General features: G+C 36.5%; 6 protein-coding genes and 1 non-coding gene across 7 annotated transcripts in view; 3 read left to right on the top strand and 4 right to left on the bottom strand.

The window, feature by feature from the left end:
• Positions 1-3,277, bottom strand: part of LOC133878219 (putative pentatricopeptide repeat-containing protein At5g59900) — a 3,677-nt gene extending 400 nt beyond the window's left edge. Inside the window, exon 1 of the mRNA XM_062316753.1 lies at positions 1-3,277. This exon is cut by the window's left edge and continues 400 nt beyond it. Coding sequence (XP_062172737.1) covers positions 1-2,736 — 2,736 coding nt within the window. The 5' untranslated portion in view covers positions 2,737-3,277.
• Positions 3,278-11,000: 7,723 nt separating this feature from the next.
• Positions 11,001-15,399, top strand: LOC133877191 (histone H2B-like). The gene is made up of 2 exons (XM_062315444.1): positions 11,001-11,520; positions 14,785-15,399. Exons 1-2 carry the CDS (start codon positions 11,082-11,084, stop codon positions 15,216-15,218), a joined length of 873 nt encoding a protein of 290 aa, XP_062171428.1. The 5' UTR covers positions 11,001-11,081; the 3' UTR covers positions 15,219-15,399.
• A 14,940-nt stretch (positions 15,400-30,339) lies between these two features.
• Positions 30,340-32,011, top strand: LOC133876844 (uncharacterized). Its single transcript, XM_062315086.1, has 2 exons — positions 30,340-30,665; positions 31,987-32,011. Exons 1-2 carry the CDS (start codon positions 30,340-30,342, stop codon positions 32,009-32,011), a joined length of 351 nt encoding a protein of 116 aa, XP_062171070.1.
• Positions 32,012-34,028: 2,017 nt separating this feature from the next.
• Positions 34,029-34,102, bottom strand: TRNAV-AAC (transfer RNA valine (anticodon AAC)). The gene has a single exon. It is a non-coding gene; the product is annotated as a tRNA-Val (tRNA).
• Positions 34,103-34,197: 95 nt separating this feature from the next.
• On the top strand, positions 34,198-37,611 carry LOC133878558 (THO complex subunit 4A). Its single transcript, XM_062317118.1, has 5 exons — positions 34,198-34,503; positions 34,618-34,746; positions 35,702-35,770; positions 35,855-36,036; positions 37,126-37,611. Exons 1-5 carry the CDS (start codon positions 34,339-34,341, stop codon positions 37,331-37,333), a joined length of 753 nt encoding a protein of 250 aa, XP_062173102.1. The 5' UTR covers positions 34,198-34,338; the 3' UTR covers positions 37,334-37,611.
• Positions 37,612-39,175: 1,564 nt separating this feature from the next.
• On the bottom strand, positions 39,176-44,231 carry LOC133878557 (uncharacterized). The gene is made up of 11 exons (XM_062317117.1): positions 43,907-44,231; positions 43,469-43,553; positions 42,861-43,060; positions 42,192-42,274; positions 41,179-41,224; positions 41,016-41,072; positions 40,791-40,845; positions 40,614-40,714; positions 40,411-40,474; positions 40,188-40,321; positions 39,176-39,511 (listed from the first exon to the last, which is right to left on the bottom strand). Exons 1-11 carry the CDS (start codon positions 43,991-43,993, stop codon positions 39,347-39,349), a joined length of 1,077 nt encoding a protein of 358 aa, XP_062173101.1. The 5' UTR covers positions 43,994-44,231; the 3' UTR covers positions 39,176-39,346.
• Positions 44,232-54,124: 9,893 nt separating this feature from the next.
• LOC133877748 (auxin-responsive protein IAA4-like) lies at positions 54,125-55,711 on the bottom strand. The gene is made up of 4 exons (XM_062316142.1): positions 55,294-55,711; positions 54,980-55,188; positions 54,709-54,808; positions 54,125-54,619 (listed from the first exon to the last, which is right to left on the bottom strand). Exons 1-4 carry the CDS (start codon positions 55,485-55,487, stop codon positions 54,541-54,543), a joined length of 582 nt encoding a protein of 193 aa, XP_062172126.1. The 5' UTR covers positions 55,488-55,711; the 3' UTR covers positions 54,125-54,540.
• Positions 55,712-62,849: the final 7,138 nt, after the last annotated feature.

Raw genomic sequence — 62,849 nt, forward strand, 5'->3', positions numbered from 1 at the left:
CCCCCTTCTTATCATGTCATCACGTAATTCAAATGCCTTGGCGAGTTCTCCAGTAACGCAGCAACCATATATCATAAAATTATATGCTAATGTATCAGGCTTTAGACCCTTATTTAGCATGGAGTCCCACAACCTAAGAGCTTCCTGTAAATTACCCCTTCTACAATACTCGTAGATAAAAGTCGAATAGGTAATACAATCTGGAAAGATGCCGTTGTCAGTCATTCCAACAAGGAGCTTGGTGGCTTCCTGAATCTTACCCAATTTGCAGAAACCCCGGATAAGTATATTATACGTCACAGTGTTTGCTAGAAACCCTTTAAGCATTGTATTGTGCAGCTTTACAGCTTCCTCCATATTTCCATCCTTTGTAAGGTAATCAAGGAAACAACCATATGTGATTTGATTGGGAAGGGCATTGCCACCTAGCATTTCTTTTAAAAGAAGCTCAGCTTTATCCATATTTCCTGCCTTACATAAGCCATTTATCAAGGCAGTATATGTCACCACATTAGGAATGCATCCCTCAGCAGCCATCATATCCCATAACCCAATCGCCTCCTTAAGATTTCCTGCTTTGCCGTATGCATCTATCATACTAGTATATATTACTTCATCGGGCTTCAGTTCTTGATCATACATCTCCTTCAAGAGACCAAACAATGTTCCCGTATCATGCTGCTTTAGAGTTCCACCAATGAGTACCGTATAACACACAAGATCCATGTCTACACCTCTTTCAACCATCTGACGACAAGCACTCAACGCATCCTTCAATTTCCCCTCCTTGCAATAACCATTTAGAAGTGCACTATAACACATCACATTTAACTTACGATGCTCTTTGTGAAGGTCATCTATCAATTCTTTGGCTTCAGAAACTCTACCCAAAGAACAAAGACCACTAATTAAAGGCCTATATGTATATGTGTCTGGTTCAAGACCCTTCTCAACCATTTCATCAAGCAATTCAAAGGCTCTTACTGTGTTACCATTCATACAGTGACCCTCTATCATAACATTATAAGTCACCTCATTTGGTAGAATGTTTCGCTCAACCATTTCATCAAACAATTTACTTGCTTCAGTCATCATTTTTGCACGACAGAGACCAGAAATAAGTGCAGTAAAAGTGTATGTATTCGGTGCAATGCCCTTCCCAGTCATCTCATGATATAGCCTAAATGCCTTGTGCATTTCTCCTTCTCTGCAGTATCCACTTATCAATGATGTATAGGTTGCAACCGTTGGCACTAATCCTTTATCAATCATCTGATCAAAGAGAAACTCTGCTTCACCCAATTTCCCAAACTTGCATTGCCCATTTATCAAAGAATTATAGGGATACACGGTAGCTCTTATCCCTGCCTCTGACATTTTACCAAAATAACAATATGCAATATCTAAATTCCCTCTTCTACAAAATGAATCAATCAAAATAGAATAAGTGACATCATTTGGGAACAAACCCTTCTTGCCCATGCTATTAAAAAGTAACTCTGCTTCATCCAATTTCCCTTCTTTGCACAAAGAATTGACCAACGCATTGTAAACAAACAAGCTAGGCAACACCCCCACTCTCTCCACCCTATTTACTACATTATAAGCCTCTTCAATTCTCCCGCTCCTCCTCAATCCCTCCACAACTCCTGAAACTGCAGCTTCACTCGGAGCAAAACCCAACTCAATCATTTCATCCATCAACTCCATCCCAGCCTTGAATTCTTTCACTTTGCACAAACCAAGTACTAATGTACAATAAGTAACCACATCTGATTTCAATCCCTTTCTGCTTAATGAATTCTTAATCTCAACAGCCTCCCAAGCTCTTCGGCTTTTGCAGAGCCCATGAAGCAATACATTATACATCACGACACTCAAATCACATCCATTCAACTCTGCCCGCCGAATCATTTCCTTAGCTCTAAAAAAATCTTTCAATTCACACAAACTCCGAACCACCACGGTGTACATATAAACATCAGGCCGAATACCTGCACTTGCAAACTCATCAAACAATTGCAAAACTAAATCAAATTGCCTAATTCTCACTAGCCCGTTCAAAAGGGCATTCCGAGTTCTAACTTCAGGCAACAATTTATTCTCTTTCATGAGATTCACAACCAAGACACCATCGGATAATCTTTTATTTTGCACATAATTCTGAATTAACAAATCAAAACCCAAACTCGAAGCAAAATTAAATTTCTTATAAGAATTCAAAAAATGTTCAAAAACCTCTTTTGGGTCTAACCCACGAAGAAAAAGCGTTTGCAAGAGCGAAGAAGCTGGCCAAAAGAGATTGGACTGGACCAGAGCGTGGATCAGTATGCAAAACGACGTCGGAGAGTGGTTGAACTTTTGGTGCAAACCCAAGAAATTGAAGAACCTCAGGGCCAACCTGGAGTCGTCCAGGGTTTGGATAAGGACCTTCTCGACGTGGTCAGGCCTCAACGTGCTCGAAATGTAGGTGTTGTTGAGCGCGACTTTCCAGCTCTGGTTTCCTCGCACGATGTCTCCGAGGATCGATACGAAGTTTGAGTCGTTTTCGTCATTATCTTGGGAGGTGAATTTGGAGGTACAGAGGTTTCTTTGTTTTGGATAAATGGTGGAATTTGTGAGGGGTCGATGAGGACGAGTGAGCTTCATTTTGGATTGTGGGTTTGAAATGAGAGGGTTTTCATGTTTGAGCCATTTGGGGTTGCAGAGGTTGGAGCTGACGAGGAGCGTGAGCATTCACATCCGTCAGATTTAAGACACATCAGCTTGATACACAAAATGGAATAAACGCAAAAACACTGGATTACCCCATCCTTGGTATGGTTCCGGAAACTACCGATCCACCTATACCCGCCTCTTCTGCCAAACGCCACCGCCGAAATCAACGGAAGGCCACCGTACCGCCGCCTCCTACGCATAAAGCTCTCCGATCGTGATTTCTCTGAGAAGCCACGCTCCCGAGAATTTTCTCGGCAACCAATCGAATCAAAGAGAGAGTGAAAATGGGTTTCAGTTGGAAGAATAAATCAGGGGCAAAAGTTTGCTCAGTGACTCAGAGCTGGAGTGAATAGGAAACGGGGAGGGTTTTGACTTGTGGAAGCTCGGTAAAGGACGTTGTTGCTAGCTTGCCGAGTAATGGTGGCGAGTTGACTCAGTGAGTCGGCGACGAGTTCAATAGGTACTAAAGCTTCTGATCGCATCAAAGATTCCGAGAAAGGAAGGGAATTGGGTGGGGGAAGGAGTGAGCTTCCGCTTGCACGAAGAGTGGGGTTGAGATTTTGATGATGAAATAACTGCGATAACGAAAGGATTTGATGTTTTCATATATATTGCATTTGAGATATGATACATCGGAAAATCAAGACATAATTTTGACTATTTTTATTTACGTGGTAATTTTTATTTTTATTACTATATTTTTTTTAAAAAAAAAAACTCTAAACCTAGCAAGAAAATTACTTTGCTACATAAGTAAGGGTGATCAAGAATTATGTTTTGGAATGACAAAAGATTATATCTCGTTATAACAATCCATCTGAATAGAATGTATTTTCTTTTTAGAGAATAACTTATGTTCGGTCGTGGCAGAAAGGATGGAATTTTTGTCCACCGATAAAAAATGGACACGTCAACTAAAAATAAAAAAATGGGATGCTCTCGATGTACAGGATCCTCTCGCTTCTCCATTCGCAACTCTCCATTTTTCCCTTCTAAAATCCCTCCCCACAGCAGAATATCACAATCCAGCCTGAGGAAAAAATCCCCCAACCGGAAGAGCAGCATCACCGCCCCACCATGGCGGATTCTAGGCACTCTCCATTTTTCCCTTCTAAAATCCCTCCCCACCGCCCAAGAATATCACAATCTAGCCTGAGGAAAAAATCCCCCAACTGGAAGAGCATCACTGCCCCACCATGGCACTGCCCAAGCCAGAAAGCCGCCGCCAGTGACCGGACTGGTTCTTGCCTGAAAGTTCTCATGTAGGTTCTTCCCAATCTTCAACCTTCGTAATAGGGCACTGAAATCTTCTTGAAGATGAAAGTCTTAGAAGCTAAGGCCTAGTACAGCCCCAATTCATTTTTGTGACTTCCTTCATTGTTCCTTAGAATGTTTACCGAGGAAGATCTGTGGATGGTCATGATGGATTGCTTCAACAAATGTATCATAATTTTGGATTTTTTTTTTTTTTTCTATTAATTCACTCTTTGGTCCTGATTTAAGAGTAAAAGATTTTTTTTCTTAAGTTTATGTATAATCTATAGGAAACAAAAATGCAAATCGCACACAAGGTGTATGATGAAATGCTTCAACCGTTTTTTTTTTAGCCTAATTTCTAATTGAGAGCCCCTTCTATACCAGATTTGGGTAAGAACAACATTACTCTCTTTTTTAACTGGTAAGAATTTATGAGCACAGATTTGAATTAGATTTTTAACCATATGTGTTTAGGGGTTTTTCTTTTTTGTTGGAATCGTTGGGCTTCAGAAGAGAGTTTAGAAGAGAGATGAGGAGGGATTGGCTGATTCAGTACCATTTTAATTTTTTGCTTTTAGCTGATGTGTCAAGTGGTTATTGGTTGGCAAAAAACCACTAGTTTTTGCCACTACCGTATAGAAGGGGCTCTCTTCTTTTTATGTAGTTCAAGCACTCTCCCTTAAGTTACTACGTAGATGCTAATTAATAATAAATGTTTTTAATTTATGGGCCTTTTTATGGCCCTAGTCAAATTGAGCCAAAACATCCTTTATCCTATTGCACTTTACACTAAAAATTAATTCTTAATTTTTTTTTTCACATATAAAAGCTAATTTTTAGAGTTACGTCACTCTAATTATACAATACTATAACAATTTACTAAATAATACTATTCTTTCTTTTTCAAACCGCTAAAATGATATAAGTTGTAACCAATCCCTTTCAACTTGTTCCGCAAGTTGTAAATGCTCTCTTTGAAAAATACTTCCGAAGAGGGAATCTTCCCTTCTCTCCTCCCCATCTTGATGTCTCTACATCTAGTTTCTTGGATATATGTTAGCTGCATAACAAATTTACACAAAAATTGCACAAAAATATTGATTGTTTCTTATTTTCATTTTAAAAAAAAAATAAATAAATAAATAAAATACTGGACACATTAGCAGTGTTTTATAATTGTTGTGTAGGAGTTGTGCAAATAACATATCTCAATCTCTTTAGACAGGTTTTTATCATCTATTGTTTTTACCTTCTTTGTCTTCTTGCTTAGAGTTTTGGAGATAGGATCTGCATCCATTCATTCACCTCTATCATTCACATGTTTATTCTCCACTTTCAAAATATAAAATAAAAATTTAGCCTACTGGCCCCTATCAAAAAAATAAAATAAAATTATCTATTGGCCCCTGCCCATAAGAGCTTATAGCTCCGTCCCTACACGTACTACCACTATCATTGGTTTTTTTTGCAACAGATCCATGGTTCTCTAGTTCTTTTTCGAATAGCACTTTTGGTCTTTCAAATCTCTCATATCCGAATTTGAGCTTTAACAGAATCTGATCTGGTTGGGCTTCACACTCACAACTATGGGTGAAGATGCGGATGCGGTTATTAACAATATCTGCATCTGCATCCATATAATGTGGTTATCACTTTTAAGTATATGCATCATACGATTACTATCCGCATTCACATGGTTATTGAGGTTATTATCAGCATATGAGGTAATTGACGTTTTAGATTACTATCTAAATCTATATACAATATTAAATAATGTGATTATTACTATATATAAACTTAAATAAATTAACATTTCACTTGTTACACAATTCACGATTATCAAACATAGATGATCATTGTCTCATAGAGTAATCGAGATTTTGATGACCCAAAAAAAATAAAAAAAGTAAATTTAATAAGGTATGACTTTGAGATGATAGTAAAAAAAACATAACATAATATAAATGTCATAAACTGACCAAATTCAAAAAGATATCGTTTTAGTGAATTTAATTAAATATATATTATATATAAAGGAATGCAGATGCGGTTATTATTTACATCCACATATGCTGATAGTATTTTTTCCTAATCGCATTCGCATATGCAGATAGCGAATTTTCACCCCTACTTACTACACTAGAAGGACATTCCTCAACTGTTGTAAATATACATCTTAGTCTCTCCAATTACCTCGAAAACTTATCAAAGTATTCTTGATTTCTATCTTGGACCACAATCACTAGCTTCGCTAGCTACATTCCCGTTCGACTAAGTTGTTATAATTAGTATTAATCATAGCTTTCATCTGTATGGTTTATCAAAGTCCTTAACCCTTATTGGTAGGTTGATGCTGTCTCGATGAACCTATAGTACAATATCGATGCCCCGGATATTATCACATACTGTCATATACTAGCAACTCGACTGAATCCAATCTCAAGTGGCCAATTATAACACCCTGATAAATTAATTAACTGGTAATTAATTTTACGATTCGTCTCCCAGTCCCATTCTACCATGAATAAGATTGAGGGATATCTCTCCTAAAAAAGAAAGTATTACGCAACAAAAACATAAAATATTTTATCAACATTTAATTACAACTAAAACATCTACTAAAAGTCATCATATAACTGAAATCACACTATACAATCATTGATATAAAATATCAAAATTAAATCCTTAATACACAATCGAACTTAAAATGACAAGCCTACAACATCACCAAAAAATATTAATTACCATGAACGACCTTCAAAATCATACGATTAGTCCTCAAATATAAAGGGATCGGTATCACTGCACCAAACGGTTGCATCTACTTTGAGTTCCATCTCGAATCCAATATCTAAAGGTGGTCCAACTATAAAATGATACATGTTTCGTTGGCATTGTCCCGAGGGCATGTAATATAATACTAGTGCATCGCATATTGTAAAAGCAGATCGACCAAGTCTGACTTCGGGTGGCCCACGCCACTAATGATGTCCGTTTATAGTAACTACCACTCAAGTATGGTTGCATCGATCATAAAAACCATTAGATCCAAAGCCAAATATAAAAATAAATATTTGTTACCATATGATTAACCTGTATAGTAAGCTTATGGCCGTTATCCCGCATGTACTAGTATACCAAGTCATACGATACAATTTAATCTTCACCGTCTTTTACATGCATGGTTTTATAAACTCATCATTTTCATTATATTGTCATTAATCACTCATTTTCACAAAAATAAAATAAAGTGTTCATAGTAATTAGTATATTTCATCTGGTTGCGTTGACTATTAGATCCAAAGCCAAACATAAAAATAAACCTTTGACATTAACCTGTATAGTAAGCTTGTGGCCGTTATCCCGCACGTACCGGTGTACCAAGTCATACGATACAATTTAATCTTCACCATCTTTTACATGCATGCTTTTAAAAACTCATCACTTTTATTATATTGTCATTAATCACCAATTTTCACAAAAAATAAAATAAAGAGTTCATAGTAATCAGTAGATTTCATGTGAGTTATAAACATGCGAATTTGGTACACAAAATAATCATGCTATGTTGGAAAAATATAATAATAAGTATTCATGTGAGTTTTTACTCACTTATATTGTAAAACTCTACCGTAAAGTCCTATTGAGGCTTCACAACCTCAAAATCTATGAAAAATACTTATCATCAGTCATAATCCCAAGTTGAACAAGCCTTAAATCTGAAACAAGCTCAGTTGCCACATGTGCTTGATAAGGTTGGATTGCAACCGATAATGAGTTTAATTGTCTCTAATGTTCACATGCCTTTCAATGAACTCCAGAAATTCAGAGGCATGCTCGTGAGAAATTTGTACACAAGGAGTTTCATCGATTTGTTCATATTCATTGTCACTAGCATCGTTAGTATTTCGTTTGTCTTTAATAATCATATTATGCATTATTATGCACGCTTTTATAATGAAAAGTGGGTTGGAGAGAGAGAGAGAGTGAGATGCATGAATATCATATTGTTTTAGTTTTTTTCAATATTTTATTAGTTATAAAATACCTCCAAATAATCAAATTTGACTATTATCAAGTTTTTTTTTTTTTTTTTTTATTAAATTTAGCAAATGAGGCAAATTAGTTATTTTCCTTATAGAACGAATAGTGAATAAGTCAATATGATATAGAACATATTCACTATTCATTCTATAACTAATAAAATATTGAGAAAAATAAAAACTAAAACAATATAATATTCATGTATCCCACTCTCTTTCTCCCATCCACTTAAGAATTGCTTTGAGAATAAGCTATAAGGCATATTCACTATCAGGAAAGCAACCAATTTGCCTCATCTGCTGAATTGAAAAAAAACTTGATAATAATCAAATTTAACTATTTTGAGGCATTTGACTAGCCTGCTGGAGATGCTCTTAGAGAATCATCCAAACTTGTAAAAATTATACAAATCAAAACACTCCACGTCAACACCCGACTTCGCATGCAAACCACTCTTCACGCATCTCTTGAAATCGCCGACCCCCAATTTCTACACCACTAATCCAACTGTCAAAATGTGCCATGTCATTGATCTACGCCTTTCCCTCTCCACCAATAAAAATAGGGCTAAATACGTTTGACTTTCATATGGTTTAATGCTTTTATTTTTTGCTAATTGTGGTTCATTTCGTATTGTCGATGGTACCTCGTTTCTGGTTGAAGAGGAAGATAGTATTTCCATTCAACTTCCATAAAAAAATTGACGGAAGTCCACGTCAACATCTCTCAAGTATTGACACGTGTCCTATGCATTAAAAAAACTTAAAAAAAAAATAAAACTTAAAAAATTAAAAGCATTATTATTATTATTATTTTTTTAAAAAAAAAATAGAAGGGGCTGTGGCTGATTTGGGGATGGTTGAAACCATCCCTAAAAGCCTTGGGGGTGGATTCGGCCACCCTCACAAGGCCAAAGAGTGCAAAAAAAGAAAAAGAAAAAAATGAAGGTTTAGGGGTTTGGCCCTTAGGGGTGGTTCGGCCACCCCTACGAGGCCAAAGAGCGAAAGAAAAAGAAAGAAAGAAAGAAGAAGGTTTATGGGGTTTGGCCCATGGGGTAGTTCGACCACCCTCGAACCACCCCCACAAGGCCAAAGAGCAAAAAAAGAAAAAAAGAAAAGAAAAGAAAAAAAGGGGGGGGGGGGGGGGGGGGGTTGGTGGGTTTGGCCTTTGGGGTGGTTCACCCCCACTAAGCCAAAGAACGAAAAAAAATAAAAAAGAAAAAAGAAAAAAAGAAAAAAAAGAGTTTAGGGAGTTTGGCCCTTGGGGGTGGTCCAGCCCCCAAGGGTCACGAGGGTGCTTTCGGCCACCTCAAAGCCAGCCATGAGCCACCCCCTTCTTTTTTTATTTTATTTATTTATTTATTTATTTATTCATTTTTAATGCTTTTAATTTTATTTTTAATTTTAGGGATAATTGCACAATTGGTCCCTGTGATATGCCATAATTATTTTTCACTCCGTATAGTTTAAAAAGTTTATGGGAGGTCCTTGTAGTAAGCAATAATTACAAATCGATTCCTGGCGTCAAATTTCGTTAAATTTTTTGACAGATTATGTTAAATGTCACGCCAGCGTAACGTCAGACCAATAAAAATGCGACACGTGTCCATCTTAAAAAAAAATTATTAAAAAATAAATAAATATACTTATATTTTTTAAAAAATTAAAATTAAAATTCAAAAAAAAAAAAAGAAGTAGCGGGTGGCTGTGCGCCAGCCCCAGTGGCCATCGAGGGTGGTCATCGAGCCACCCCTAGTGGTCCAGGGGTGCCCCGAAGGCCACCCCTGGCCACTGTGGCTGGCTTCTTTTTTTTTTTTTTTTAATTTATAAAATAAGTATATATATATATATTTTTTTTAATAATATTTTTTTTTATTAAGATTGACACGTGTTTCATTCTTTTTGGTCTGACGTGACATTTAATAGAATCTGTCAAATTTTTTAAAAGAATTTGACGCGAGTGATCGATTTGTAATTATTGCTTACCACAAGGACCTCACATGAACTTTTTAAACCATAGGGAGTGAAAAATAATTATGGCATACCACAGGGACCAATGGTACAATTATCCCTTAATTTTATTATTTTCAGTTTAATAATTTTTAAAGTTTTAAATTTTAAATTTCTCAATTTTTTTAATGCATAAAACACGTGTCAACATTTCTAAGATGTTGACATAGACTTCTGTCAATTTTTAGATGAAAATAAAATCTGTCCATCTCCATTTTTCACCATAATTAAAGGACCGTATGAGATACAAAATAAACCTTAAGAGCACTCCCAATGGATTATCTATTTGTAACTTTAAGCTAGAATAGATAATAAAAGTGTTAAAAAGAGACTCCATCAGCTTATGTATTCCAACTCTATAATAGATTTTCCTTAATTCCATAAATAGTGGAACTCTACATGTAGAGTTATACTATTCACTTATCTATTTTTTTTATTCTTTATCTCCACTTTTTTAGCTTTGCTTTTTTCCTTTTTCCCTCCACCACTCCACGTTCTTTCTTTTTTTTTTTTCTTCCTTTATAGTGGAGATTTAAGAGAAAGTGTGCAAAGTAGTGGAGTTATAAAGCGGGACCCACGTGAAAAAAAAATACTATAATGAAATAAATAAATTAAAAATAATATAGAGTTAAGAATAGATAATCGGATGTATAATGCATTTAAAATTCATTAGCTAAACTAAATAAAATAGATTTTAATTAACTATTCTAGATTGAAAAATATATAAATCATTGGGAATGCTCTAAGAAGCAAAAAAATAAATAAAATCATGCATTTAAGCCACTCGGGACGAAAACGTATTTATCCCAACAAAATAAGCCAAATACCTGTTGATGCATGTCTTCCGAACCGTCGGATTTATACTTCGAACAAAGTTAGATCAACAGCCATCGTTCTGCCATGTCATCGATCTGTGGCTTCTTTTATTCTCCAATCAAAACCAACCTTACCCCTTTATAAATACGAAACACCAACTCCTTATTTTCACATCTCACATTTCTTAGCCAATTCTCTCTCTTTGTGTTTGTTTCCCAAGAAAAAAAGAGTATTACGATGGCCCCCAAAGCTGAGAAGAAGCCAGCAGAGAAGAAGCCGGCCGAGGAGAAGAAGTCCACGGTAGCGGAGAAGGCTCCGGCCGAGAAGAAGCCGAAGGCCGGGAAGAAGCTTCCTAAGGAAGGCGGAGCTGGCGTGGCGGACAAGAAGAAGAAGAGAACGAAGAAGAGCGTGGAGACTTACAAGATCTACATCTTCAAGGTTCTCAAGCAGGTGCACCCTGACATTGGGATCTCCAGCAAGGCCATGGGCATAATGAACAGCTTCATCAACGACATCTTCGAGAAGCTCGCCCAGGAGGCCGCCAGGCTCGCCCGCTACAACAAGAAGCCTACTATCACGTCTCGGGAGATCCAGACCGCCGTGCGTCTCGTGCTGCCCGGTGAGTTGGCCAAGCACGCGGTCTCTGAGGGGACCAAGGCGGTCACCAAGTTTACTAGCTCTTGAATTGTACGGTTGCCGGGGTTAGGGTTTGTGGAGAATTGGGGGAAAAATTAGGGTTAGGGTTTCTTGTTAATTTCTATGTCGGTCTCCCTCAAGTAGTATGTGTTTTAGGTGATGTAAGTAGTGATATGCTTTATTATTGAATGAAAGTATTTTTACCCAATTGATGCGTTTCTTTTAGTAATTTGCCGTTTTTGTTTGTTTGATAATGGAAATTAGTCTCTGTATCGTTTTCTTGGTTTGATTCTGTTTTCTTTTCCTTGTACAGTCCCCCATAACCAAAACCCCACCCATTTCCTCCCCGAAACACCACACATACGTACAGCAGCCAAATAAGAAAGGGAAAAATGGAGAAGCGACACAGAGAGATCCCCCATGTTGGGTTTAATTGCTCTGAAGCTGAAAATGAAAAAAAAGAAAGAAAGAAGAAAAATGAAGAAGAGTGGGGAGGTAAATAGAGAGAGAAGGGGGTAATCAAGAAAAACAGTTGTGACACTTGCAGATAAAAAGAGATTCACCCCGGTCAACAATGACTGGAGAGAATGGTTGGGGCGAAATGAAGAGAACGACCCATAAACTACAACTCTTTCTCCAATTCCATTGCTTTCCCCATCATAGTCTGATCAGATTCAAGCTTTTCTAACAGAGGTGATGATGGAAGTGAGGGATTTGGGTTTTGATGGAAGTGGGGGATTTGAGGATAGGAGATTGCTATACATTTCAATTTTTTTTTTTTAAATAATTTGTTACAATCTCATCTATCATTTTGAAAAATGCACCACAATTTTATGAGATTATGATTCATCATTTAAGATCCAACTTTTAAAAAACAAAATTGGGATGTCTATCATTTGGATAACGTTGAACGTTTTCCTTTAGATTCTGTTAACTAGCTTTGTGGCAAATTTGGACTTGTGATCTTTTTCAGACAATCTCAGCCGTGAATTGGCTCCATTCGATCAAATGGAATGGAAAGAGATCTATTCAATTCCAAGAAGATACCTGCATAGAGTACGTACAAATTCTTTAGGTGATGCGTTCAATCTAAATTGAGCCTAAACATGTATCAAATAGATCAACCAAAAATATACGCCTAAATGAAAGACACTTTAGTTCATACAGATTGGATTTAAGAGCACCATACGCAACCCATTTTTTTGAACAAAATTACTTTTTACTTCTCTATAAAAAAATATTTCACAATTGATTTCTTATATTAATTAAATACGTTTTCTTTATTCATATATATATATATATATATATATATATATATATATATATATATATATATATTTCTTATTTTCTTACTTTTTGTCATTTTTATCATTATATAATTCATTGGGTAACTACAGTACTACAAGATGTAGGGTTTAGAAAAAATATAAGGAAGCTGATGGGGTATTTTTTGTGATTTTTTTAAAGAGATATAGCTGGTAGATAAGAAAATAAAGAGATATGCGTATAACTATTTGCCTTGATTATAATTAAAGACTTGCTGCAGAACTCTTTTGTTTAATTTGTTTTTATAAATTCTGTTCCCATTCAACCTCGTTTGGTTTAATTTTTACCTTTCCATTATGGTTGGCTTGATCTTGAGATGTACTCTCACCGGTTAGGAACAACAGATTACCCTTGACATTCTCTTACAAAAGCAATCTGTTTTGCTGCTTCTGTGTAAGTACTGATTGGCTTGAATTTCGTGGTTCCACCTTTTGTAGGAAAAAGGGGGATGGAATTATTACTTGAAATCATTATTTTGCATACTTGATATGTAATTAGGCAAGATATGCTTGATATGTGATTTTAGGATGGATTCCCAAATACAAGGAGATGTGTCATTCATAGATCTTTTACAAGGAGATGTTGACATGGACAACTCATTTTTGGATGAATCTCAACAAGCTTCAATGTCCATTGATCACTCTCAACCCCAAGTTGTTATAGCTCGCACTAAGAAACCACAACGGGGTACCAACTTCTCTACGGAGGAAGACAAGCTATTGGTATCGTCGTGGCTAAATGTTGGCATGGATGCAGTGCAAGGGGTTGATCAAAAACATCGTCAATTTTGAATGGAAATAAATATTAGTTGGGGTGAATGATAATTGTGGAGGAAATTGTCTTATTTATGTAAAGCATACGACAGATTTTTTTGCCAAAATATGGCCGTTAGAAAAAAGAAAATAATAATAATAATAATAAAAGAGTAAACAAATTATCAAAAATATGACCGTTAGGAAATACAACTAATTTTCAAAAATATAACCATTAGGAGAAAACAAATTTTCAAAAATATGACCGTTAGGATAAAACAAATACTCACAAATATGATCGTTAGCAGAAGACAATTTTTTTTTTAAATATGACCATTAGAATAAGATATTCAAAAATATGACCGTAAGACAAACATTCAAAAAATATTAAATAGAGAAATAATAAAAAATTTTAAAAAATTATTATTTAAATGGAAATTCCATTTGACTAGTAAAATTTGGTGAGGTTGCTGGGGGAATTTTAATAAAGTGGCTCACCAGAATAGGAAAAAGTAATTTTTAGCTATTTTGGTGAGTAAAATTTGATGAGGCTAGTAGGAATGTTCTTATAAGCTGCCGAAACTAACTTGAATATTGTTGATTTATTAGGGAATACTTTATTTATCGATAAATATTTAAGAGAGATTTTAAAGTGATGTGAGTAAATTTGTGTAAACTATTATTATTATTATTTTTTTTTTGTTATAGATGAGATTCGATTTTAAATTTTTCTAAAGGGCACAAAAATTTACCAATTGATTCGGCTGATATTGCAGTAAACCTAGTCAAGTTAATCCTCCAAAATTGTAAAGCTTCCACAAATCGAAACACACCACGTTATCGCCCGACTTCGCACGCAAACCGCTCTTCACGCATCTCTCAGAACCGCCGATCCACACTTCTACTTCTACTCCACCAAATCCAACGATCAAACTGTGCCATGTCATCCATCCGCGCCTTTCCCTCTCCTCCAATAAAAATACGCCAATACCATGATATCCGAACCGTCGGATTTTCCTTTAAACAATGTCAAATCTACAGCCATCGTTTTGCCATGCCATCGATCTGTGGCTTCTCCTATTCTCCAATCAAAAGCAACCTTACTCCTTTATAAATACGAAACACCAACTCTACGTTCTCATATCTCACATTTCTCAACCATCTCTCTCTCTCTCTCTCTCTCTTTTCTTAGAAAAAAAAGAGAAGTTTTCCGATGGCCCCCAAAGCCGAGAAAAAGCCAGCGGAGAAGAAACCGGCCGAGGAGAAGAAGTCCACAGTAGCGGAGAAGGCTCCGGCCGAGAAGAAGCCTAAGGCCGGGAAGAAGCTGCCGAAGGAAGGCGGAGCCGGCGCGACGGACAAGAAGAAGAAGAGGACGAAGAAAAGTGTGGAGACGTACAAGATCTACATCTTCAAGGTGCTCAAGCAGGTGCACCCTGACATCGGGATCTCCAGCAAGGCCATGGGCATCATGAACAGCTTCATCAACGACATCTTCGAGAAGCTTGCCCAGGAGTCGTCCAGGCTTGCCCGCTACAACAAGAAGCCTACTATCACTTCTCGGGAGATCCAGACCGCCGTGCGTCTCGTGCTGCCCGGTGAGTTGGCCAAGCACGCGGTCTCTGAGGGGACCAAGGCGGTCACCAAGTTTACTAGCTCTTGAATTGCACGGCTGCCGGGACTAGGGTTTATTGGGGTTGGGGTTTGTGAAATTGGGAGAAAATTTTAGGGTTAGGGTTTTCTTTTAATTTCTATGTCGGTTTCCTTTTTCTCTTATTAGTATGTGTTTTAGCTGATGTAAGTACTGATATGCTTTAATATTGAACTAAAGTATTTTTACCCAATCGATGTGCTTCTTTTAGTAATTTTCCGTTTTGTTGATTTGATAATGGATATTAGTTTCTATATCGTTTCTCTTGATTTGATTCTCTCTCTTTTATATATATTTGATGTACGCGTGGGAATCTACAGCAACGGTGATTATGTGAACAAAGATCCGTGGTTATTTGTTTTGAGGCCGATTTGTTTAGATAATCTTTGGGCGTACGTGCTCTGGATGTAGATTTTGGTATTTCAGTGTCCGAATCTGAGGAATTGACAAAGACAGTATTTTTAAGAAATGGGTTAAAGTGGCTTGCACTTTATAAGATTCTTGTATTTTTGGTTGAAGTGTGTGTTTTTCTTTCGAGAGACACCACTCAATTTATACACATCTTAGATTATTCAAGAATGGGTTATTGGAATGGTTGAGGCTCCCTTTCAAATCTCAGGGAGGTAGAGGAAAGGAAACTGCAGAATGTACTTTAAAGTGGATTTCTCCATTTACCAACAAATAAGTGAGCAGAGCTCTGATGTGGCGAGTGAATTCAGGATGCCACTTGCTTCTGAGGGTTTCACACTTTGATTAATCGTAATATGTTCCATTGATGTGCTTGTTGCAGAGAAGAAATGGCAATGCTTTGAAGTTGGGGTGGTTGGTTGCTTGTGGGTAGATTGCTCTAATATCCCCCTTAAAAATCTTGAGCATGAGGCATGGGTTTATAAAATCCCCATGCATTATCCTTAATTCTCTCTGGCTCTTGTACACGAGTTCTATTCTTTCTTTGACACCCAATGGGGAAAAGAAATGGAATAACACCTTGAAGCTACTTTATGTGAGACAGTACAACAGTGGAGTCTGCAGAGAGGCCTTAAAACAGTGAAGTTTGCTGGTGCTTGCAGAGTGAATTGCTTGCAGGTTCATCCTCTAGTTGATGCTTCTGGCTTGTTGTGTGTTTAGTTGTTGTGGCCAACATGGTTGATAGAATTTACGGATAGCATTTTTTATGTTTATGCTTTTTCACTTGGGACTTTATTACAGAATCACAGTTCTTATCTGTTATAAAATCTGGCCTGTGGGAAATCTCATGAAAGCCACTTCTCTTTAAAGGAAGTCTATTAAGATTGATAGGAGTAGTTGTCCACTTATTTTTTCCTCCTTGATTGTCCTGCATAGTTTTTCCTTATCGTCTTTCTGTAGTATGGCTCTGCTTTCCTACTGAGCTGTTTATTTGCTTATCATTTACATTTTGTGTTAAACTGAGCTGCTTACTATCTTGTGCAATGGTGTATTGGTTCTGATCATTTTATTTTGGTCCTAGATATTCTTTCCCCACATGCAGCACGTTTCTAAGCTTCGACATCCCTGAATCCAAGACTGTCCCAAGCCACATTGGCACTGCCCTTCTCAAATCACCCCCCTTCAAAAGAAAGGATCTCATAACTTGTTCAACCTTTTTGGTAACTACTTTAGGTACAATTATTTATCCACTTTTTGTGTTTGACAGAATTTCACTCCATTGTAGACTGTAGTGACTGACATTATATGATCAACATATTGCTTATTGAAGTTTTCATGCCCTTGCTTATCTATAATACTTAAGACTCTTCTCAATTTGGTCGCACTCCTAAATTTGTTGGCTTAGGACTCTCCTTTCTTTGTTTATCCTTCCCCTTATCGTGCCTTCTTTGTGTTGTTATCCGTCATGCATGGCTCTTAGGGTATGGAAGGGAGACGTCGAATCATTGACCTCTGAATTGCAGTTATGTTATGATTTTGAAGGTTCATCAAGTACATTTTTCTGTGAGCACTCCGGAGAAGATCTATGCTGATACATACATGATTAAGTAATCTCCTTCTTGAATGACAATAAACATCTTAACACAGTATGACCTCTATACATATGTGCATACATACAAACATATATACACACTCACTTTGGTGATTATAGTACTTTGATTTATATGGGTCTTTTGCTTCATTTGACCGTCATTCCGTTCTTACTTTGTGATGTAGTGAAAACGATAGTATAGTGATTGAAAAGCTGTGTTTTCAAATCACAGAGATCAACACACGATGATAGGATACTAAAACTTGTATTCAAATTCAAAAGTACCTTGTTCTTACAAACGCAATAACTTATAATAGTCACCAAACAACTAATAAAGGAAACAAAAATCTCCCCAATTATATAACTAAAGAAAGGAAAAATTACAATAAGTCAATAACTATGGAAAGTCTATTCCTAGAAATCGTCTAAATCTGGCAAGAAAATTGAGTTGATCTCTTTTCTTTTTGGTTAGGTGTTTTGTTTGTATATTTCTTGTGTACTTGGATGTGCCCTTTGGTTTTTATTCAACTCCATTTACTTATCAGGAAAAAAAAAATGCTAAAACAGGTTTGCAGCACGCTACGCTCGAGTGCTTATTTAGGGGATTTTGAGCAGTTCAACTTGTGACTGAACCGCTCGAGCAGATTTCGAGCAAGACTTCGAGCAGAGCATACTGCCTTGGCTCTTCTTCGAGCACACTTCGAATGGTTCATCCTGTCCTTCTATTTGTCCTACATGACTTTGTGAAGTTACTGTAGTTCTTTTCTTAAAAGAAGCACATTGGGTAAATAAATGCCCAATAGTAAACAGTAAGCCAAGAAAGCAAGACAGGTAAGGTTCTACTGGGCTTTTTGATATCATATTCAGGATTATGATGTTTGCAATAAATATATGCTTCTCATCTTGTTAATGTTGCAGTTGGTTGACATATTATCTCATCTGTGTAGCATCTTTCATTTGAGGTTCTTAGAACTAATTCATATTTATCTAATGGAAAGGGCCTCATGGTGTATGTTCTGTTTATGAGAAATGCTACCCTTTCTGTGAAATCTCCTTTGCAAGATCTTGAATTGACATGGAGGAATGGAGACTTGGGTGCTTGTGGAGACTTGCTTTAATGGTTACTGGAATGGTGCTGCGTCATTTCATTGACCAAAAGCAGCATCTAGACCCTGAAATTTATAACATTGCTAGCCTTGTTTGAGCCTTGAACTGATTGCAAAGCAGTTTTTTTTTTTTTTTTTTTTTTTTAAAGATGAATCAAAACTTTATAGAACAAGAACACCAACAAACAAGAAGCCAGAAACTAATCTGGACCACGTCCAAAGAACAAGACTCACAGGGAAGCAACAAGCAAAATAGCAAACACCTACTGCATCAAAGCTAGCAGATTACAACAAACAACTATCAAACAGAAACCGAACAGATTACAACAGGGAGTGAAGACTTCACCTATACACCAACTCTAAACAAGAAGACAAGCTCTTGAACTTCCCTTTAGCTAGAAGTCTGGTTCTAACATTCCAAAAAACCTGGACCAAAATTGCTTCTTCTGAACGCGGTATATTACCATGTTGTTGTAAGTCATTACGATGCTTCCAGAGATGATACATCACCGAGCCAAAATACAGCTGGCCTAATTTGTCCTACAGACTCTTGCCGTGGAAATGAGAAATACCCTAATCCACAACATCATCCCAACAGTAAGGAGGATCAGCAAAACCACATGCCTTCATAGCAGCCTCCAAATCTTGCGACTAAAGCTGCAGCTAAAAAAAATATGCTCGCTGCACTCAATGCAACCATAGTAGAAAAGACAGTTCAAATTACCATTAAAACCCCAACAAGACAACTTCTGTTTTGTAGTGAGAGCATCTCTAAACACAAGCCAGCAAAGAAAAGAATGTTTGGGAATAGCTATAGAGAACCAAACCAACTTCCACCAAGCAACTTTCGGAAGCTTCTCCCTAAGTTTATCCCAAGTGTCAGCACATGAGTAAGTACCCTTACTAGACGTCCAAAGGGGCATATCAGAATCCCCCAAATGTAATTTCAGGTAGCCGGCTCTGGATGGCAACCAAATCATCTGATCTAGCCCCCTGCCAAAACCAGTCCTTATTCTTGATAATAGAGGAGAGTCTTGCATCCTTAGAGAGCCCAGAATCATAAATTACACGATAACCATATCTCTCCAACAAATAACCTGCAAGGTGCCAATGGTCATGCCAGAGAAAAATACTACTCCCATCCTCGACCTGAAACCGGATAAAAGTCTTTGCAACCTCCCTTAGTTTGAGAAGCTTATTCCAGCTCCAAGAACAGGACTGTGGAACCGGAACCTGCCAAAGACTTCTACCTTTTAGCCAATTCAAATCAATCCAAGCCACCCACAATGACCCAGCTGTAGTAAACAAACTCCAAATATGGTTTAACATCGAGGCCTGATTCCAAACAGCAACCCTTTTGAGTCCTAATCCTCCCTCCTTCTTAGGAAAACAAAGATTACCCCAAGAGACTTTAGCCTTTGCCTTAACATCACTGCTAGACCAAAGGAACCTTTTAAATTTCTGTTCTAAAAGCTGCACCACCTTCTTATTTACCAAGTTTTCGCTTCTTATGTGGAGTTTGTTCAATTGTTTTTTGCCATTTTCTTCGGTGTCTGACTAGAGTTTGGAAGGCAAGGGATCAAAATTTTACTGCGGAACTTTCTTGAAATGAAGCGGATGATGTTGATGGTTTCAAATTCTGAGACTACATAGGAGATCTCTCCATTTTTTTTTTGATAAGTAAGAGAAATATCATTAAAAAGCGCAAAGCGCAATCAAGTACACATGAAGTATACAAGAAAGGCATCTAAGAGGAAGTAGAAAACAATACAAGGAAATCATTAAAACTAAACGTTAAAGGTGCGAGGAACGCAGCCGACCAAGAGTACAAAGAATGAAAGAAAAAGGAAATGAGATCCTCAATGGTTCTTTGTTTGACCTCAAACTACCTATCATTGCGTTCCCTCCATAAGCACCACATAAGGCAACAAGGGACCATCTTCCACACGACTGCACTCCGGGAGCGACCACCCGTCCACCAGCAAGGGAATAAATCTACCACCCGAAGAGGCATAACCCAAGACAGACTGAAGCGACTAAAGATGGCGTTCCACAGAACGCGTGCTACCTCACAATGGAGAAGAAGGTGATCCACCGACTCCCCATTCATTTTGCACATGCAACATCTATCAATCACAATGACCCGCTTCTTCCTGAGATTGTCCAAAGTAAGGATTTTCCCTTGCGCTGCCGTCCAAGCAAAGAAAGCCACTTTCAAAGGAACCTTGGTTTGCCAAATACTTTTCCAAGGAAAATGAATAGCCTCTTTGCAAGCAAGAGCCTTATAGAAAGATCTAACAACAAATTTCCCTTTGTGAGAAGGAGACCACCATAGCTTATCCTCCCCATCATAATTCACTCTGGATGAGTACAACAAAGAGTAGAATGAGGCCAAAACATCCACCTCCCAGTTGTGGGCTGCTCGGAAAAAGCTAACATCCCACTGATAAGACCCACTCACCACAACCAAATGGTCTGCTACAAGAGCATCCTTGTCACGCGCAATGTCATACAAAACTGGGAAAGCTTCCTTAAGAGGCACCTCACCACACCACACATCATCCCAAAAACGGATCCTAGATCCATTTCCCAACAAGAGTCTGGTATGGTTGCAAAACGAACTCCATCCCTTCCTAATATTCTTCCAAAGCCCTACTCCGTGAGACCTAGGGGGATCTAAAGAACACCAACCATCCCGAGTAGATCCATACTTTGCATCCACAACAGATTTCCACCAAGCCTCTCTCTCATGGACATAGCGCCACAGCCACTTCCCTAAAAGAGCCTTATTGAAAAACCTCAAATTCCTGATGCCCAAACCATCTCTTGAAATAGGAGAACAAACCTTGGACCAATTAACCAGATGAAATTTAAATTCTTCACCTATGCCACCCCACAAGAAATCTCGATACAACTTCTTTATACGACTAGCAACACTAGAAGGAATAGGGAGTAGAGATAGAAAGTACGTAGGAAGATTAGAGAGAATGCTTTTTATTAGGGTTACTCTGCCACCCTTCGACAAATACAACGGCTTCCAGCTAGCCAGTCGTCTCTCAATCTTTCCAACTACCTCATCCCAGCTAGACTTAGCCTTAAAAGGAGCCCCCAATGGAAGACCAAGGTATTTTAAAGGAAGAGAAGAGACTCCACAGCCCAAAATACCAGCAAGATCATCCATATTATCCACAATACCCACAGGAACCAAAACTGACTTATCTAAATTAATCTTCAAACCTGAAACAGCTTCAAAGGACAGTAATAACATACGAAGATAGAGAAGATGTTCAGGACTAGCCCCGCATAAAACTAATGTATCGTCTGCGAATAAAAGGTGAGAAACATTAATCACTCCATTGCTTCTAGAGCCCACAGAGAAGCCAGAGAGAAAGCCCCTTTGAACAGAAATAGAGAATAGCTTACTAAAAGCCTCCATCACAATGACGAACAAAAGAGGCGACAGAGGATCACCCTGTTTAATACCACGAGAGCTGTTAAAAAAACCAGAAGGGGTGCCGTTCACCAAAACCGAGAAACGCACCGATGAAATACAATGCGCTATCCAAGAACACCATCTCTCCCCGAAGCCACATCTTCTCAACATATACAATAAGAAGTCCCAATTAACATGATCATAAGCCTTCTCAATATCCAGTTTACAGAGTAACCCAGGCTCGCCTGATTTGATGCGGCTATCCAAACACTCATTCGCTATAAGAACAGAATCAAGAATTTGCATTCCTTTCACAAAAACATTTTGGGGATTCGAGATAATCTTCGCCGCCACCACCCTTTTGAGTCTATTAGCAAGACCTTTAGCAATGATCTTGTGGACACCACTTACAAGACTAATAGGCCGAAAATCTTTAAGATCCATAGCCCCAAACTTCTTCGGAATTAAGGCTAAAAAAGTGGCATTAATACTTTTGACAAACTTGCTATGAGTGTGGAAGTCCTGGAATACCTTCATGAGATTAGTCTTGATCACCTCCCAACAATCTTGGAAGAACGCAAGAGTGAACCCATCAGAACCTGGAGCCTTATCACGATTCAAACCTTTAACCACCTCTAAGACCTCCCTCTCCTCAAAAGGAAGTTCTAAGGAAGAGGCTTCACCCGCATCCAAATTGTCAAAAACAAGGTTATCCAACCTAGGCCTCCAACTGAAAGGTTCTGCAAAAAGAGATTTACAAAATTGAGCAACATGATATCTGATAACCTGCTGATCAGAAGAGATAGAACCATTGACAGAGAGTGACTCAATGGAATTGGATCTCCTATTCGAATTGGCTACTCGATGAAAGAATTTAGTGCATTTATCACCCTCTTTAAGCCAAAGAACCCTAGACTTTTGTCTCCAGCTAATCTCCTCTTGTAAAATAGAATTCTCCAAATCTCTGATGACCCTACTTTTCCTCGCCTTTTCTTCAGGAGTTAAACCCCGTTGTTCCTCCAAACTATCAAGAGCACACAATTCTTCCATATGCATTTTCTTACGGAATTCCACATTACCAAACTCCTGATCGTTCCATCTTTTGAGATCAATCTTCAAGGCCTTAAGCTTTTGAGAAAAGATAAAGCTGGGCGAGCCTTGAAAGCGATAAGACTCCCACCACAGACGCACCCTATCCATAAACCCTTCAGCCTTTAGCCACATATTCTCGAACTTGAACGGTCTGGGACCCCAATGAACACCACCACAATCAAGAAGAATAGGAAAATGATCAGAACACAGTCTTGGAAGCCTTTTCTGAAGAGAACCTGGAAACTTGACTTCCCAATCTGGAGAAACAAGAAATTTATCAAGGCGAGACCAAGAGGGAGTCTCCTGATTATTAGACCACGTAAAAGGCCCTCCTACAAGAGGAAGATCCATAAGATCCTGCTCAAAGATAAAGTCCGAAAACTCCATCATAGCCGCATTAAGACGAACGTCTCTAGATCTTTTAGCAGGAAAGCGAGTGACATTGAAGTCACCCCCGATGCACCAAGGTAGCTCCCACCAAGAAGAAAGGCCAGCCAACTCATCCCAGAGAGAACTTCTAAGAGAGTCAATGTTAGGACCGTAGACCCCAGCAAAAGCCCAAGAGAAATTATCAGCAACGCTTCTGAAAGAGCAGGCAACAACGAACTCACCCACATACACTTCAATCTTCTCTACAATCCTTCTATCCCACATAATCAAAATACCACCAGAGGCCCCGCGAGAAGCTAAATAGCACCAATCAACAAAGTGACAACCCCACAGACTTCTCACTAAACTATTAGACACAAAATCCAGTTTAGTTTCTTGCAAGCAAATAATGTCAGCCTTCCATTGCCTTAATAAATTTCTGAGTTTCAACCGCTTGTCACCCTCGTTTAACCCTCTAACATTCCAAGAGAGGATTTTAGGCTTCATAAAAAACCACCAAAAGCCCTGCCTTTGCACCTACCACGTGAGGTGCTGCCACTATATACGTCATAATTAACAGAACAAGCTAATCTGTTTAATTCCCTCGTACCTTTGATGCTCAAGCTTGAGCTAGGACCCGTTGCCTTCTTATCATTACTGTCGATGATAGCCTCGAACATAGCCAAAAGCTGACCTTCAAAGCCATCGCAAGTAATCCCCACCCCGTGGCAATACTGTAGAACCGCTTTCAAAAAGCCCTCTGGAGTCTTCTTACTAGAAAATCCCCTGACTTTATCAATAAAAGACAAAGGTACAGGCTCTTCCTCTGGAATTAAAGCAAGTTCTGTCCCCTTCCTAACTCTCGAACCAGAACTGTGAGTCAATAAAGAATCAACTGAAGAAACACCCGTAGAAACCAAAGAGTCCGGAGAACCCGAACCAGCCCACACAGTCAGCATATCAAGAGAATCCTTAAGAGCTTTGGCAGAAACAACCGGGTATTTGAGAAAGACCTCCAGAACTGAGATGGACATGACTGGCCTCGAGCTCAGAATCGAGGGAGAGGGGACGCTTACTAGTACAGAGACTTCAGGGGCGAAAATTGGATCTCTGGCGACCTCTGGTAGCATTGGAGACAGACCCAACTTCTCAATCATACCCATTTCTCCCTCCGACGGTTCTCCGTCATATTCTGGCCGAGAACCCCGCTCATGACTAGAAGAGCACCCGACACGTTGATTCCCCGGAGCATGGGTACCGGACGAAAGAAAACCCAGCCCACCAGAGTTCTTAGGAGTTGCCGGAGACTTACCTGAGCCCACTAAGCCCTTCGCCGGCGACAGACCCTTCTCGGGAGACAGTACCCGATCTTTCAGGACTAAGGCATTGGGCTTCGGAACCTTCTGGATCCAACGTAGCCTCCTTTTCTTCTTGGGTTTGTTCTTCCTCTTTCGCCCATTAACCTTGGGCTTTAGGCCAGGCCCATGCTCAAGAAGCCCATCACAAACCCTATTGTAAGCTTGGTCCACATTAGTCTTCAACTTCTCCAGCTGGCTTTTCCAGGTCAAGAGAGAGGAAAACCAATTCAACTCTCCTGTCAGTTGATTTCCTGTGGAAGTCTCGCCATGGACGTAACCAGTCTTGTCATGAGCAACAGAAACCTTCTTGGCCTTCGCAAGATCAGAACCACAACGGTAACAATGGTCTTTACCCAACGGATTCATTTGAAAAATCTCGTTTTCTGAACCTCTCGAAATCACAACCGGCAGCTTCTGCTTCTCCGGGCGATCACCCTTGTCCTCAGCCAAAGGAATCGCTGGTTGAGACAGCGTCCTCTCCACCTCCAAACGGCCGGGTCCTGAACGCAGAACTGCTGCAAAGGAAGGCGCACCATCTTTGCTGAGAGCTCTAGAAGGATCACCTGGATCATACCCTCCAATGATGCTGTCACCATTCCTCCTTGTCTTCTCTAGGACTGTAGCAGAACGGCCCACTCCAAACCTAAGCGGGACTTTTAGGAATGCACTGATTTTATCCAATTCAAGGACAAAACTCCTCCAACCCCTCCCATCACGACCTTCGACCACCCACACCATAGACTGCCACTTCAAAGAAACCTTCCAGCTGCATTGCCACCTCGTCTGACTATGAGTACCTTACACCCCTCCCTGAAAGACCTGATAAAGTCCTTCTCCTCCGGGCACCATTGCAAGTTCTCCATTGTCAACGCCAACCACTCTATGCTTTGAGCACTAAGAAGAACCAGCCCGGAAAAAGACTTCCTCCTTTCTTCCAATCTCACCACCGAAGCTCCTTTTACCACCGTGAACACAAAAGTCTTGGCCTCCATGCAACATCACCGCTCCATAGCTCACCACTCACTCCTAGGGGATCTGTCCACGCAACACCACCTGCTCTTTCAATAAGATCCTATTTGATCAACATGACAATTTTTCCAGCTAATTATATCTCACCATTTGAGTGTTCTTTAACTCTCTTCCCATATTACAAGCAGTGGAACAGAGCAAAATGGTACTCATCACAGATTTTTCCTAGAATACGAGTTTTAGTTTTGTAATTTTTCTAGTTTTCTTGCTTTACATGTCTATAAACACCTTTTATTAGAGTTTATTTGTGTTAAAGTATTAATTAAATGATAAAATTAATATTTTTCTATCAACTTAAGCTTTTACAATAATCGGTAATTTAACACTTAATATATCTATTTATCGTAGGAAGTAGGAACCTATAGAAACTAGTGTCTATTCTAATTTCTGTGCCTTTTTTTTTTTACTATTGATTTTTTCTCAGCATTTTATTAAATGCATAAATCATCAAAAGCATATGATATGCACCTTGTGTAATGCTAGCCACATCTGCACGATCACCCCCAAAAGACTAGTCAATTTGGAACTTATTTAAAATCACTTATAAAGTTCAGTTTCACATAATAAGTAAGCAATGTGGAACTTAGCATCTATGAGCGTCTTTATAAACTACCTGCTTGATACTTATTAAAAAAAAAAAACTACCTATTTGATGTTGGCTACTACTCATTTTCTCAATATGAGACCGAAGTGTTACATTGTGTGTGCTCACGTGTGTCTTTGTGAGAGAGAGACTAATCGAAAGAGAAATATACGAAACTTTGGTAACCCCATCTATCTGACTTTCTTAAGCTGTTTTCTGCAAGTACAATTCACTGTTTCCTTCGTTTTGGTATTGTTAGAACTACTACTCAAGTTACTCTTTACTCATAAAGCAGGTATTGTTAATACCATCATGATTAGACAGGCCCATATAATTTCTTTTCTTGTCTTTTGCAACTCAGTCCTATGATGGGTGCTTCTCCTGCTCTTGGTCGTGCAAAAGTAATTTCCGTATTTTTCTATCATAAAGGTGAAAATGCAGGATGGAGTGATCTTGACCTTGTTTCTGCCTAAGATATGTTTGTATTACTCCTTTAAACTGCAAGGCTCAGATTTTATTTATGTTCTTTTCCTTCTTTTGTTTTGTAATATTTTTTCTCCTCCTCTTTGTTATGTTGGACTTGGGCCTCTGTGACAATCAAACTCAAGGGACGAAACTTCAATACACACTTAAAGAGAAGTGCTACACAGAAGCCGCCCCTTGTCTCTTTTGAAAGTGACTTAACAATGTGTACTTCTCTCATTCCTTATTCTTTTTTTTCCCCTCAATGAGTATTGTACACGCTCTTTTTGAATACAAAATTATCCCAATTTAAGTACTTGGTAGATGAGTAGTCACAAAATGTTTATCTATTTTTCAATTTTCAGTTGTAAATAAAGGCACATATTTCGTTGTACATATTGCTGAATGTAGATACGCAACTACTTTTCAAGCACTTTCATTCTATATTGTTTTTCAGGCACTTTTGTTTATGCTCTTGCTGGTTGGTCATCTATTTGTTCTTTTATGACTGGAAGAACATTCTTGTTTGCACTTGGAACAGAAACAGTTCTTGTATGTGGCTGATCTTAAACTAGTTATTAAAAATAAGTCTCTTTACATGGATAAGGTCAAATGTAAAATTCTTAATCAAAGGATTAATGCTTGGGCCTTGACTAAGATATTGTTCCTAAAATGGTTAGCCTGTCTAATAGTATATGGAGAGTCGGAGACCATATGGTTTGTTTCAGGGCATGCTGGACATAACGGTGGAGTCTGCAAGTTCATTGGTTAGATCATGGCATAGTTAACTGTGGACGAGTATGTGAGAAGCTTCACCTCTGAAGATGGCGTTGGAGAGCAGCTATTGTGAAGGAATGAAGTTCTTTTTGAAGTGTTACGAATGCACCATCCATTACTTAATGGGGTTCCCTTTGCAAGGTACATTCTCCCTCAGTTCCTCATAATTCTTTTTTTCAATCCTAAAATTTATATACCGTCTCTGCATTGTGAAATTGGGACGAATCCATATGTAGCAGTTGGTCATATCATTTTTTAAAGCATCAAGAACACCTTATGGGAAGTAGATATGATATTGATGGCTATCAGTTGTTATATATAAAGTCCTGTATATATCTGTTGACACACTTTTTGACAGAGTATACTCTCTGCTTATCCATCCATTTAGAGTGAGACTTCACGAATCACACACATAACATGCATGTTTTAGAGTGTGATTCAAAGATGGCATTATTGAAAATTCCCTTGTCTGTGTTCTTCTGGATCTTGTTTCTTCCCAATAAGAAGAAAGGGAGATAGATTTATTCAATGATTGTAGACATAGTAAACAAATGTAATTCAACTACTTTCTAAGACATGTTGCAAATAATTTTGGAGGGTGCAAAAGCATGGCAAGCTCTTACTCGGTCCCTCCATTTCTCCAACTATGCAGCTGGAGTGAACACTAGCCATGGCCCAATAAGCCGCATGGTGGGCGCAAAAGTTAACACTTTTGTTGATCTTCCGAACCTCCCAAGATGAGGAGACCGGGATAATGGGAGATGGAGTCATTGATTCGGTCTGCAATCTTCCAATTTTGCACTATGGTAGGATGTTGAAGAGCCATGACAACAATAAAAGAGTCACCTTTCAGAATGAAGTTCTTGAGCTTGTCTTGAATCTGATTTGGTTTGCTTTTAGAGAGCCTCCCTTTCTCCAAGGATACAAGTGCTCCAGTCACGTAAAAGAGACGTATGGTTTTTTATTTATGGCAAGGAGAAGACTTAATTTATAATGTATTATTATATTGTATCCTCACGTGAGTAATTCTGCAAGTACATTAAGTGTTTATAAAAAAATAAAAATGCTTTTAAAATCACCAAAATAATGATTTTAATTAAATAGTGATTTTAAAAGCATTCTCATTTTTTTATGGACACTTAATGTATATGTATAATCACTCATCTTCTCATTCTTCTATTGATTTGGAGTAATTTTATGTATATCAAGTATCCATAAGAAATGAGGTGATTTTTAAAATCATCATTAAGACATGCTTAATCAAATGGTGATTGTGATCAAATGATGATTTTAAAAGCTACTTTATTTTTTATGAACACTTAATTTACATGTAAAATTACGCACTGATTTGTCGTACTATAGATGGAGCCGCGGAGGTGGTGACAAGTTCCAGTCAAAGCAAGCCAACGTTGTTATACGTAACAAATTACAATTAGCTCTTTAATTTTATTTATTTTTTTATTTTTTTTAAATTGAACTTTAAAAATTAACTTTTATTGATTTAGCTAGTCACTTTTTTAAACTACTAAACAACAAACTCTCTAAATGTTTATCTACTTTAAATAAATACTATTTTTTATGAGTAATTTTAGAAGTCTCACGTGTGTCACTTCTGTGTCCCTTAAAAAATGAGGTGGTTTTTAAAATCACAATTTGATCAAAATTCAATAATGATCAATCACAAGCTCAATAATAATTTTAAAAGCTATCTCATTTTTGGAAGGACACAAGAGTAACACAATATGGACTTATATTATTACTTATTTTTTATTGATAGAGTTAATTGGCAAATGCAAAAAATAATATTAAAAAGGTATAGCATTCACTTTGATAAATAGCTCGCTAAATGATAGTTTTTGTAGATTTTGTTAAAGGAAAACAAATATAAATAGCTTATTGTGAGTGATCTAAATGGGCATACTTAAAAATTAACATCAATTCATTTCAATTATTTACTTTACAATATAAAGATAAATAAATAAATAATATAATTGAGTATATCATTTTTTTTTATTATTCTATGTATGATATTATCTACGAATCCGCCTCTCAAAAATATTTGTTAAATCTGAAATTGAAGAAATTTTCTCAATCCAAAATTATTAAACTGACAATTATTTTATAGTAAAATATTGTTTAATAGATAAATTTGGAGTAAATTATTTGGACCCAATTTGAAATAAAAGAACTTTGTTCATCAATTATTTCACCCATCACAATAAACTTGCCTTCTACCGACCCTTTCGTGTATAATATCATGCAGCCTGGTGGATGAAAAGACTCTACACTCCTCGCCCATGTTAGCCGCTAAAAGAATCGCTCTTTCCTTAATTACACCGAACCGCCTTCGGTCATGACTCATGTCAGACCATGAACGTGTCTCTAGGGCCTAAACGATTACGAGGGTGCTATCGTCATTCCACTTCTCTAGGGGAAAATATATTTTTCACTTCTCGAATTATCATCATATTTTTATTTACCCCTTCAAATTTTAAAAAGTAATATTATAGCCCCTTAAATTATGTCAAATTACACATATTTGCATTTTTCTCTTCAAAATACCCTTAAAAGTAATTAAAAAAAAAACCATTTAAAAAAAGATTAATTGGTCACCATTTTTGGTATTTTCAGTTTTCCTCAATTTTTGTTTTTATATATTTTTTTTTCAAATGGTAATTCTTTTAATAACTTTAAAGGCATTTTGGGGGCTGAAGAATAGTTTAGAGGGCTTTAATGTCACATTTTAAAATTTAAAAGCGTAAATAAAAATAGGTGATAATTTGGGGGCTGAAGAATATTTTTCACTTGATAAAACATGCCCTCCTCCCCTCTCCTTTCCATTTCTTCCCAGAACTGCAAAAGCTATATAGTTCAGAGTTCAGATCACGTTCTCCGTTACCAACAAACCACCGTAAAAAACCCATCATGGCTCTCGTTTTCTTCCACTCGCTCTTTCACCGAGTCGTGTCACGGTGGCCGCTGCTACTATGCGCGGCAATGTGGACAGTTCTCTTAACGCTAGCCGTGGCCGTGGCATCCTTCGGCCCGGAGATTGCTTTCGTGTCGGCGATATCTCCTTCTTCGTCATTCTCAAAGCCATGCAAGGGTGACCGATTTCTGAGGATCCCTTTGGATAATCCCTCGGAAGTGATGTGCTTCCCGACTCACTTCGTGAGGAGGTCCAAGTTTGACTTTTTCCTTCCGACAGTGTTTGCAGCTCTTGTTGTGTCTGGTTCGGCTTGCATGGTTCGGTCCTTGGGCTTGTGGGAAAGTCACAGAGGTTGATGATGATGAATATTGTTAAGAAACAGCCAGAGAGAGAGAGAGAGAGAGAGAGAAGTTGATGTCATTATTCAGTTATTATAATATCATTTTGAGGAGCATGTTCAAAGCTATCATTTTCATTTTCATTTTCATTTTCTCTTTTCTCTTTCTTTTGATAGCAAGCCAATAAATTTTTGAGTTATATATATATATATATATATATATATATATATATATATATATATATATATATATATATATATATATATATATATATATATATATATATTCTTGGGAGGGTTAGGGTCCGTTTTCGGTTTAAAATTACGCTTTTAATTTACGAAATCGTAATACCAAACACATAACTGATCTTAATTTTTCAATAAATTTTTACGAGCCAGAATTCGAACGAATGATCGTAGTAAAGCTAAATTTGGAACAGACAAGGTATGTTCTAGTTCAGTTGTTCCTCTAGTATTGATTAGAACATGCCCAAATGCGAACTAGTATTTGTCCCTATGTATCCTACAATTCAAAACAGATGTTGTTAATTTTAGTGTTTGCACAAACGGAAGACTTTTCGAATAGATTTGTTAATTTTTGTCAAGTGATCCTAAATTCTAGCCTAATTTGTCTCATCACACTTGCACATATGTCGGGCAACTGGGCAAGTGTGAAGGACTGTGTCATGGAATGAAAACCAGCCACTTGACAGGGAGATCGAGGCCATTGCAATTGCAACACATGTTCCTTAAAAAACGACCATGTTCGGGCGATTTTTATTTTTTAAATATTGTTTTTTAAAATTTAAATTCTTTTCAGATTTTATCTATTTTTTTTTCAATTTTGTTTTAATCTAAACATAATTTCAAAAAAAAAAAAAATTCTCTTTTAAAAAAAAATCGCACACCCAAACGAGCCTTAAAACATTTGAGTTGTGGATTTTTTTTTTTAAAAAAAAAAGTAACAAGAAATGATTGATATAATATAAAATAAATAAAATGAATAAAGCAGTTAAAAAGTTATTAATATGATATACAAAGTTGAATGTTTTGAAGTTGATTTTTTCAAAGAAAAAACATATTGGTTTGCAAAATATAGCCATTTTTCAAAAAGTAAATGCTAAAAAACACATTTTTATTCTTTAATCATCTTACAACGTTAAAAAAAAAAAACCAACCCTAAATCAATCATTGTTAAATAAAAAAATAAAAAAAAAGGGTTAGTCGGGATTTGACATGTTGCATTGTGGGACATATGTGAAAAAAAAAAAAAAATTGTACTTTCTAGCATTTTACTCTTTTTCAGAAACTGCATTGCTTCACAAAATTGACAAAAATTGCGATTTTTTGAGGGGCAAAATCGTATTTAGCTCCTAGATTTTCATGTGATTTGAATTTAGTTCTTGAATTTATAATTTCAAGAATATAGTCCTTAAGTTTTTGCCTAAATTTTAAATAGGTCTATCTGTACTTTACCATCAAAGTAAACAAATTGTCATCTGCCATGTGTGTCTCATTTGACATGTCAAGACCCAATATTAATGGCATAACATCAAGTGCCAAGCCATATATCCATAAAATAAAATAAAAAGACCCAATTGAAACAAATTAAAACCATCATTTTTTATTTTTATTTTTTATTTTTTTTTTATGAATGAGCAAAATTTATAGAAGTAAACAGAAAAGTTTACAACCCTTGAGAAATCTGAAACATGGCTACAACCAGCAGCATGTACACTACAAAACTCCAACAACACCTATACAATCAAATCAAACAATGTAATACAAGCAAGAACCAAACTACTGAAGGACTCCATCTGGCAGTTCCCAATTTCTACACAACTCTACATTTTCTCTATTTTTCACAAATTTACAATTTGAAACAACACTAACTCCGATTCCTCAATTTATTTATTTTTTTTTCACGTTTATGTGTCAGCCTTTCATTAGAGGGCACAAAAATCTCGGTTTATGCCAAGATCTTATAAAAGTTATTCTTTCAATTCTATAGTGGGTTCTTAGAGGTAGTTTTTATTGCTGACAAGCTCCGTTGGATATTATTATTAAAGGCTATATTTGTTAACGTGTTTTGGATATTATTATTATTATTTTTTTAAAAAAAAAAATTTGGCTTAAATGCTGTAAAAAAACTACAGCATGTGTACTGTAGTTTCACTAAATGGTCCAGATTTAATTTTACTCTCTCTTTCTCTCTTATGAAAACTTAGAATTAAATCTAGACCATTGATAAAACAACAAAACACATTTTGTAAACTTTAATTTTTTTTTTTTTTTTAATGTTTCAAAAGTGTTGACGTGATATAAATATGAAAATTAGTTTTGTAATTTTAGAAGTATTTTGTGTTTTAGATTATTTGTTAATATTTTAATTTTTAAAAAACAAACAACAAAATTTTAAGGACACAGAGCTCAGCCCTTATTGATGTAACAATTGTAGCCCACAATAAGGACTAAAAAAAAATTGTAGCCTTCGATAAGAATTTTTTATTTTCTAAAAAATCAAGTTAAATCTATTGATAATTTTTTTTTTTTTTTTTTTTTCGAGTGTGCAGAGTATTTCTCATATATTTATTAATTGGGATAATTACATCGTTGGTCCCCGTGGTATGTCATAATTATTTTTCACTCCTTATGGTTTAAAAAGTGCATGGTAGGTCCCTGTGATATGCAATAATTACGTTTTACTTCCTGAGTCGATTTTCCATCCACCATTTTGACGGAATCTATTAACCCTACACGTCAGCACCATGTGTCGCAAATAAGATGGCGACACGTGTCCATCTTCATAAAAAATATAAATTTATTAATAAATAAAGAAATAAATTTATTTATTTTTTTTTTAAAAAAAAAGAAGAAAAAAGAAAAAAAGAAAAAAAGAAAACTGGCAGCAAGGGGTGGCCAGGCCACCCTAGGCCGCGCCACCCCCATTCAGCCACCCCCTTGCCACCTTTTGACTTTTTTTTTTTTGTTTTTTTGAATTTGAATTTTTTTTAAAAAATAAGTATTTTTATTTATTTTGTAATAAATTTATATTATTTTATTAAGATGGATATGCCAATAAGATGGCGACATATGGCGCTGACATGGTATTTGACGCAATCTGTTAAAATTTTTAACGAAATTTGACTGTAGGGATCGATTTGTAATTATTGCATATCACAGGGACCTCCCATGCACTTTTTAAACCATAGGGAATGAAAAATAATTATGGTATACCAGATGGACCAACAGTGCAATTATCTCTTATTAATTTATGAGTTTTTGGAATACTATTTTGTACAGGCTTAAATAATAATTTCAAAACAAATTTAGTATGTTTGTACAAGATGGCGTCGCCCGGGTTCGAACCGGAGACCTTCAGTGTGTTAGACTGACGTGATAACCAACTACACCACGACACCACGTTACTGACACATGCCTTTCAAGTTCAATCATATAGTATTAAGCAAGACCTAATTTCTAATAGTACGACCAAACCCGTGTGAAGCCACTCTGGCCTCTGGCGGCGACTATTCTCTCCTCGTCAATCTTCTAATCCTTGTCTCTCTTTCACTCTCTCTCTCTCTCTCTCTTCCAAAACGCTCAGATCCCTCTCTCTGTAGCTCCTAGGGTTTTTTTTTCCTCTCCCTCTAGAAACATGTCGACCGCTTTAGACATGGCCCTGGACGATATCATCAAGAGCAACAAGCAGTCCGGATCCGGCGCCAGAGGCCGTAGCAGGGCCTCCGCACCCGGTCCGGGACCCGCTCGCCGCATCCCTAACCGCGCCGCCAACCGTACGGGTCCTTATTCCACCCCCAAGGTGACCAAGGGTTCCGATTGTTCATAAAGATTTAGCGTTTCGTCAAATTAAATGTTTTGTTATGTTCTTTGCCACGATTTGTTCTCTGATTTGTTTGATTGGATGTCAAATTAGGCGCCGGAGACGACTTGGCAGCACGATTTGTTCATGGAAGAGAATTTGGGGCGAGCCTCTGCCATAGAGACCGGGACCAAGCTCTACATATCCAATCTCGATTATGGTGTTTCCAACGAGGACATTAAGGTACTTTTCTATATTTCTTCTTTGGTGATCAAAATTTGTTCTTTCAGTTTTGGATCGTTCATAGCCTTGCCTACTTGATTGGTTCAACAGGAGAATAAAAGGGTGAACAGTACACTTTTTTTTTTTTATCAAAAGGTTCAAAAGTACCATATAGCTATACCCGTACGAGATCCGATCTATTAGCGTCTGTTAGATTATGCCTTTGAATATAACGCTGCAACCAACGATTTTAAATAATCAGGAGGGTGAAGTTCCATTGTTTTACTTTTTTTAATCATGTAATGGTAAATCGTCCCTTTTTCTCCGAGTATGTGGCCTACACTTGCAAGATTTGACAGCAAATTTTTATGGATAATAATGGAGTAGACCTTAGGTGGCTAAAGTCTCTTTTTGAGCCATTGGTTGGGAAACAAATTCACCCGTGTAATTAAACAAGAAAATAAAGATTTGCTTAGCAGTTTGATTATTGGATGTATAATATGGGGACGTGTGAGGGTGTCTTAAATTTGCGTTTGTGCATATCTTTTAGTGTTGCTTAATGTAAAAAACAGCGATTGTGTGTGTGTTGCATGCCTCCGTGCTGTCCAGGTAGACGGAAGGCTATTTTGTTTGGGATCCATGTCTTTAAAATGGTCTTGTCTGCAAGGATATGGACTGGATCCATAGTTGTATGATGTCCTCAAAAGTTCCTTTTTGCCTGCACACATTGGCCACTCCTTGGTAGTTATTTAAATTTTTTCTCTTTTGGGTTCATGTTTCCTGCATTTAGTATACTACTTAGAGGGTTTTTGTTGGCAATGATAAAATGGGTCAATACACTTAACATCAGGTAGATCTCTTAGGGTTTTTATGGGAATTGCATTTTGTTCTGTTTTGTTTGTTTTTTTTCAACTTTTGCTGGTTGAGAGGCATCTTTGCATTATTCGTTTTCTAATCCTACTTTAACCATGTGCAGGAACTGTTTGCTGAAGTTGGTGACCTCAAACGTTATTCAATCCATTACGACAGGAGCGGGAGATCGAAGGTATCTTGTCAAGTTTGACATAACTAGGTCCTTCTGATGAATTCTTTCTGTCCTGCTGTGGTTTAGAAAAACTCTTTTTCCTAGGGAACGTCCGAAGTAGTCTTCTCCAGACGAGCAGATGCTGTGGCTGCTGTTAAGAGATACAACAATGTTCAGCTTGATGGGAAACCAATGAAGATAGAGATTGTGGGAACAAACATTGCAACACCTGCTGCGCCTCCAGCAGCTAATGGCACTTTTGGAAATTCAAATGGGATTCCAAGAGGGTATGTACTATCTGGAAAAAAATGACTACCATTGTGCTTGTAAATTTAGGTTCTAATGGGGTCAAGTTTCTGTGTCTTGTTTCTTATGCTTGGGATGGCCTATTTGGCATCAAGTTCTTTTGTCTTGTTTACTATTCTTGGGGCCTTTCCACTTATTTAAAATAGTAGTAGTTCTTATCATTCCCAGAGGGCATGCTTGCTGTGCATTTTCGTCGGAATCCCAATCATGGTTGTTTGTCTTTGGTAAATGTTCTTTTGGAATAAAGGGTGTGCAGTACCATGGTTTCTTATATTGAACATATGAATATATGGCTGTCAAATTGGTCGAAGAAAGTTATGATCGTTGAGCTTTTTAAGTGTATTATCGTTTATCTTTTAAATATCCATGATATAGATGTGTAGTAGGGGCATGCATTTTGCTTGTACCAACTTGCTGGGAAATGCATGAAATTTAGAGAGAATTGTTTAAAGCTTTGTTTTTCAGCTGTAAAGCAATTACACAAGAAAAAAAAAATTGTTGGCATCCATGAGTTCTGGTTTTTTGTTGCTAAAGGTCAATCTATACTAGGAATATTATTAATGTTTGCAGTTTTTACTGCTAGTATGTGTATTGTGGTAACAATTTTTTTTGTGTGTGTGTTCCTCAATTTGGTTGAATGAAATAACTGACTGATTCAAAAGAATAAAATAGAATATTATTAATACCTAAAATGCATTTAACACGTAAGTAGAACTTTTCAATATTATAGTTTGAGAAAATAAATTATTCTGTTAATATTACCAGTTGTCTACACTGTGAAATGTGTCTTTGAGCTGGGATCTTTGTAGAATTTTTTTTCCCCCCCTGAAATTGGAAGTAATCAAGCTACGGTATGCTCCATTTGTGATGGTAATCCACTCGCAGAATCTGGTTTACATTTATTTGGTCTTGTTAGATGTGACACTCCATTTTTTGTTTAATTCAATGTTACTATTTGTTTTTATTGGTTAATAAGTAGTTAGTACCTTTCCTATGTATTCTCATGTGTGCTGCTGATGGAAAATGATATGGCAGTCCTGATTAATGTGTTCAATGTGGTTAATGTGCAGTGGACAAGGTAGAGCTGGTGCACCAGGACGGCCACGTGGCGGCGGTGGTGGCGGCGGCGGCGGTGGCGGTGGCGGCGGCGGTGGTGGCCGTAGCATTGGAAGGGGTCGTGGACGTGGACGGGGAAGAGGCCGTGGTGAAAAGTTATCTCAAGAAGATCTTGATGCTGATCTGGAAAAGTATCATGAGGAGGCAAAGCAGAAAGATTGAAGGCATTATTATGTTTTATTGTTTGGCTAGTACAATCTCCCGTGGCCTTTTACTGTGTCGTGATGCAACAACTGATCTATTTTGTGTATCTCTACCAAAATCCTACTTAGAGAAAAGAGGAAAAAACTACCCGTAGAATCTTTGTTATAAGGAGTTTGGCCTGTTAATGTCGATTGTTCCTTTGACTTGGTATAAGTTATGTGGGTTGATGGACAGCTGTCAGTATGTAATCTGAACCCGTGCTTTTGGTTTTTTAGCTTCCTAAGTTCTTTTTGTTACATTCAACGAGTCAGAGTCTGGAAGCGAGGAACTATTTTCTCTCTGGTTACTCCCTATGCAAAGAAAACTGTGGCTGCAAATGTGGGAGAATTGAGCCTTGCTGAAATCACCCACAGCTGCAACATCTTTTGGTTGTGAATGCGTCGTAAAACTGGGAGAGACTTCGATTGAGGTAGATCTCTTTATGTTTTTAATTTGTCTGTGCTCTAAATTTTGTACCGTGTTCATATAATGCAGTTGATTTAGCTGGTTGGTCGAGTTACATCTGTTGTATATTTTGGCCAGGGAAATGTTAGTTCCCCTGTTTATTATTATGGATCTCTTATGTATCATAGTAAATCATGTGGAGCCGCGCTGCTTCAGTTCAACTTGAGGCCGTGTTGGTGGCAGACATGGGCGTCAACACCTTAGCAAGGTTGACACATGTAGGGATCAAACCTGGAACCTCTGTCAAGTAGTGAGGATTACAGGAGTGACTTACATTGATGCTCAGAGTCGTGCGCTACCTTAAGGCTTCCGTCTCTGGAAGGAGTTGTGTATTCCTTCTTGGTTGAAGGTAACGATACCTGAATATTTGTGAAAGTAAATACTTAAGTATTAAGCTCCCTTCATCCTGATTTAATCTGGAAAAAGAGTCAGATAATTTGCTGCTTGATATAGTGAAACCTTTCAGTGATATGGGTATTAATGGTTGCTACTTTGGGGGAGTCAACTCTGATCAGTTGGTGGATTTCGTCTTGTTTCTGTGGCCGATTGATAGGGTGTTCTATGAGAAGAGAATGACCTCTCTGTGTCTATTGTGGGACTCGGCAGTTTCGTTTGAAAATGCTTTAGGGATTACATGAGAGCAAGAGCCTGCCTGTTTAGTTGTTTTTCTGCTGGGTGTTCCCAACTTCATTTCCTTTTTTAATTGATGCAGAATTTTGTTTAATACTATGCACCTCGAAATTTTAGACGATTGGTGCTGTATTTGCATTGGGATGCCAGTTTTTGTGCCAAATTTGTCTATTTTGCTCATCATGTTCTCTCTCGCGCTGCCTGCTTGTGATGATCTGGATTTTCAGCTTACAGGCCCTCATTTACCATGCTTTTTGGGCTGTCTTCCTCTGTTACGTAAATCTGTTGGGTTCTCAGTTAACACAATTATGTTTTAAATGTGGTTGTGTAAGTCTGTTTTCTTTGCTAAGTTTTGTCACGTGGAAATCGGACACGGATCTTGTTCATTTCATTTGAAAGTTGGTATTCATTATATAGTAATGGACTAATGGTATATATATATATATGTTGGTATTATTTAAATTTTTTAATGGAGAATCCTATTCCGTGAAAATTCGATGGGCAAGGCTAAAACACACGGGCCAAAAAGAGAATATTTTTGAAACGTCTCTATCATTTATCGACTTCCCCTTGTTTAATCAAGGAAGCTGCATGTATACTAAGAAATCACATACGATCGGAGCATTTATATTGAGAAATTATAATTGGCAAGGCATGGCCAGAAAACATCTCAAATAGAGAAAAAAAAAAAATAATAATAATAAAATTGAACAAATGAGCAAATACTTGACATCAAACCCTGATATTCTCATTGGTACGATTGACTTCACCTCAAAAATAAAATAAGAGAGGCTAATGAGAAAAACAAAGGCGGACATACACTACACAAATTGAATCTTTATAAAGTGATTTTCGGTTTTGACTCTACAAGAAATTCTAGTGGGTCATTTATGATTCCTATGGCCTTTTCAGCTTCTCCCAACTGGAAAATACCAACCTTAACAGTGAGTATAGTACTGCCTTTATGCAAGAGATTACGAAGTTCCAACAAGAGGAGGGCCAATACCATGGATATAGCAATCGGAAAAACAGGCTTATAAGATGCCGAGGGTATCTCCCAACCTGTACCACAGCATTTAATGTTATGTCAGAAAAAAAGATACGAAAGTGGATAATCTGTGAATTGTGATTTACTTTGACCTTGTCAAGCATGTGACTAAAATTCTCACAAAACAACTTGGTCTCAATCATCTGCCTAAATCATACTCTTCACTAAATATGGAGTAACAACTCACATGGATAGATTCTACTTTATAACTTAGTTCTGGTAAATTCCTCTCATCAAGATGATTCTTACCTAACAATTTGGGATTTGTATACCTATTGCAGCAAACACTAGAAGCATAAATGAACAAGATGGTTGATCTGTATTAAATAAAAAAGCATAATGTGGGTCTACGTGATATATATACACATCGGCAGAGTCTAGGGCACCTTGAAAGCCTTTCCTTGTTTCGTGGGGTTGACACCAAGCATCTACACAGACTACACAGTTCTTTGAGTAAAACCTAAAAGCCTCTTCGAGTCTGATAAACATCCAACCAAAACCTTCTGCTCTATAATTAACTTACATACTCTTCAAACAGTTATATTATATGGATACCAAGGAAGATTCACATACGATTAGTGATAATAATGAACTCATTGTGAGCTTAATGCCAATACAAGTTCATTAATAACGTGCAATTTTAATTTTTCTCATCCATTGGGATAACTAAGCCAGAAAAATATAACTCACAGGAAAAAGCAAATCTAGTGCATCCCAGGCAGCATGACGAACGGCTCTTGTAGGATACATTGGACCACCGGGAGATGTGAAGCTATATAAACAAGTCTTTAACCTTGTACTTGTGGTCATTCTCAGTTCCATGCCTGAAAAAATTAATAACCACATTGATCGGAAAAACAGCCAAAATATGTCAGATACAAAACATCTTAGATCTCATAGATGGTTGAAATACCCTGGAGAACCTTAATGTGTGAAAGGTAATGGAGCAGTACTGGTTCCACCTTTAACTTTTGAAGCTGACGATAAAACAATTTAACTCAATATTAAAAGGGTGGCATGTGCATGATGCTTTTTTCCAGTATACAACTATTTGATTAAAAAAATAAAAAAAGTTATCAAAAGATATATGCGGTGAAGATGGTCAATCGGATTTACCTGATCTGCAAGTTCAATAACAAAGAAGTCCGCTGGACCACCAACCAAGAAAGCATTTGGAAAATCTGGAAAATGCTTTAAGAAACTTTCAAGCTTGTCACCTGCATGAACGGCAACACTATGAAGAAATAAGCACTATTTTGTTAAAGAGAGTATCTGCTGCACTGTGAAGCCTACCTGAATTGTAGAAAATTATGAACCTTGAGAGTAAAAGATACAGATCTCTCTGGACCTGAAATTAGATAAATAATTGGCGACTGTTAAGGAAACACACACTACAGATAATAGTTGGATAATGGTTCCACAGTCTGTCGTATTCGTCTAATTATACATGATAGATCAACCACACAAAAGGAAAAGTATCAGCATGTAAGATCTGAGAGGACAACAACAATGACTGACCTGCACAGGAATCTTGTTTAACAGTGTGGGCTCCAGTGCAACTTCCTCAAGGAGATACTGAATTCAGTGGAAAAAAAATTAAGGGAAGAATAAAAGAAAATCATGACATTGTCAAGCCAATAGATGTTGGAATGTAAAATTTCATCCGTGGAAGGGCTCTTACACAAAAGAGGGATTGAAAACGCCTAGTATTTGTTTGGATGTCAATCCTGCAAATAACCATACAATGATCATTACAACAACGTATTAAAATCCTACTTATCATTAATCTAAACAGGGGATTGTCAAGCACACAAAGAATATTGTCACATGATTACTCCAAAAGAAGAAGAAGAGACTCGATAATAACAGCAATAAAAAACAACAATGACAACAATAATAAGTAAAAATTCAGGGCACTTGAGAAAAGTTTTCAAACCCATTCGTCGGCACCCTAATTCTCAACTGCAATGACAATTAAATACAGATGAAATCTTATAAACCATTCATGAAAACTACAATCAAGGTAACAGTAAAAAATTGAATTTACTGCTGTCCTTTTGATTTTCGAGGGAGATTATCAGGCAGGGAGGGGGTTCAGAGAAATCATGGGTTAGAGGGCAGAGAGGATCAAGAATAAGGAAACTGCAGTACACCCAATATTAGTTTAAGCTACAAAAAGCATGGCTGCATGATTATACAGAAAAAGCATGGCTGCATGATTATAGAGAAACAGCAATGGTAAAAAAGGCTTGATGCTGGAAATGGAGAGTAGAAGCTATGAATACTTTCTTCCAAAGCATAAAAAAAATGCAATAATATTACATTTTACAGTAGGGGCTACTGTCAAGTTTTTGTTATGTTGCGTTCAACATCCAAAACAAAAAATTGATCTTGATAGAACAAGTGATACCTAACACTTTGCGCAATAGAGATGTAGGAGAGCAAACAAAAACAGACAATTTGAAATAACTGAGGACAACACAAATATCCTTTTCTCCGAAACCTCAGAAGTCAACACAAAAGACAGAGTGAAACTAAACTTCAAAAATCTTTCCATCAGCATTATTTACAAGAGGCACTCAACATTCAATAGAAATTGGAAATACTGCATTGCAACTCCAAACGTTATCAGTAATCAGCTTGATAATAGCCAATCAACCACTTATAATCCACGTATATTTCCAATATTCGTACCATAAAACATTTGTAGCACCTTGAACAAGAGCAGATGAGTAACGGAGGAGGACTTCAGAATTGTCAAGTTGAACTTCAAACAGCTGCAAAAGAAAACAAGAAATATGTACTGCTCAACAACATAGGAATGTCAGTGTAGAGGAATAAATAAGTAATCATCACAAGCCTTCAATGAATAAGGCAGATTTGTTGGAATCAATATATAACAAAATATCACAGTTAAGCTCCAAAGGGGCTATTCATGCTGAGCAAACCATCATAGGCACATACCTCAACCCAATGGAAGAAAAAGAGATAAATGGTAACCAGGTCCAATCGTTTAATATAAGATCCCATAAGAAGTCAACTACAATCAAGCCTTTTTGAAAAAAAACCCCAAAGAAACAGTAATTATTAATGAATCCAGCTTTAAACGAATTATAGGGACGGAGTAACATAAGGTTTCTGGGAAAAATAGGAAAAAAGAAGAAAGAAAGACACTTTTGCATAAAAAATATTCTACAGTCTACAGAAACCGGGTTTGATCTAAACTCACAGGCCTTACAACATCAATCCCGAATATCTGGGAGCCTCAACATGCGTCAGACATGGTGTAAACAAGATCAATAACTATTGGTGTAAACAGAATACAATCCGATCCAAACAATAATTATATGCAAGCCAACATACCCATTTGTGGAACAAAAGTGTAAAAATATGGGATGCAAATGACTGGCTCCATAGCTGTACAATCAAATCAAGGATGGGCTTTCCACTCTCAGGCACCAGAACATAATAATCCGCAAGAACATCAAAAAAGCATAATGGACCCCTAGTGCCATCCTCTGCAGGAGAAATCACTTCTTCTTCTTCTCGCGTGAGAATTATATCTGTTTCAGTTTCAGTTCAAAAATATGAGAACACTTTATATATAGTCGTCTTTTTTTTTTTTTAATTTTATTTTTATTTTTTTATGAATTACGTAATACTTGTTAGTAACTCCTAGCACAGTCACAATTCACTATAAATTGCACATATAATACAAAATTGAAGTTTTATTTATCAAAAAAGATTTAAGATTTGTCGGTTGTGATGGACAAAAATCCCACAAGCTACTAGGCAAACTCTAATAAAATCAATCTCTAATCTGTATCAACCAACAGTTACTAATTTAGTACGATTTGCCACTGCACCTGAGCAAAAGTCCTGAGTAGGTTTTCAATGTTTTTTCTACATTGTGTACGAAAAGATTACATCAAAATGAGAAAATAGGCAGGCCTTGCACAACCTCGACTCACCTCTCGCTCGGTCATCAACCTCTAAAGCGATGTCAGCAAACAGCTCTCGCAACAACTTGGGACTCTGCGAAGGAGAAGCTTGCGCCTACCACAAATGAAGGCACACATAAACAATCTCTTCGAAAATATTGCGTGAATTAATCTCTCACAATCCAAATACTACCTAGACTAATTCATTCAAAACAAGCAACCTCGTAATCAACGAGCTTTTGGTTGCCGAGAAAACTAAGAATCAAAACAAAATTTGAAGCAGAAGTATAATCATTCCAATTCGTTCATATCCTACAACACTCTCTTACTGACCACTCTGACAGCTCCCGAACAACCCCCCCAAAAAAATAAAAATCGGTTCCACAAACCCAATTCCGTTCCCATTTTTCCCACATTTTCTCAGCAAGCGAACGGTGAAAAGAAAATCAAAGAGCGAAGAGAACGAACCCGTTTGAGCGTCTTCTCGATTTCTTGGGCGAGAGCACTGAGATAAGCAGAGCTCCGGGGCGATGGGGTAGCTTGAGATTGTATCATTCTGATGGAAAACAATCCAAGCAAAAGAAGAAGCAAATAGCATTTGAGAAAAAACACACACAGCGCAAACAAACCCTAGCCCCGATTCTAATTCCGATCCCGATCCAAACACGCCGTTGACATAAATCGCTTTTCAGACGAAGTGACCGACGAGACGAAACTGAAGATTTCCAAGTACCCTACCCGTAGGCCGTAAGATGTTGCGGACTTTTTCAGACATAATAGTTGCGTATTTACGACACCAACTGTTAAATTAAAAAAAAAAATATTCAGATATTGAGAATTTCGTTGGCGTGGGGCTTTGGTAGTTGGGGCCGGAGGGAGTGGGTGGCGTGGCGTGGCGTACGTGGACTTGTAGCGGAGATTTTCCACGTGTTGGTTGGATGATTTTGGATTGCAATTATTAATTAAAAAACTTATCTCCAACGCTTGCATGTCGGAAAGGTCGCTTTATTTTTATTTGCCGACATAAAGAAAAAAAAAATAATTCGAACTAATAACTTCCGTTTTATTAAGCGTAAATTCTAATCAATTATGTTTTTTCTTGTCCCTTGGAATGAAAAATAACTCTTTTGAGTATAGACTAATTTTTTTTAAAAAAATTAATTTACACTCAATTTTTAAATTAATGTATTTTAATATAATATCTTTTTCATTTGAAAAGGTGTTTTAGTGTGATGCAGAGGTGAAAATAATTTTAAGTTGTTTGGGAATTTTTTTTTTTATTTGTTTATTTATTTTTTGAGTAAATTTTGTTATTTGCTATATATGGTGATGATATTAAGGGTTAGTACTTCTTTTACTGATCGATGCCCTTTTTGCTTTACAATATCTATCAAATATTGCTGCACTGGCACGTACAAGGGTAGCAAGTACAACAGTATTAACCTCTACTACTTCAGGACTTTTTACTCTTTTTTCATTGGTGCTTTATTCCTGGGCTGGTGTTGCCATGACGACTCAGGCCACAGACGGGTCGACACAAATGAATGCTTCTGCGTAAGTCCTTAATTACTCCATCTTTGTCATTAAAACATGTATGTCGAATATTCTTGGCTTTCATTATATTTAGGACTTATCCAAATGGTAGGTGAAGTAAAAGGGGTTTATTGATTGTGTTTGATGTAAACACTACTGTACGCACTACCCAAAAAAAAAAAAAAAAAGAAAGTAATTATTGACGGTTTTTTTATAGGCGGTTTTAAAAACCGTCTATAAAAAAGAATTTATGGACGTTTTATGGTTAAACCGTCGGGGAAAAAAAAAGTGACGGTTTTATTAAAACTATCCGTAATTATAAAATTATAGACGGTTTTTTAAAGCCATTTGTAAAAATATATAGACGGTTTTAAAAAACCGTCGAAACCCTAAATCTAAAATTAGGAAAAAAAACACCCGTGAGCTCTCAGAGTCTTGATCTCCAGAAAGTTCAGCTCATCCGGCACTCAGCTCTCTCTCTCTCTCTCTCACACCCGGCCGTTGGCCCTCTTCCTCCCCCCTTCTCTGGTGCTATCTCTCCCTCTGCCGGCGCTCTCTCCCTCCGCCGGCTCTCTCTCTCTCTCTCTCTCTCTCTCTCTCTCTCTCGCTAGCTTGTACTCAATCCATCTGGCCCCTCCCTCTGGAAGTCAAACCCGGCCAGCCTAGCTTCCTCATCTTCTCCGACGACGCCCCCAAACGTCTCAGCTAGCCCGAGAGCCAAACATAGCCTCCGTTTTCCCGACGCCTGGTTTAAAGGTCTTTTTTTAATTTTTTGCTCAGTTTTTGCAATTATTTTATTTATTTTTTTATTTATTTTTTTACCTTTTAAATTTGTAATTCGGTTCACGATTTGTGCTTATTATGGACTTTAATTTGTGTGTATTTTCTTTGAGTTTTTTTTTTTTTTTTTTAATTTTTTAGAAGTTTTAATTTTTACTCGTACTCGGCCTGATTTTATTTTTTTTTTGCCATCTTTTAGCTGTTGTTTCTGAAGTTGAAAGATCTAGCTTTCATTGAATCTGGGGTAACTACCATGATGGATTAAATTCAAAGAAATTTTGGAGTAATTTGTAATTATATTGGAAGGTTCTACAGTACAGTAAAAGGGAAAAGGCCCCGTTTTTGTTACTTTCATATATTAAGCACTAATATCATGATTCCAAAACATAAAGATCCCACAATTCATAAAATTCATTAAGGCATAATTTGACTAGCCAACCGATTGTGAATTTCTTCAAGGGATGGAAAGAAGAACACCCAACAACCAAAACCAGAGGACCCAGAAAAGGGCCATGGTAGGCTTTTGAGTGGAAAGGGAATTTAGATAGTGACTGGTTTGATCCACCTGAGATGGCAAGAAGAAAAGAAAAAAAATTAAGATGATGATGGTGGGGAACACCCTTCTCCTTTTGTAGAAAAAGAAGGGCAGAATCCTACAACTTTGGGCATGATGCCAAAGGGATTAAAATTCAACTTTAAATCATGATTTCTAGGCCCTAATTGAGATAATATTGATGGGAAAAAAATGTGGTAATAATATAATGTATATGATTGGTATGTACCAAGATATATAAGTTGGTATATGAGTCGACGTATGGTCGATACTTGAAAGCTTCTTGGCTTTTATATTCCATCCAAAGTAAGATCATGACTAACAATATTTTGATTTTTAAAAAAGTAGCGGAGAAAAATAGGCTTAGATAGATAAAGATTCTAGTAAATGTGAGTCAGCTTGTTGGGTAAACAATACTCTATTTTTAATATTATTTTTAAAATGGGTTTCGTATAGACTATTTTTATTTTATTAGCGTATCAATGTCATGATGATAATTTAAAGTACTTAGAGGGAGTATATACTGAATTGAGAAGCACATCCCCTATATAAGGCCAAATACTTAGGTACAAATCATTATAAGTTTGACCCGTCTCCTCCCCTATACTACTACTAGTTTTTCTTTCCTATCAATTCTTTGGCTTTTAGAGATTAATTCTCTTTCCCAATCTGTTTTAGGGGTTAATTAGTACTCTTGAATTATCTTAACTTGAAATATTTACTATGTGGTAAATATTTACCATGTTAGTGTTTTAATGGGGGAGTTTCTCGACCTAACCTTGTGGTAAGGAGGGCAAGGGATGACTTTAAACGAGCAAATGCGAAAGAAAGTGAAGGGCCAATAGAGCGTGATGAAAAGCTGCCTCCTAGATGGAAAGCTTCTTCTGTAGGCATGCAAAATGTAAACTGGGACGTTGTGGTTGACACTACAACTGGTCGATTGAGAATGGGTTTCATATTGAGGGATCACAAGGGCTTTATCTGTGCAGCTAGAAGCCGGACTAAATTGGGGAATCTAGAACCAATTGTGGCCGAAGCATTGACGGCCTTTTATTCAACCAAATTCAGTAGAGATCTAGGTTTGAAAAATATTTTTTTTGGAAGGTGATGTGCTTCATGTGGTGAATGCTATCAAATCTCAAGGTCAAAATTGGAGCAGATATGGTCATATTATTGATGACATACATGAAGTGCTTAATTGTATGCAATCTTGGTAGATTGACCATGTTAGCAAAGTGGTAAATTCTAATGCACATGTATTAGCTAAAGCAGTTGTTAAATAAGTCACAGATCAGGTATGGATGGAAGAAATCCTTAATTGTATCTGTGACTTAGACCTCGTTTGGTTTGTGGAATAACTATTCCATTAGGAAAATGAATAGCTATTCCTAGGAACAGAAGTTGATGGAATGGAATGGTTATTCTTAATCTTTAGTTTTGTAACAACTAATATACATTAATTGAAATACAATTAAAATTACTAAAAAATCCCCACATTATATAAATTTTATAAATAATAAATAATAAAAATTAAAAATTAAAAATTAAATTAAAAAAATAAAAAATAAAAATAAAAATTTGAAAACTATAGGGTGGCCGACCACCACAATTGGTGGTTGGCCACGGCCACCCCTGATGAGTATCGGGGGTGGCTTGTGCCACCCCAAAATCGCCCCGGGGGTGGTCGCACCACCCCCGGAGCCATTTGTACCACCTATTGGGGTGGTCGGCCAGCCACTGTTAAGGGGGGGTGGGGTTTCGATTTTTCACCTGTTTTTTTTTTTTTTTTTGAAAAAAAAGAAACTGAAAGAGAATAAAAAATAATTGTGTTTTTTTTGGAAAATCTAGTTTATTCCCATTGGAATAGCTATTCCTCTCATTTTTTAGAGGAATAGGTATTCCTCTTCGTAAGGGAATGGGTATTCCAATGAGAATAGGTATTCCAAGAAATAGACCCATACCAAATATAAGAATATAAGAATGACTATTCTTATGGAATAGTCATTCCATTCATAGGGTCTATTCTGCAAACCAAACGAGTCTTTAGTTTTGTTAGAGCAACTTACTCTATCTTTATGAGTTCAATGAAATTTGCATTATTATCCAAAAAAAAAAAAAAAAAAAAAAAAAAATCAGAAAAAGTAAAAGAAAAAAACAACAACAACAACAACAAGGGTTTCAATAGAAATCTAAACCATGCCCATCCATTACACCCTTACCAAAATCGCCCCAAATCCATAAAAAGCTCAGACTCTTTACCCGAACCGTATAGCCAAAAGCCAATACTGAAGCCCATTTTCTGAACCGTGAAATTAACCAAACCAATGGCCATTTGGGTCAATCCACCCACCCACCCACCCACCCATTTTTTACCACCCATACCAACATCCATAGTTGTTAACGAGAGATTCCTCGTAGCCAAAACATTCCATATCCCAAATTTCCTCTAAGAAACCAAGACTCGCACGGCCACACTAATGGTTGCCCACAAAATTAAATGCCACCCAGACATCTTTCTCAAATTACAGATATGTTTGAAACCTTTCTCAGCTCAACTCTTTTTTCTTTTTCTTTTTTTTTTAAGAAATCATGTTTGGCTCCACTTAATTTCTTTTCAACCCAACTCAAATGTTTTTTCAACTCAACTCAAAATTTTTCAACCCAATTAAAATATATATATATATATAAAATTAGGAAAAAAAAAAGTATAATTTTTTTCTACTGGTTTTTTTTTCAATTTATTATTATTATTTTTTTCTTTTTTAAAATATATTTATTTTAAATATATTCAATTTAATTCATCTTCCCAAACATAATTTCTACACTTTTTTTCTTCGGTATTCGAAATTTTGAATAAAATTAAATAGAATACAAAACAATACAAAAAAATCACACATCCAAACACCCCGTCATGAGATAATCCAAATCCAACCATCCTTCCTCAACTATTTGCCAAACGACGAAAACACATGAAACTCAAAATACACGTGGGCTCTTAGTATCACTAGGATAAGCTTAACCGCCGAGATCCGTCCTTTAGGTCCACTCAACCATTACTTCCCTCCAAGTAATGGAGGAAGAAATTGTACTAGAAATTCCAAATAAACACACAAAGAGCCACCATCCAAACCTAATTTATAGTGTCTCCTCTTGTATGATACATTAACTTTACAGTTACACAACAACAAGAGCACTAAGTGCCATTAAATAACAAGACTTAATAGTCAAAATATTCAGCAATTAGACCTGCACCTTTTACAATTTATGAGAAAAATGCATGTTTGCAATTATGTACAGAGTCACACTTAGATCAATAAGTAGTGACAAGAAATAAGGTTTTGAATGCAATGCTAAGCAATACATTATTTAAAAGACATTTGTACTTGGAAAAACATGCATAAGTTGGAAGCTCATAAATCTTTCAACATGGCCTATCCGAGCACTTAATCCCCTCATAATAGGGTTTGCGTGTCCCGTAGAGCCTTTGGTACAACCTTGCGGCCAACAGATGAAGTACATAGCAAGCCACCCCTAACTGATTAACCGAGTTTGGCTCTAAGTGCTACTCAGCTGGTGATGCGAGCAGGGTTGACCCCACCCGTATGCGGTTGCAATGGTCTCACAATAGCCCTTGGATCCAATGTATAACTCAAACACACATCATTGGGCAGTTGGGCCATAAGGTCAAGTTCGTATATTATAGAGTATATCCATGCCACGGTCCTTTGATAATCATTTTCATAATATAAAATGGTGGTCATGTCATACTATCATAAGAACGCTTTGTTGTATCATTAATAACCATCATTTTCACAAGGTAAATCATATATGAGATGAATCATGCAGTTTAGTAAATATTGTTATGGTAAAAACCTAAGGCTTATAACATGCAAATCAAGAGTTTCATGCTTGCTTGACATGCAAAATTATAAACATAGTATTTTTATGTTTAAAAAGTTAAGAATTTAAGCATCCTTTTAGGACATTACTTACCTTGAGCGCTTAATTCCCAAACACAAGCTCATTTTGAAGATTTTAGCTCTTTACTCTGTATATTAGATAAAATTCTTCCCTAAAATCTATTCCTAGCAGATCGAAATTAACTCTCATGGTCCTCAGAGTTGATTGTTCTAATGCCAACTTGAAATGTCCCATCTTTAATAAAAGCCTTAAAAGTGGAATTATTTGAATTCCATGTGACGTTACTTGTGACGACTCGGTCCAATACATTATTTTTGTTTACCCAATTAATCATCACAATAACAAATATATTATATATTTTCATTCAATCATATTAACCTATAAAAATAAATTTGTATTCGCAATATAAAAATATTAATATAAAATAATTTTTAAAAATTCCAAAGATTTGAGTTTCAATGGTCGCTCGGTAGGGCCCAACAATGGTTTGGTGGGGGCCTGGCGGTGGCCCGATTGTGGTCCGGTGGTGGTCCAACGATGTTCCGTTAGAGGCTCGGGGGTAGTTCAGTGGGGGCATGCAGTTGTCCGACGGTGGTTCGACAGGGGCCTAGTGGTTGTCCAACAATGGTTTGGTGGAGGCCGAGGGTGGCCCAACGATGGTCTGAGGATGGTCTTGTGGTAGTTCGGTTGTGGTCCAGTAGTAGCCCAATGGTGGGTCCGAAGAGGTCCAATGGAGGCTTGATGGTGATTCAGGGGTGGTTTGGCAATGGCTTAGTGGTGCCCCGCGATGGTCCGATGGTTGCCTATCGGTGGCATAGTGGTGGTCCAATGGAGGCCCGATATTAGCTCGGTGGGGGTGCCATGATGACTTTGTGGAGCTCCGATAGTGGGAGAAGGAGGAAATTAATCTCGAAAAATAGTTTACGAAATTTAAAAATAGAAACCATTTTTCGAAACTAATGAAGTTTTTTTGGTCAAACCGAAAATATTTTTAGTCGCATCAAACACCAAAAAATACAAAAAATATTTTTCATAAAACATTTTATGACCGAAACAAACGGAGCACCATGAATGGATTGTGAAGTTTGTTATGTTGGGACAGTTTTTCAATTGGTGAGCATTGAGATGTAGTAGCTTGCAAGAACAAGAAGATATGAGCAAGGAAGCTTGTCGGTGTGAATCGACGGGGATAGCTCCCATGTCTTAAGTTAGTAAGGTAGGGTTTTGAGGAAGGGCCAAAAGACCCCTATACCTGGTTTGAGCTTCCCTTTTATGGTGTTTTTCCCGCCATTTGAATCGTAATCGAGTTAGGAATTAGAGTCGTGGCCTATTTCCCAATTATCATCCTATCCGAGATTCTAGCCTCCAAATGGTGGGATTTTGGCTTGATTATAGAGATCTCATGATTTCCCAAGATTTTTGGAGTTTGTATGGGGATAGGAGATCTCACATTACACAATTGTGTTAGAGGGAATTATCCCACGTGTTTATAATATGTTCTAGTCGGACTGACTTACCGGGCCCATTGATGGGCTTGCTCCACTTTATCGGGCTCTCTCCCTGTGTCTTGGACAGAGTGGGTGTAATGGGCCTATTTCTTGTGTCGGCCCAATTTTTAACATGTTACATAAATATTAAGTTTTACATTAGTTCTATTAAATAAAACTAGGCTTTGTAAGTGATTATATAGAGAGTTTTGATTTTAATATTGATTAATTCTTTTTAGAAAATAGCATAATTAAAGACAGACAGTTGAGTAATTCCATCTAACAGTTTTACACGCTAAGTAAATACAGACAAATTTCTTAAGTCTTAAAACGTGATCCACCTATCCATCATGAGACGACGTCGTAGATGGAATTCATGGGATCCAACAAATCCACTTCTAGACTATGGCATTGGTAGAGAACATGCATGATGCATGCATGCATACTTCCATGGCAGTTTTTATGGATTAGCTAGAGTCCTTAATTCTCTTCTTTCTTCGAGTTCTTCATGTCATTCTCTTCTAATATTTCATTAAAAATAATTTTTTTTTATAATTCTAAAAAAATGTATATATAATAAACTATATATTCATAATTCCTCTGTCATCTTTTAGGGCAATCCATGTTTGTTTGCTTATTTGAGCTTAATTCCTACATTATTTGATGAACTTAATTGCTGCTCTTTTATTATACAAATTCTTTGAACTTAATTTTATTAATAAAGAAAACTATAAGAAGAGGGTTTTCTTTTTTCTTTTTTTTTGAAAAAAATTCCTAAAATTCTAAATTTTTTCTAGAATTTATAAAAGGATTGTAAATTATTGTGCTTTTAAATATGATTTTCCATTTCATTAGTCAAAAGAACCTTTTTCTTATATTTTTCTTCAAGTGGCCGGATCTAAACACCAAAGAGACATCTGCATAAACTTAGAATCACTGAGAGACAAGCCTTGGATTCGAGTCAGACTTTGTTTCTCTATTACCTTAATTTTTGGTATATATATTATTTTGTTACCAGATCGAAGACACAGAAAAAGAGAAGATAGTCTTGTTGTTTAAAGATGAACAATATCTTGTAAACCTCACCTAACTTTTGTTTAATTATTGAAATACATTGAACCTTTACCATCTAATTGTAATCACATGGGAACTATAACTAATAATCTTTTATATATAAGGGAAGGAAAGGAAGAAATTTATAATCTAATTAAAGTTCTAATCTCTTTTAGATTAAAGAAAATAAAAGTAGTTGTACATTTGCTTTATGTCTTGGTGCTCCTAACTGATCACCCTTTACTAATATAATATTAGTTAATTAATATAAAGTTTACAAAGTCCAAAATATTTTCTCATTGCTCGATACGATTCTGCGAACAAAAGTATCAAAGTTACTGGTTTCTGACGGCCACAAATTGAATAACAGTAAGGTTAATTAGATAGGTTTTATAGGTAGCTAAAACCTGAAAAAAGCTTCTTAATTAGAAAAATTAAAGAAAAACCAAACCAATAATGTTTACCACATTAATTTGTTTACTAAGAATATATATATATATATATATATTGATCTTTATTAATTAGCTGAAGTTTAAAAGTGTTACTAGATCTCGATGCACCTTTTACCAAAAAAAAAAAATCATTATTTAAGATATATTTGTAATTTAAAGTAATTGTGTTATGTGATACGTACAATTGACACGTGATAAGTCAAATGAAAGTTACGCGCCATTAATTAATGATTGGTTTAACGTGGTGTATTGGTAATTAATTGGACGTCTGGTGGACGGAATGACTTATTTGAAATTAGAGGAAAACCCATAGACCTAATTTTTGAAATTGAAAATCTTGGCATTAAATTGGGATTGCAAGAAAAACCTAGGAACTAAATTTAATTTTTCGCTAAAGAATTTGTAGTGGATTGAGATCCATGTACTTCCTAATAAAAGACTCAAAATAAATTAAATGGTCTAGCTACATGCATAAAATAAAGAGGTAATAAATAAATAAACAAGAGAAGTTAATTAAGGCCAAATGGAATGGTCGGCAAGTTTATAATAGGTTGGGGGATCGAACCACACCAAAGGTGTCTCGAACGTGGCCGATCACTCTAAAACATCCATTAGGGATGGTTGACCATCTTAAAAACTGTTTTAGAGGTGGTCGGCTATCCTTAATTAAAACAGCTTATTGGAGCGGAGGTGTAGATCGGTCACCATACTCCATCAGCTATTTTGATAAGTAGTTCGACCACCCAAGAATTTAAGAGGGAAAGGGGTTGAAATTTAATATTTTTGGTTAGGATTAATTGAAATGACATAATTAATAATGGTCGTTCGTTATTACATAATAATAATAATGTCTAGCTAGCTAGACAGACACATAATTTGCAGGTTCAATAGATCACAGACACATTAATTTGTAAAAGACATATTTGGTATATATATAGGTTTATATGAATATTATATCCACATTAACAATACAAAACCAAACTTAAATAGACATGATGTCACTTTGTATACAACTTCTTTCAAAGAAATATCTCTTTGCTTGCATGGAGTTTTGGCTCGATAGAATAGCATCAGATCTAGAGATTCAGAGATCATGGACAAACGACCACATGAGATGTTTCTGCCAAATGTCAGGAAATTGTAAACTGTAACTGCACGTACGTACTACGTTAATTTCTGTCTACAGCTTCCCAGTTGAACTCCAAAGACTGTGATCAACATGACGAGACGAAAACTCAAATTCAAATCTTCGAGAATCCAAGCTGAGAGTTCTGCTCTAATTAGTGAGAGAGAATCGTTGCTTGTCCTGCTCCTGTGGGTTTTTCATACACCACATGATCCCAAACCTCTAGCTTCTGATCCTCTCATGATTCTCAGCCTCTTGCAGGATGACATGAACATACTGTAAAAAGAGTAGGTAACTTTGGTAAGCATTGAGAGAGAGAGAGAGAGAGAGAGAGAGAGAGAGAGAGAGAGAGAGAGAAAACTTACTCCCATGGAACATCTCCAACCAGCATCCAGTCACCATCTTTGTCTTCATAAGTTGGTGCATATTCCGACCCCTTGTAGCCTTCCCTCTCTGAGTACTCACCTGAAAAAGGAAAAACCATAGGTAATTTTTGTTAGAATATTAATTAAATGATTAAATAAGGGGAGATTTAATGATTTTCACCATCAGAAACACACCGTCAAATTGGTTGAGAATAACATCAAAACATTTCAACGTACAGCAAAAGAAGAAAAAACAGATGTTCTTGCGTACCTATGGTGAATTTAAATAAGTTCTCCAAAGCCTTTAGTAGTTCTGGATAGCCCTTGTAAGTCCTTAGGTCAATCTTTCTGAGGTAAGGGGCTCCATCCATGCTTACTTTCACGTAAATGCCAGCAGCCTCAGCCTCATCCTCTGCTTTCTTCGTCTGCAGGTTGTTTTTCCTGTAAGATCGGATTGGCGGCCATCCCACAATTGGTGACCTGTCATGTCAAACATATATATGTGAGTCTATGTTTTTCTTTTTTTTCCTGAAAATAAAAAAGAAGTTATTTAACGACGTGACAAGAAAAATCAGTCGGACTTACTTGGCAGGAGTGGCAATTTCATGGTGATCACCCTTTGATCCACACTCCTTGCTCGCGTCAGGGAACGGCCGCTTGTTGTTTCTAGCACCAAAAAGTGCTTGTTCTTCACTATCATCTGTCCCCGGCAATCCCAATCTAAGCTCGGTTGCCTTGAGGTGGTGGAGATCATTCTCATTCGCCACCTTGCTTTCCATTTTTCCTTATAATCTGATATACAACGAAAAGATGCAACAATATTATTGCGCGCCGGCCAATGCAAATTACCAGAGTGATCTTCTTGCTTAATTCTTCAAGAGTGATGCAATGGAAGGTAGTCAAGTTCTTGGAAGAAGTTGAAGATGGTGGGGAGGCAAGGTTGTATTTTATAGGATATATGATAAACAAGAGGCATTAAAGAGATGTGATCGGCTTTGTTATTCTCACAAATGCATGAATTATGGACAAAGGCAAGCTAAGCTGTCGGTAGCAATAGCAGCAGCTTTAAGGCAAGTTGCTGCTGCAACAGGGGACAAGGGTGGGACAAGCTCAGCCGCCCATAAGGAAGACTGGGGATTCAGTGGGACGGTCAAGATGCTTCCTGGCGGGTTGTGGGAGGGCAATCGGGGTCGTTGGTTTGAAGGAAAGGACGATAGCATCCCAAGTGAAAGGGGTCCAGGGTCCACGTGGGCGTTGGGTGTGGGCATTCGGCAAGGCTTGGCCATGTGGGACTAAATTTTTGCAGAGTTTTTAATTTCGTTAATGGATTGCGGGGTACATAACATGTGGGATGCCATGTGTAAATGGTCAGCCCTGACATAATTCTTTTATTGTTTATTTTTTAATATTATAGACGAATTTGCATTTGGGGTTCAAAAATATGTCTAATTACTACAACGTTTATTATGATTTTTTTTTTTTTTTTTTTACAAATTTACGTAACAATTCACATTTTATATAAATAAATATTGAATGGGGACGGTCATATGTCAGTTCACATTTTAATCACGCGGAGACTGTGGAGTCATGAACTATCAAGTCAGTTTGTAAAAGATTTATAGTAAAAACTATGGTAGTCAGGGACAGAGCTGGGGGTGGCCGGTAGGGGCCATGACCCCCCAGTTCAGTTGAAAAAAAATAATAATTAACAAGTATAGTTTGATTTTTAGTCTATTTGACTCAATCCATTAAAAAAAAAATTAAAACAATAAAAAATCTTGAAAATATGAAGGAAGTTCATCCGATCCGGCTCGGAGAAAAACTTTATCCTATATAAATAGGAGATATTAGGAGTGCATTTTTATGGGAAAAAAAAATAAAAATTAGTGCTTTGACCAAATTCCTAAGATTATTGTTTCCTTCGGGCCAAAACAAATTCTTAAGACAACCAGGTTTGTCTTGGTCCGTGAAGGATATAATTAAGAAATTTTTTATTCCCGAAGTTAAAAAAACTTAAAATTTAAAATGTTGTTCTTGTGCCTTCCATTTCAAAGTAATGTTATTTATTAAATATTTATACGGTTGTTATATAATTATATGGAATGATATGATATTGAAAATCGACTCATAATTTTTATTTTATTTTACAAGATTAACTGATTTTCATTATTATGTCATTAAATTATATGACAGTCACATAATAATGTACTAAAAATAATATTACTCTTTGTTGTATACTCTCAAAGTTATAAATACCTAATTCAATTAGAATTGTAGAACAAGTTTTATTTAATTAAACAAACCAAACTTAAGTCCATGTTAAAAGCTTAATATTATTTAACAAATCAAATTTGGACAACACAGCTACAATATCTTAGTAAACACTAGAGATAATATTTTTGCATGATTAATATATTGCAACTTAAAAGACAAATGTATAAAAGTACATTTTCATTTTATGTTTTGTAAAAATAATTACCATTGAAATTAATGAACTAATTAGTACATCTATAAAATATAGTTTGGTTTTGGCCATTGATGCAGTGCAACCCTTATGGGTTAAGTATTGTACCCGCCGGATCAAGATCTCTATAATTACTTGTTCGAATTATTTGTTCAAATTGGAACAAGTGATTGTGAAAGACTACTTATATATGTGATTTATCTGATAGAATAAATGGTTGTATATCTTAATTTTTATTTGGTCAGGTGAGTCTCATAAATAATTTACATAATTACTTGTTCAAATTCTCTCAAATAATTGTAGCGATCCTAAACCGTACCCTCAAGGCGGGGCTATTTTTACCAAATTGTAGAAATTAAAGAACAAAACTATATGTTAATCTTCATGCCGCACATTTACCTGTGCACTTCACCTTTTCGTAAATTGTCAACTTTTAGTTAAAAAAACTTTTGATGCTTTATAAATGATTGTCTTTGTATTGCGATTTCCTTAATGGAAAGTGTGGTTTTAAACTAAATCGTAGAAAATGAACTGTTTGAAAATTGTGTTTTTAAAAAATTATGATTTAAAAATATAGAAAAATGTTTTTTAAAGGCAATGAGATGTTTTTTAAAAATGTAAAATTTTAAAGGTTAATCTGCGATTTTGTCAAACACTTAGTTGCGTTTTTAAAAATTACTTTTTCAAATCGCACATTTTAAAATCGCTATTTTTAAATCACACTTTTTGAACTCGCAAACCTAAACGGACTATAAATCTAAATTTACTTTTGTGTAGAGTGTAAAGCACTAGTCACACCTTGCACTAACGATTTAGGCGCACTTTGCACTCCGTATGTCATTACATGAACCATGGTCCAATTATTTTCGTGCAAAATTTGAAGTTTTTTAAATGTAGACGACTGTAATTTTAATAGTCAAATTTCGGTTCGAATTTTAACATTAATAACCGCTTTTACAACAGTTACTTTTTAATAATAAGAGTAAATTTCAATTTAACCTCTGTTAGCCGTTTGTAAGTAGTCCTATGAACTACCAACGTTTGGACTCTGGCCCCCAAACTACTAAAACGTTTTAAAAAGGCTAATTTTGTCGAAATATGCCTATAATACCCCTGTCACATGTCATTTTTCAATTTAGAAATAATAAAAACTAAAAAAAAAAAGAAAGAAAAATGGGTCTTTAGGGGTGGCTTGCGAGCGACTCCACAAACACCTATTTTTTTAAAAAAATAAAATAAAATAAAATTTAGTTTTTATTTCTTTTTTAGTTTTTTAGTTTTTTTTTTTTTTTAATTTAATGTGTATTATTTTTTTAATTGAAAATAACGCATGGCAGGGGTAATATAGGTATATATCGATAAAATAGGCCTTTTTGAAACATTTTTTGTATTTTGAAGGGCCATAGTCCAAGCATTGACAGTTCGTAAAGCTACTTGCAAAACGGCTAATAATTTGAGAGCTTAAATTGTAATTTTTCCTAACAATAAATCACTATATTTCAGCAATCAAAAACTACTCTTACAATTCTGTATAAAAGAAAATTCGAACTACTACTTTTTCTTCTCCGATATCGATTCAGATAGTTCTAGAATGACTTTTCAGACCCCTTTGTGAATTTAAAGCTTAGTAGCTTCAGTTCCAAGGAATCGAACTCATTATGTCTAAACATTGTTGGGATTTGTCATTATTGCTTCAGCAATGAAGTGATGAAAGTTAGCTGAAGTTTGTGGTGTCTGACCCATGAACAGACAACGTAGACTGGACGCTTGCGCTTGTGGTTCCTGTGCTAAAAGCTTCGCGCTTGTTCAGGCCAGAAACACTCGAGAGATAGCGATGCACGATTTAATGAATCAGATCAGATCAGGTCTAGATCATCCATTTTTTTTCGCAGATTTTGATCCACAAGAATTTCCCTGTAGGGTATGAGCTAGATATATATGACACATCAGTGGTGTCGAAACTGCCTCGTTGGCATGGCAGCAGGTTGGCAGGTTTTGACCAAGTACCTGTGAGGACATGGATTATTTTGCATTCATGATTCTCACTGATTCCTGTTTGGTATCCAAGAAAAGCAAGATATTTATGGTTGTGATGGATGACATTTGTTTCATGACTTCTTGCTATGTATATATGCTTACTGCTTCAAGATTTATCTTATGTTGGAAACAAGTTGCTGAAAATCAGAAAATAAATATATATATCTTCTTCATAATAGTTTGTAATTAAAATGATCATGAATTAACCTTAAGGTGATTGATAAACTAAATTAAGAAATCTATTATATATACTTGTTCGAGTTGCCTCATTTTTCAATCAATAAATATATAATAGGCATGCAGAACATGGTAATATTCAACAACAATGTATATTTGTTCTATATCCAACAGGTCTCATAATTTTATTTATTTATTTTTTTTGATAAAAAAAAAAAAAAAGAAAAAGATGGAAAACTTGACTGACACCCCTCAAAGTATAAGCGGTTTTACAATTATAATATTGAAATTTAATAGTTTGCAATGTCGGCGTCCCATGTTTCAGCTTCTTTTAATTTCTCCATTTTTTTTAAATGTCCAACATGCCCTTTAAAAAAAAACTAAGTGAAAATTCAGAAAAAAAGGTAAAAATTCTAGTGACCCATGGCGTTGTATATATATATATTCACTTTATTTTTTAAAAATAAAATTGGGCATTTTAACAAAAAATGAGTAAAATTAAAAGGGGCTAAAACATGGGAATGTGATAGTCTAGGCTTGTACAAGCGGTCACAGTTAGCGGATATTGGATCTAACTGCAAATGCCTAAAGCAGTTATTAAATTTTAAAAACTGCTATCGCTTCATTTAAGCGATTAGCGATTATTTTATAATTGGCGGTTGATAGTCGCTTTGATGTTATATTTTATATTAAATATAATATAAAGATTTAAATGTAAGGGTAGTCAGTTAGCCGTTATTAATCGCTTACCCCTACACATAAAAACACTAATCGCTTCACCTTAAGAAGTTAGCGGTTACGGAGCGGTTATAACCGTTCCGTTTGTATAGGCCTGTAGAATACCGACATTATAAATTTTTAATCTTCGAGATTATGATTGTAAAACTGTTTAAACTTAAAAAGTAGGGGTGAGCGTCGTTTCGGTTGGAAATTTAGTCAATTTTGTCGGTTAAGTCGGTTAATTCACCGACTTCATTCCGACAAATTATATTTTCGAAAATTTCGGTTAAGTCGGTTAATTTAGTTAATTCGGTTATTCAATTGTAATGAAACGATGTCGTTTTGATTTTTTTTATGTCGGTTCGGTTAATTGGTTGGTTAAAGTCTTACTAAAACGACGTCGTTTCGGATTTCGGCGGTTCGATTAAATGGTTAGTTAATGGGCGGTTTGGTTCGGTAAGTCGGTTAACCGTCTAACCGACTACCTACCGAACCGACCAGTTTTCGGTTAAAAAATTTTCTATCGACTATCAAACTAAATTTTGTCGGTAGAGTCAGTAGGCAATCGATATCGGTTCGGTTATAATTTGATAAGCAATCGATAGGTGGTAGTAAGACAATTTGCCCACCCCTATCTATTAAAAAGGTGTATATATTGAAGCCGATGAAATGCAATCCACTAATTACATTGCAGTGGCAGCAAAAGGAGACTAAAAATTTTGTGCTGTTGCCAACCCTAATTATGAAGTATACGCTCTCCTGTGCCTACCAACACAGACACTGCAGCCCCTGTACAGGATGTTAAAGGTTGGACTGTTTTGCTTTTGGCTCAATTAGCATGTCGGTGCTGATACCTTTTGTTGTAGCTAAATGCTGCTTTTAGGCCTACTCTTTCCACTTTATCCTTATAAAACTAAACAAGTTGGAATAAAAAATTTACCTGCATTAAAAAGCCATAGGAGTCAGTGGTAGAGCACAACTAGGTGGAGAATTTTCTTGGCTGTAGGGTGTCCCATGGGCCTAAGACAAGATGACAAACGCCACCAAGGTTGCTCAGGGCAGTGGTCCCTTGGAGGCAACCCCAAAGGAGCAATGGACAAAGTAAGGGCATCAGAATTTGGGATTGAAATTTACGGCAATTAATTACCTGAATTATTAATAATTTGAGTGGTTAATGTGAAAGAGTTCATATGGAATTTAACTATCTGGATTGGTAGTCAAACAGTTCAAAATTTATTTAGTTTGGGATTGAGATTAAGAGCAATTAATTATCTGAATTATTAACAATTTGAACAATTACTAAGAGAGAATTCATATGAGATTTTACTGTCCGAGTCGATGGCTAAACATCTCAAAATTTATTTAGACAAGTGAGTCCCGCTCTAATAATTTAGACAACTAAGAATTTGGGTGGGGGATCATCTTTTCTTGCTTTAAATCTGGGGCTAATTTTTTTTTTTTAAAAAAAATGTTAGGGGTATCAAATCTTTTACCAAGAAATTGATATCAAAATGATATGGAGCTTATTCATTGGAGATGATCAAAACAATTAATAAAGAGAAATGCTACGAATACCAATGAATAAACTCTACATCATTTTGATATCCATCTTGGTAAAAGATTTGATACCCCTATCATTTTTTTTTTCTATGTTAAAAAAAATTTCTCAATGACATTAAATAGGTGGGTATTCTCTTTTTAGCTCCTCATATCCTGCATCATATCTGGCCAGGAAAACTTTTGCAAAAGGGTCCACCATTTATTTGCTGCATTGTGCACCTCCATAAAAAATCTTGCAGTTATACCGGACCAAAGCACATGTTTCAGAAGAAACCCTCTTCTGATACACCCATCTAAACACACACAAAAAAAAAAAAAAAAAAAAAAAACAAAAAAACAAAACAAAACAAAAGCAGCAATTTCTGGACGGTTTGAAAGGCAAAAAAACCGTCCAGACGGTTTTTTCTAAACTACAATATAATGTCGATAAATATATTTATGGACGGTTTGAATAAAACTGTTCGCAATTACAAACGGTTTTGCTCAAACCGTCCAAAACAGGTTCTGGATGGTTTTGAGAAAAACCATCCAGAATTTGTTATTTTTTAATTATAATAATAATTATTTTTTTTAATATAATTATTTTTTTTTTGTCCACTGAAAATTAGCTCCGGTCACCACTATCCACAATCCAGCCTTTCAGCCGCACCAAATCCCCCATCGAAACCCAGAAACACGAAACAACTCAGAAGCACCAAAACAACCGAGAAACACTGAAACCCACCCCAATTACCAACCCGTCAGCTCCAACCCCAAATGACCTAGTGCCGGTTTCGACCGGAAATCCCGACGTCCTCGCTAGATCCGTCGGAAACCCACGCACACCTACGTGGGTTTGACAGATCCGACCCTCCATCTCTGGCACCCTCTCCCGCCGTTCCGTTCCAGTAGTCTCGATCCCGCCGTTCCGTCCAGATTTCGTCACCCGTCTTCAGTCGCTGGCCGGATTGAGAAGAAGAAGAACGAGACTTGCACACCCTGCCTCTTGGGAATTCTTGGCCAAGTCTGTGAACAAAGTAAAGTGATATTGTGCAAATTGTGGGGTGGTGTTATATGAGTCGTTGATAAATTTGAAAGGGACGGTTGAGATGTAGGGTGTTATTTTGTGGTGCGGATCGATGATATGGAATTAATAAGAGGATGAGTTTTAGTTATTAAAATTTCAATGAAACCGTCTGTAAAT

This window comes from Alnus glutinosa, chromosome 9 (genome assembly GCF_958979055.1).
Source record: "Alnus glutinosa chromosome 9, dhAlnGlut1.1, whole genome shotgun sequence".
Taxonomy (NCBI): Eukaryota; Viridiplantae; Streptophyta; class Magnoliopsida; order Fagales; family Betulaceae; genus Alnus; species Alnus glutinosa.

What these genes read in the sequence shown, in the direction of transcription:
- LOC133877748 (XM_062316142.1), bottom strand. Translation starts at nt 55,487, where the DNA reads ATGGAAAGCAAGGTGGCGAATGAGAATGATCTCCACCACCTCAAGGCA. An exon ending in GAAATTGCCACTCCTGCCAA is followed by an intron (nt 55,189 to 55,293) that starts GTAAGTCCGACT and finishes TTGACATGACAG; the next exon opens with GTCACCAATTGTGGGATGGC. An exon ending in CTTATTTAAATTCACCATAG is followed by an intron (nt 54,809 to 54,979) that starts GTACGCAAGAAC and finishes TTCCTTTTTCAG; the next exon opens with GTGAGTACTCAGAGAGGGAA.
- LOC133876844 (XM_062315086.1), top strand. Translation starts at nt 30,340, where the DNA reads ATGGCTCTCGTTTTCTTCCACTCGCTCTTTCACCGAGTCGTGTCACGG. An exon ending in GGTTCGGCTTGCATGGTTCG is followed by an intron (nt 30,666 to 31,986) that starts GTCCTTGGGCTT and finishes ACTCTTTTTCAG; the next exon opens with AAACTGCATTGCTTCACAAA.
- LOC133877191 (XM_062315444.1), top strand. Translation starts at nt 11,082, where the DNA reads ATGGCCCCCAAAGCTGAGAAGAAGCCAGCAGAGAAGAAGCCGGCCGAG. An exon ending in GGCGGTCACCAAGTTTACTA is followed by an intron (nt 11,521 to 14,784) that starts GCTCTTGAATTG and finishes TGGCCCCCAAAG; the next exon opens with CCGAGAAAAAGCCAGCGGAG.
- LOC133878558 (XM_062317118.1), top strand. Translation starts at nt 34,339, where the DNA reads ATGTCGACCGCTTTAGACATGGCCCTGGACGATATCATCAAGAGCAAC. An exon ending in GTCCTTATTCCACCCCCAAG is followed by an intron (nt 34,504 to 34,617) that starts GTGACCAAGGGT and finishes ATGTCAAATTAG; the next exon opens with GCGCCGGAGACGACTTGGCA. An exon ending in TTTCCAACGAGGACATTAAG is followed by an intron (nt 34,747 to 35,701) that starts GTACTTTTCTAT and finishes AACCATGTGCAG; the next exon opens with GAACTGTTTGCTGAAGTTGG.
- LOC133878557 (XM_062317117.1), bottom strand. Translation starts at nt 43,993, where the DNA reads ATGATACAATCTCAAGCTACCCCATCGCCCCGGAGCTCTGCTTATCTC. An exon ending in GTTTTCAATCCCTCTTTTGT is followed by an intron (nt 41,073 to 41,178) that starts GTAAGAGCCCTT and finishes CACTGAATTCAG; the next exon opens with TATCTCCTTGAGGAAGTTGC. An exon ending in TTATTGAACTTGCAGATCAG is followed by an intron (nt 40,475 to 40,613) that starts GTAAATCCGATT and finishes TTTTATCGTCAG; the next exon opens with CTTCAAAAGTTAAAGGTGGA.